Raw genomic sequence first — 70,369 nt, forward strand, 5'->3', positions numbered from 1 at the left:
ACATCCAGGTCCTGTTATGGGTTGAACTCATCAAAGTTCATATGTTAAAGTCTTAACTCCCAGTCTGTCAAAATGTTACCTTAATTGAAGACAGGATCTTTACAGAGGCAATAAATTAAAATAAGGTCATAGACTGGGCCCTAATCCAATAAGACTGGTATGAATATGGTGCAAACAACATATACACATGTATATAGATGCAAAAATAATTTCTGTTGAAACAGTTCCAGGAATCAGGGGAGAGGTGAGGAGAGAGGGCAGTGGAGGGGGTGAATTCAAGTATGATATATCTGATACATTATAAGAACTTTTATAAATGCTACAATGAACCCACACCCAGCACAATGAGGAAAAATTTTAAATTTTAAAATTTTAGAAAAAGGAGAAATTTGGACACAGACACAGAGAGAACACTGTGTGAAAATAAATAAGCGTAGAAGAAGCTTGCAACAATTCTCATACAGCCCCCAGAAGGAACCAGACTTGCCCACACCTTGATCTCAGACTCAAAGTCTCCAGGGCTAGAGACAACGCAGTTCTGTTGTGTTAGACATCCAGTTTGTAGAACACTATTATGGAAACCTTAGCAAATCAATAGAGGTCCAGACCAAAATAACTGACCAGGTGATCCACATGATAGGGAACTGATGGAATCGTTTTTGCTTTAAGGCCCAAATGCACCAAAAGCTAATTCATAAAGTAAATAATTACTTGTCTCTCTCTAGACTTCAGTTTTCAGTTACAAAATGGGACTCAAAACAATTTCCATGCATGGTTATTAGCAAGCAGAATAACGTTTGCAAGTAGCTTAGTACGCTCCTGGGCCCATTCAGCCAGTTCTTATTTGTTAGGTCAAAACCAGAGTTATTTACCCAAGAAAATATAAACTTCTTTAAACTCATTTTAAATAATGTAAGAGTTTATTATAGAATTCAACACCAATAACATCAACTTATATAAAACTAAAGTGTCAGAGGTGCTAAAGTACCATAGGCACTCAAAAAAGCCAGCTTAAACAAACTAAAGGTAAGGCAGAAGGAAATTAAAATATCTTGAGTAACTAGTATGTTCCCAAAATATTGCTCTATGACTCATTTACATTATTTTGTTCATTTCTTATAATAATTCTAAAAAATGTGATACTGTTATCCCTCCATCATAGATATAAGAATTAGCTAAGAAATAAATAGTAATTTGCCCAAGATCCCATAGCTATAAATGAACACAGCAAGAACCAGAGCCGAGCATTTCTCGCCCCTGCCCCTGTGGTCTCAAACAACTGAGGGGGTTGCTCCATGTGCCTTGGGTGGCTGAGGAAGCCATTGCAACATCCACTCGTCATATAAAAAATGCTGGTGGAGCAAGACAAAGAAGGCCCACCTTTTATACTTGCATACTACTCAGAGGTCTGCTGTAATGTGTTCTGGTGATTGTCAAGTGCTGCACAAGGACCTTACATGACTTTAAGGACAACCTTTGGGTTGGGAGACCTTAACCTTCAAAACCATCATGTATGCACTACAACTCAGGAAGAGGAAGTCCTGCCTACCCACAGGTCATGCCTCTCCAGGTCTGTAGCCACATTTCACAGGAAACCAAAACTAAAAGACACGTGTGACAAAGTCTCTGCTGAAGGGTACTGCTTAGCATTAAGAACAAGTCAACCTCCTTCTTACGGATTGCCAGCTCCCGAGTTCTCTGCGATGCTACCACAGGGCGCCCTCCCAGGACACAGACATCTCAACCCTGAACTCTTGGCACTCTGCAGGCTGTTCAGGTAAACTCAGTAGGGTAGCTTTGTCTGAGTGGGCATCTCATAGTCATCTCACTGTCACAAGTGATCATTAGAAAAGAGAGAAAAGAGGTTCTGCTCCAAGAGAGAGAAAAGTCTTCCTAACATGAAATGCTGGATCTTCTATATCACATCAAAAGAGCAAGAAGAAAGTCAGCTTGCCTTAGCCCAGTTTTTAAAGATCCCTTCATTTCACTGGGGAAAGGATTCAAGATGCCAAAGCATGAAAAATTAAAAGACAAAATGTTTTCGATCTACTCTTCCTGGAGCTTAGAACCCCTGACCGTGTGTTACTAAAGTTGAGAGATTAGTTTGGTTGCAGGCTTTCTGGGCCGACCTTCATTAGGACAGGCCCCTAGAAAGGCAGCCTCATTTCAGAGTAGGTCATTCAAAGGAGAAGTTAACTCCTGGAACTCCGTGGAAGTGTATCTTTTGTGCTTTCTAAATTAATATGGTTTTCTATTGACTTTGGTGTAAACGATATATACACTGAAATCATGCAGACACCCTCCCTCTGTCTCCCAGGCTAAGGAGCCCAAGAGCAGATTAAAGCCAGGATAAAATGCTAACCGCCGATCAGTGCCAGGAGGCATCTCTTCCAGGTTTTCCTTGGAGGAACAAATACAAACTGGAGTGAGAGAGAAAAAGACAGCAAGTGTCATCCAAGTATAGACCGTTTGATTAAAAATAATGCTGGTGTGACTGAATGTTGTTCATAACCATTTTACTGGTTTTTATGGAATGTTATTATTTATCTGCTTTTCTTTCATTGTCTATACTGTAGCACACCCCTCAATGGCGGCATTGTTCAGATTCCCAGGGCACCCAAACCTCAGGGAATAGTCATTTCAAAGATCAGGAAAACGATAGTAGGTCTGGCTAATTGGAAGCCTACCAGAGAAATGGCAAAGCTTCAGAAATCCTCTGAGAAGCTTCAGATAAGATGTGCCCTAGAGGAGCAGGAAGGGCAAGTGGCATTGATGGTCTGCCTCTCGCCACCAGGCTCTGCACATTAACTCACTTAATCCTTACCCCCAGCCTCGATGCTAGGTGTTACTTTCCCCTGTCCACAGATGAGAGGTTGAGCAGTATAAGCAGCAGGTTCAAGGTTGTTTAAACAGTAATGAATTCAGTAACAGATTAAAAACTAAACTGATTTTCACCTGAGAATGACTGAGAGTGAAATGTTTGTTTACAGCTTCATAGAGTTTATTCATTCCTGGAGGGGTCTATGACCCCAGACATCTTACTGGTGGCATTTCTGTTTCTTCTCTCTAAGGAGCCTTCCTAGAGGAGTCCACAAATTAAAAGGCTCTCACTTTCTGTACCATCTAGCCACCCCTGACGTGAACATCGGGAGACCCGGTTTCTAGCTCACTTTGCCGCTCACTGTCTTGGAAAGGTTGCAGGATTTGATGTCTGACTGAGTGGGTCAAGTAGTAACCCTGCCACATGGTCCCAAGACATGTTCCTTTATCTCTGACCTTCCATTCTTGTATCTTTATAAAGGGACAAGATGACTTAAGACTTATAGTCTCTCTTCAACAAAACTAGAGATAAGGGCAAAATAGTTTCTGCCTGGTAGGGAGTGGTTGTGGGGGTAAGGGTAGAGTAAGGGAGGGGGCGGGGAAAGGGGGCAGAAATGACCCAAACAGTGTATGCACTATGAATATAATAAAAAAAAGAAAAAAAGAAGAAAGAGGGGAAAAAAAGACTTGTACTGACAATTATTTAGCCCAAATAATATATTTGTATTAAATGAAACAGGTCATTGGCAATTAGAATAGCTTCAGCAGTTATTAGTATATATTCAGTAAATATTGCCTCCTTTCTCCATCACTTTCATTTTCTCACCCCAAATCAGCCTTGACTTTATTCATAAAGCATGCCCACAATTACCATGGAATTGCTTAATTCATGTCAATGTATGGATATTTTATTTTAATAATCTCATTGGAGAATAACAGTATACCACAGTTGCCTAGACTTGTACAATCTACAGAACCTCTGAATACATGTTTTTCCTACTTAACAATCTTAACAAATTAATGAAATAGGCAGGGAAATATTACATCAGTCAAAAGATATTGAAACTCAAAGTCAAAAAAATTGATGAGGGGCAGGATGGTAAAAAGGCAAGAGAAAGTACTTTGAGATCAGCCAGAAACAGGACATGAATCTAGTGTATGTCCTGTGTGTCTTTGGGTAAGTAGCTTAACCCCTCTGCTCTTCAGCTAGCTTTTGTTGGTGTTTTGTAATTTGAGACTGGGTGTGAGTTACTAGTGCACATACAGTGTCTGACACAAGAGGCATGCTCAACAAATGAGTTAATGGTCCCTATGTAGTACTGTGCTCAGGGTCACAGGCTGTGTACATAGCTAGCTCTAGAAGTACCCGGTTCAGAATCCAACTACACCCTCCCATGCACGCTTGCAGTCGTCAAGTTCTGCCAAAGTCAGAGTTCTGCAGTTCCTCCAGGTTGTGCCCACCCCTCCTAGCCGGAGAGAGACAGTGCGTCCAAAGTGATTAAATTATTTAACAGAGAGATAAGTACTTGAATCTAATTATAGTTAAGATTACTCTCAGAAGATCGAACCAAAATGTCCAGTAATTTTGCAAAATAAGTTATCAATAAAACAGAGAAGCAGCAGTCTAAGTATTAGCAATTCAAAAAATAGCCATAAAATCAGAAATGTGGGGGGAAAGAGCTATCGCAGGGATATTTTTTGTGATGTTTGTTTTTCTGACTTTTGTGACCAAATTGTTTTGAGAATTATCTTAATTATTCTGATTAATTTTAATCATGCCTTCAAATACTAATGTGTTGTAGATGGCTTTGAGAAGACCCTCTATGTATCAGACAACGAACATGCATTGTTTTCTGTTTACAATACATATTAGGTTTGCCACATGTTTACTTATGTTACGGAGGAGGACACTGAGATCCCCAGAGACTCCATACATTGTCCAACTCACTCAGTGAGTAAGAGGATAAGACAGAAATGGTACCCAGGTCCACTTGACTCCCAAGTCCCTGGTTGGTGCACAGTGAAAATGTCCTGCTGGATGTGTCAAGGGTCATGCTCATACCATAGCTTTCTCTGTCAGTTTTTGTTTTTTAATTGTAAATTGATGAAATATAGTTGCATATATTTATGGGGTTAAAAAAAGCAGTGTTATGATTTATTATCCAATATGAAAACAGCAAGCTAACTAACATATGTATCACCTCAGACATTTACTTTTAGTGGTGAAAACATTTGAAGTTTACTCTATTGGTGATTTGGAAATTATTTATTAAATGAATTATTATTATTTAAATTATTTAAATATGATACACCATATTCACCATGCTATGAAATAGATCTCAAAACAACCACCACAACAAAAAAAACCCTATTATTCCTATCTATTGAGGTTTAGCTCTCTTTACCTATTCTTTCCTTTCAAACTAAACAACAGCATTTTAGGATTCCAAAATATACCACAGTATTAGCAAAATGTGGTTTTTAAAAAGATTTATTGGTGATGTTAATGAAAACACTGCTTCACAAATGCCTGAGCATAAGAACTGGAACTCCACTGTGCCATTCACCGTGTGAACTAAGATGAGCCTGACGGTCTGGACACACGTGAAGTTCAGTGTCTTCTGTCTGGGTCACAGACTTTGATAGTGGTAGGCTCTCTGTTGAATTTACTTTGACATAAAGTTGAGGCTGGCTAGTAGCCCATGCCCAGCCTCTGAGAGGGTGAAGTTCTGTGGACTGCCTAACAACCTGCATGTTTTTATTAGCTTTGAGATTCAAAGGCTCACTTCCTCCTCCAGGACATTCAGATCTGATAGACCTTAAGCAGGTGTTCCCATCTGTCATTCTGGCCTATGCATACATCTGTAGTGACTTTGTTCAAGTACACTCAAATTGTAAGTTCAGATAACTGACATAGTCACTTTACTCCCAGGAGGCAAATCTATACAGGACACAAATTGCTGTTGAGAGGTAGCTTGGTGAGGACAGTGTCGGAACTGGTGTTGTAAGAGCTGCCTGTGATGAGCTGTTGATGGACTGATACCTGGATGGGCCCTGGGAACCAGTCTGCTCCATGACAGCTGACCATGACGACTGACAGATGCTTACAGACAGTAGGGGTTTTGGGTCCCTCCTTCACTCATGGGCAGGGCTGGGGATCTCCCAATCAGCCCCATCTCTGCCCACCCATACCCTACCTCTCTTTCCAAGTTCTTTCCACCACACCACCCATCCATCTTTGAATTTGGACTGCATGAGTTTGAATTCAGACTGTTACTTCTCAGGAGGGGGATTTTAGGGAAGTTGTTTAACCTCCAGAACCTCAGTTTATCCTTGATACAATGCAATTACAGTGCCCACTTTTCAGATTTGTAATAAGAAATGATACGTAAAACGCGCATATTATACTGTCTAGTGATTGTCAAGGGTAAAGTAAATGATAACTTATTATTGGAGTTATTATCATGACTTTATTTTGTATTAGATAATTCTTAGACTTGACCTTTTTCCATTTTTTAAAGAACTTTGACCTAAAGATGTTCTATTTTCAGGTGATTTGTACAGAAAGATAATCTCACTCCTATTTAGCTTTATCAGTCATCATCAGAGCCTTGATCATGACTTACAATCCCTCAAATGTACTAACCCCCTGAATTTTTTTCCTTTTTTTAAATTATTGTTGTACTGAGGGTACATTGTGACATTTACAAAAGATTTTACACTATCATAGTTGAATTCTCCCCCTCTGTCATTCTTTATCCCCTCTTCCCCCATTCCTAGAACAGTTTCAACAGGTCTCATTTTTTCATTTATATACATGCGTACATATTTCCACCATATTCACCCTCCTACACCCTTGCCTTATACCCTCCCCCTCCCACTGGTATCAACCCCCAGGAAGGTACTGTTTTACCTTCCTTTTTTCCATTTTTATTTTAAAAAATGACATTTTGGTTTAAGATAGCTGTACAGGGTGTTTCACTGTGACTTTTCCGTGTATATACATTTTTCAGAGTGAATGGAAAGTCAGAAATTCCTTTAACACATTTCCCTGCCAATTTTAAATCCTCACGATCCTTCATGGTAGTGATAACATGTAAACGGTTCAACTCTAGTTGCATAACAGTTTAAAGTTTACAGGTATTTCATTTCCATAATAACATTTGATCTTCACAATAATCCAATGAGCAGAGAAGGGTAAACACCTGTATCCCTATCTTCAGATTAGAGAAGCTGACAGTCCAGTTACTAGATTCACTTTACAATTAGCACAGCTGGGCTTATAGATTTGCCTCACATCTTGCTAGGTGACTGATCCTGAATAAAAGAAGTGGCAAAGAAATCATTAATTATGCTAGAGGAAGTTTACTTCTGAGGTTAAGTGAAAAATGTCACCTAACCAGGATGAAATCACAGATGAAGGGATGACCTCAACTGGATCCATACCGTGCATTTTGTTTAACAGACAGATTTGGCTCAGAAGGACTGTCACTGAACAAAATGACAGAATTATTCAATATTGAGAAATCTGGGTCACTTGAATTTCTGCTTGCACAGTGGAATCTAAATAAAACCAAATGTCTTACATAGGGCTCTGATGTGCAGTAAATATTATTATTATTAATTGCGTTACTCTCTGTTCAGTACTGATTAGATTACCTGAGCTTCCTCTTTGGATTTGCAGCTTCACACAATCCTCTTTCAGTTCTATCACTAAACTGCTTTGCAGAAAGTGATCAGCATACAGCAGGTTCTTAATAAACATCGAAGGAGCATCAGTGCTATTACCACTGACCTTTAGCTGTCTGTAGATCTGGTTAGTTCCATCTTTACTCAAACACCTGCCTGTAAGTTGTGGTATACAGTTGGAAATCCCTGAAACTTAGTTTATATTCTTATATCTTCCTTTTCCCAAATTTGCCTTCAGTACTACCTCAATGCATTACTTAATTAATAAAGAATCAATCAGAGTTGGGGATGTTCTCATTAATCTTGGCCTACTAGGAAGAGGCAAAGATAAACATTAAACAAAAATAAAATTGGCTAGGTAAGATCTTAGAGAATTATACCATGAATATTAGATCATAATTTACTTAGTGAACAAGAGAAAGATAGATCGAGATAGAGAGATGATAGACAGATAAATATAAATAGATAATAGATAGATTGAAGGATGATAGACAATAGATAGAAAGACAGATAGATGTGTGTATTTGCTGCAGTCTCATTTGACATTAACAGTAAAATAATGTTAATAATAGCAGCAGAGAAAGGGAAGGTCAGGCAAAAAGAGGCAAAGGAGAGAGAAGGGAAAAGGGTGTACAGAAGAAAAGAGGTATATAAGACAAAATAAGTGAATGCGAAAAAGAAATTAAAGGTATCTATTTACTGCAAAATAAAATAAAAAGTGAAAGAAAAAGATCTTTCCACTGAATAATAGGGACCTTTTCTGCCAAATCAGACAGCAGAAGAAAAAAAGGAAATAAGTTTTGAAAAGAAAATACCCAAGAGTAATAAATCCAAAAACTATAGATTACATTGGCATATTAGGAGTGTTTCCAAAGCCATTTAAAATACAAAACGAATGCTCACCCATGTTGCCTTAAGATACTTAAGGAAAGTTACTTGTTACCAAGACAGTAGCAAAATCTTTTTTTAAAAAGAAATATGCCCGTACTTAACAGCAGAAAAACCCAGTAGTCTCTACTGTGCCTCAGAATGAAATCTATAATAACAATCCATTTGATTTTCAAATGCCTCTACTCACTGGAAATCCAATAAAATTAAATGTTATATTTAATTAAATTTAGCTGATTGCCCTGACCAGAGTTAGAATTAGAAATCCAATCAGTATACATTTTCCTCTAAGTATGAGCACATCCAAAATGTGACTTTCTAATTTTTTATTTGAAAACAGAAGAAAATTACATATAATTCTAAATTACAGCCAAATCAATAAATATTCAGATCCAAGAAATCTTCATTTCAACGTGCTTACTCAAAGCTCCCACAAGTGTGTGCACAAATTCAGTCTCCCTTCACCAAATAGTCACATCCTACTCTCTCCCCCATCATTTTGAATATGTTGGATGTGATGGTGTCAAAAGAACCAGATGCATATGGAAGGAATTTTGTATTGAATTCTCTTCTCATTTTCCTGGTTTAATGAGAAAACAGCATCAAGCTTTCATTTAGACCTCACTTTTCAGCCTTGACCCAGTTTGGGCTCTGCAGCCACATGTGGCCTTCGTGACAGATGCACATATCCTCTCAGCAACTTGCAGGTTGTTTTTGGTAATTCCTAGATGAATACAGGTGCATTGCCATTAAAATTATCTTTCTTAAACTCTCATATAAACAGAAGCTAGTATTTTTATCAGCTTTATCATAAATGAGAAATATTTGAAAGCAAAAAAAAAATAAACTTTACTGTAAAACATTATTTTTCATTCATGAAATATTAATTTTGGACCAGGGAAAATATACAGCAGAAATATTTATGATAAGATGCTGCTTTGTAAGCTCAATTTGGTAATACTGATGAATTCCCAGAGGATAACAAGAGTTCTCAAGGATGACAAGGAAATGTGATTTGTTACATTGCGTATTTCCAATTGTTTAAACTGCTTATGTTACCGTAAGGGTATTAATTATTTTTGGATTAAGATTCATACCAAAATCCAATCCATTTTGTTTCCTAACACATTCACAGAGACTCCAGGAGGGTTTCAAGCTCAGAAGCAACCATCCTGGTTTAGTGCCCAAGCCTAATGCATGCTCTTTGGTATTCTTAAACATGCTTCCAATACGCACCAATATCCTTCATTATAGCTTTCTTTATGGCTTTCTGGTAAAAGGAAGGGAGGGAGGGAGGGAGAGTAGGAGAGAGCAAGGAAGAGAGATAGACAAAAGGGAAGAAAGGAAAGGAAGAAAGGAAAGAAGGAAGGAAGGAAAAAAAAGAGCAAAAGAAAGACTAGCCAGTGGATGGTTCATGCCTGCAATCCCAGGTGGAGATGGGGAGGGTCATGATTCAGGTAAGACTTCATCTCAGCAAATATGCCAGGACTGGTGATGCATGCTTGTGAATAGGAGGATCAAAATCCAGGCCAGCCCAGGGAGAAATTTGAGGCCCTGTTTGAAAAAGCCAAAGCAAAAAGGACAAGGGGCATGACTCAAGCGGTAGAGCATGAGGCCCTGAGTTCAAAGTTCATTACCACCAAAAAAAAAAAAATACTACTTATGGTTTATCTCCATCAAATCCATTATCTCTACAAAATGCTTTTCAACCCATGAAGTAAATACCTAAGAGCTAATCAAATATAACCATTGGAACCATCAATGGCTAAAAATGCATGGTGGAGACAGGTTTCAGTTTGCTCTCAGAACTTTGTGTACCTCTCTTTGATATGACCTTTATACTACTTTAAGGAAAAGAAGTGAACCCTAGAGAGAGGCAGCATTAGGTAGACAGTGTATTTCAAATGGAGGTTCATTTTGAACCCCCAAAGAACTCCAGATCAGAGTCTTTCCATCCCATGGGAACTCTATAATTGAGATACAAGCACAGATTTCTAATCTAAAATAAATTACCAGCATACTATGGCTTCTTGTGAAGGCTTGGCACATGGTCAGGCAATTTTAGTGCCCAGATAGGTTTGCATTGGCATCTAACACTGAGTGCTGTGATATTTTTCCTGTGTTGGATTAATAAATGGTCATCATGAAAAGAAGCAGTCTCTGCTCTGGACTTCCAGAACATACAGGACTACTTAGCACCTCCCTAACACTCCAATAGACAACGTCTCTTCCTGCTCAGTCCCTCCTGAAGATGGGGTGCATGCTTCTCTTGAGCCCCTCAAGAGCTCCCCTGTAACAAAGTCAACTCTGATATATGAGTATCAGTTGTGCCAAGTACCCTTGGCACAAGCAGGACCAACAGATGGCATCTTGGCATCACTTGCCTTTGACAGTGAAAGCCATCCTTGCACTTCAGTGGATAACTAGGAAGAGAAACTGAAATGAATGCCTTACTCCAATAGACAGTGAGTGCACAAAGTTCAGTGATTCATTGCTGGGACAGCCCAGCTTCTCAAGGCCTTTGAGTCAAGGCAAGACCACAGTGCATGCTCTTTTATCCTGGACAGATCCCAAAGTCCCTGGGGAAAGACCTGTAGTCCTGGGGTTAGGGAGGCTGCTCAGCAGGAAGTCCTGCCTCTCCTCCATTATAATGAAGGATATAAGTGTAGGGTTACTTCTAAGGAGTAATGAAGAAGTGCTGGCCTGGAAACTCTTCACTGACTCCATAGGAAGGTGTTTGGACCCCCTCTGGATGGATCTTTCTTCATGTCCTTATGTTCCTCTCTCTACTATTTACAGATGCCCATTTAGCTCCATTACAAACACTTAGGGCACTGTGGAGAACACAGACAAGCACTGTGAGGGCACAAGGCTTCCTCTATGGCCTCTAATTCCTAGAATCTGGAATGTTCCTGGCAGTAGGAGATCCTTAGTAAGTGCCTACAGGATACAAGAATTCTACCTCATAATTTCATGAGCCTGGACTGTACATAAGATCACCACTTGGCATGATTAGAAAACTTTGCCATCAAAAGAGAGACAAGTTCTCAACACAGAAATGCTTGTTCACGGATATGATCAATACACATTGTATGTAATGGATTACCATATATGCCCCATAACAGTGTACAAATAGGATGTCTCAATAAAAAAGAAAGGAAGAGCGTGGTTTGGGGCCAGCCCGGATGAAAGTTAGCGAGATCCTATCTCAAAAAACAAGTCTGTAATTCCTGCTACTCAGGAACATTGGTAGGAGCACCAAAGTCCGAGACCAACTCTACACAAAATGTATAAGATCCTACCTGAACAATAAAGCAAAAAGTTATGACTCAACCCCAACACTGCCAAGAAAGAAAGGAAGGAAGAGAGGCAGGGAAGGATAGAGACAGGAACAGAGGGAGGACAGAAGGAAGGATGGAGGAAAGGAGACAAAGAAAAAATTCCCACCTGTCCTCCAAGTTATAAGTATTTGGATATGGTGAACTTTGAAAAATAATTCAAAGTTAACTCAAAATTAACTCAGAAATAATTCTAAGTCAATGAAGGATTCTTTATGATCAGTGACATTTCCTGAATTTGTATTTAGGATGGGATTGAAGCAGCAAGGTAAACGAAAATGGGATGGCTTGGTGCTTCACTTAAAGACGAGAAAACGTTGGTGTGTTGAATGAGGTGTCAGTGAGCAATGCTGGCCAGATGGAGATGAGTGATGGCAATGGACTATCATTCTGCTGTCCACTCCGGCCACCTCCTAGTCCATTAAAATATCTGGGGCATTTAAACAATAGCCATGCCTGGGTTCCTCCTCAGAATAATGGAATCAGATTTTCCCAGGCATCATATATTTTAAAGCTCCTAGCTGATTCCAAAAAGCAGACAGGGAACCTATGATTATGCAACCAGGGGCTATGAACATGGGGTGTGCAACTCTCATTTCTAGAGACTCAAACCTAGAAGTGATATAAGGCATTTAATTAATCTTCAAGTTCAAGTTCACATAAGATGTTTTTAGACATCTTATTTTCTCAAGTGATTCTCTCAAGAGCCCTACAGGATCACTTCTGTGTTACCTCCCTATTGCAGATAAGTAAACAGAGACTCAGAACAAGCAAACAGTTGTCTGAAAGCATAACTAAGTGCCAGGGCCTGTGGGTTTGAAATACAGGAAATTATGTGTGCTGTGCAGGGTTAGTTACTTAATATATGTGAATGCCAGGATGGTTTTGCATAAAATAAAGGTAATAATACAGATCCTACAGCAGGTATCAATGCTCACTCCCTTCTCTTTGAAAAAGCCCATGCCCAGAACAGAAAGACTACATTATCCTACATTATTCTATACTACATTATCTTCATAAACCTGTGGACAAAGCTCTTTCTGACTGACTCACCCTTCTCACCACATCCTTTACAAAAAGATCAAAATCAGATAAGAGCATTGCATTCTCAGAAGGGTGTAGGATGTCTGGGTAGAGCACAGTGCTGTGGCCATGTAGTAAGCCCTTCATTCTGTCTTGCTGATGACCCTTCCTGACTCTGACTCTAGTGTAGGTCACTAAGATCCCAAATTGCACTTCTTCAATGCCAGAAGAGTTAGGGCACTCATTAAAACATTTTAAATTCTTTATACAGTAGATTACTCACGTCTTTCAAAAACTACTAATAGAATATCTTTTAAAACTTCCACTAAGAATTGGAGAACATCATTCTGAGGGAGGTTAGCCTGGCCCAAAAGACCAAAAATCATATGTTCTCCCTCATATGCAGACATTAGATCAAGGACAAACACAACAAGGGGATTGGACTTTGAGCACATGATAAAAGTGAGAGCACACAAGGGAGGGGTGAGGTTAGGTAAGACACCTAAAAAACTAGCTAGCATTTGTTGCCCTTAATGCAGAGAAACTAAAGCAGATACCTTAAAAGCGACTGAGGCCAGTAGGAAAAGGGGACCAGGAACTACAGAAAAGGTTAGATCAAAAAGAATTAACCTAGAAGGTTAACACACGCACAGGAAATTAATGTGAGTCAACTCCCTGTTTGGCTATCCTTATCTCAACCAGCAAAAACCCTTGTTCCTTCCTATTATAGTTTATACTCTCTCTACAACAAAATTAGAAATAAGGGCAAAATAATTTCTGCTGGGTATTGAGGGGGTGGGAGGGAAGGGAGGGGGCGGAGTGGGTGGTAAGGAAGGGGGTGAGGGCAGGGGGGAGAAATGACCCAAGCCTTGTATGCACATATGAATAATAAAACAATAAAAAAAAACTTCCATTAAAATTTTAAAATACAGATGTGACAGATCAAATAATTTACAAAGGTTTACACACAAGCAATCACCGATGAGTCTTCCTCAGCCCTTCTCTGTGTCCTATGTGTTAGCCATTGGCAAAGGCCTTTACAATTTTGCTCTGAGGAGCTCTACTGGAGAAGGCAATAAAATGTAAGAAACATAGTAACATATTTTTAACTTTTAAAACCATTTTGTCAAGAAAGTTATATGGATTACTGTTCATTAAGGAAACTATTTTATAGAATCTGTGATCTAGAAGAGACTTATTTGAGCCAACTGGCTCATTTGTCAGGTGAAGAAACTGAAGCCCAAAGACTACCAAAGCTTTGTCCAAACCTACATGGTGAACAGCAGAGTCAGGACTGGCTACCTTCCTATCTTATCGATCGGAGGCAGGAAGCTTTCCAAGGGACTGTCCTCTGTCTTGGGGTCTCCTCGCTCTGTACATAAGAGCTAGCCGAATGTCAGGACAAAGGGAGTCCTCCATAAAGTCAGTTTATTTTATCCCATCTCATGTATTTAAAGGAGTGAAGTGACTGTATAAGCAAGTGTTTAAAGTAGAGATACCCTTGGGGTGGACAATTTGTCCTATATAACCATAACCAAGTATTTTATTCCCTATAAATATTAATACCCAAATATTGGTATTAAGAATCCACACACCCAAATATAATACGTCTGATCCTAAAGTAACTTTCCACTTTATTATACAAGTAATTATATATCCATATTTCATGACATTTTATAGTTTGTAAGACATTTTCATATGAATCAGCTTATTTCACACTTAATGCTGCAAACAAAAGATACTGATACAACCATTTGTAAATAAGCAAAGGCCAAGTACTCCTCCAGTGTCACACAGCTCAATAATAGCAGCACGAAACTGGGCAGAGGCTTCTCAATTCTTCCCATGCCAGGACTCTTGCAGTATTTGGTGTGCATTGTTTGCATCATCAGGTGATGGAGGCTCTTATCCTCTTCTCTACCATCATAGAGGAGACAACTTCTGCATTTGTCCAGAGAGGGCCACCGGTGAATGAAAGTCTAGTAGCTTCTTCTTCTTTCTTTGTTCTCAGAAATTGCTCTAGAAGCATAAGGGGGAAGGGGGTGCTGTGGAGTGATACACAGGGTGAAAAAGGACCTGTAGCTCAGTCCAACTTCTTCCATAACTTTCCTGCAAGTTTCCTCAAGATCACATAGATCTAGTCCGAATTATACCCCTTTAATGTGCACTGCCAACATCCAAGCTGCTGACCTTTGTGGTCCCACCAAACTATACAAAGCCTCTGTGGCACCCAATACCTTTTAACATCTTCATACTTGTGTACCATGATACTCCAATGGCCTAAACACCTTCCTTACATCTAAGTCTGGAAGAGCCAGACATTTGGCAAGACCCAGCTCCAGCACTGTCTCCTCTATGCAAGTTCCCTAGGTCTCTAAGGCAGACTTAAGATGTTTTATTTTATGTATTTGTCTTTACAAAGTACTTTGACAACAGCCATCATAGAGGGATGCAGAAACTACTCTTCTTAGTTTTAGAAGGGACTGGGTTTCACTGAGCACAAAGGTTTTTGAGTTTTGGGGTTTTTTTGTTTTTTTGGTAAATAGTGGTTGGGTAAATGGATGGGTGAATAATGGACATATGAACAGCAGAAAGAGCTAGAAATGTCTATGGCTCAGTGGAATACAATATACCAACAGTTTAGGAAATAGAATTTCTAGACAGGGGTCTTATGGTAGCTGGGTGATCTTGGGTACATAATTTAACTTCCCTGAGAATCATTCTCTAACTGTGAAATCCACTCTTTGCCCTGCTACACTCAGCTGGGAGCCCCAGGAAGCTGATGGAAATAAATCATATCAACAGCTCCTCACCCTTGACTTCCTGTTGAGTTTGGCCAGAGAGAGACAGCAGCCAGCAGGAGATGCAGGGCAGGAGGAAGATGAGGTGCGGAGGTTTAGTCTACCCACACCACTCCCTCCCTTCAGTTCTGACAACTGAAAGCCACAGCACCTTTTCCACCAGCCCTGTCCCTAAGTCCCAGTGACCACTCACTCCCCTGGCCTCTCCAGGGAAGGTAACACTAGTCTTTCCCACCAGAGGTAAGGTACACAGAGGTACCTCACTGTCCTTTGTGGATTACCTTCACTTTGTCCACAGCTTCACAAGGGTCTCTTTATTAAATTGTTCTCAAATTACCCAATTTGAGGGTGCCATCTGTTCCTTGCTGGACCCCTAGCTGATAATAGTAGGAAATATCCTTCATACTTCCCAGGGTCTTAAGTAGATTAAATGTGATCATTGAAGTAAAGCAGTTAATGTATACTCCCAAGGCTCTCTACTGCTAATTTATATGGCAAATTCAGCTAGTGATATCTCTTTTCTGGGTGAATAAAAAGCTCAGATAAAATGCTGTGGCCTATGTGAAGTGGTATACAAATGAAATTTCCAGTAAATATTTCATGGAAATGTCACACTTGAAAATGAGAAGCGTCCCTTCTCCCACATGCTTTGGCAAGCCTGTGGACTCCCTGGAGCAGAGCCAAATGAGCTGGGTTACATGCCCCCGCACCCACGGGAAGCACACAATTGCACGCCAGGGAAAACCAGGCCGAGTGCATGTTTGCTCAGCTCCCTGGGGCAGATGGGATGAATGCTGACAGAAGGAGGACAGCATGTCAGGGAAAAAAAACCTCCCCTCCTCCAACCCGTTCCAGAAATAAACCAATTATTGACCTGACCTGGATTGATTCTCTTTCCATCACCTGCAGTCAGCACCTGCATCCAATTTTAACAAGAAGCAATGGGAGCAAGTTGAACAGAATTAAAACATGATGTGTTAGCCCTAACAGAGACTTTGCCTTTGCTTCCACAGGTTGAGTTGAAGATCCCTCTTATTTTCCGGGTGCCAACAACTATGAACAGTCAGTAAGTACTGTGACATCTCTGTGACCCGCAGCTCTTATCTCCTAGTGGGGACAGGAGTCGTGACCTGGAAGAGACACTAATAATGGTGCCACTGTGTCCTAGTGGGAAGGGGATTTTCTGAGAGGCTGGGGTGGAAGATCAGTGCTTCAGTGTTTGGAGAACTTTCCCATAATGGCATTTTTTGTGAACAGGCCACTTGTTCTGGCTCAGCATGAGATGAGAGGCCCCAGCACCAACACACCAAAAGGTACCCAGAAATATCATGGGTCACTTCACACCCAGGCGTGTGATAGTGCAATAAAAACCAATGGCTCCTTCACATGTTCCTAAAGTAGAAACCCTGAGTCCAGCCCTCTTTCTCTCTGAGGACACCCACAATCAGTAATATGATTGATTTACGGTAACAAATGTGCATCTGATTCAGGAAAAAAAAAATCCATCCCTGATGCTTATGAATAGAGCAAAAACACAGCAGGCCTCAAAGGTTTAAGGAGTATTTACAATGCAAAAAATAGCTTTAGCCTGAGAAACTTTGGTATACTAACTCTAAAATTTATTTACTTGTCTATTGACTGAATTTCCAGCATGGTTAGATAGCATTACTACTCTGGAGCAACATGAGAAGCAGATAGATTGTGTGGAAAGAGCATGACTCTCAGAGTCATCCAGATGTCTTCCAACCCCTTGCTCCATCACTTCGCAGCTATGTGAACTGAGGATGTTACCTAACCCTGAGAATATCTGAGAAGCTTCTCAGTGCTCTGGAAAACAGGATCTGGCCAGGAGGAGGAATGTCCAGGTTCTGGGTGATCCTTGGGTCCTAGAGGGAGCCTGGGGACAGCACAAGATGACAGGCAGTGATTTACACCTCACAAATGGATACTTGTTTCAGAGTGACACAGAGGGAACCATGGGTGCCATAGAAATCCTAGCATTATGACTGCCCACAGGTGCCCACAGGTGTCAAAAGTTGGGCAACCTGATCCATGGCCAAGCCCACAGGATGGGGAAGCTGGAGCTTGTGCCATTCCTCTTGCCATGAAATACGTAGAGGGAGCTTCCTGGGACACAGTCCACACATGGATTTCTCACTGACCCAGAATCCAATTCACAGCGCATCTCTCCTGGGACAGGTATGGATGGTGATCTTTACTCTGTGATCACTACAACAGAACTGTATGGCAATATTCCCAGCTTCTCTGAGCATTGGCTTTCTTGCCCAAGTGACTTATCTGGAATGGCACAGAATGTAGTGATGAAAGTCAAGTCCAACTCCAAATTGAGTGCTCCTTCCAGGATTCCACCATGGTGGGGAATGGAGAGGTTGCAAGGAAGGGAGGCAAGGCTGCTAGTAGTTGGAGTGAGCTGGTTGAGCTGAAGTTGCAATAGCAAAGGGGATGAGTCCTTAGAACTAAGTTATAACAAGGGATTAAAAGTGGCAAATAACAGTTTCATTGCAATGCATTTGAATTAGAGGGTTGTGGCAATGAGATAAATAGTAAGCCCAGTGTATATGTGTCTTACAGCTGCTGTAACAAATTACCATAATCTGGGTGGCTTAAAAAGACTGAAGCATATGCTCTGAGTTCTAGAGGGTAGAAGTTCAAAACCAAAACATTGGCAGGACCATGCACTCTCTGAAGGCTCCCAGGTCTGTGTCCTCTTGGTGTTGGCTTCATGTCAAGCTTTCTAAAGGGTAGTTTAATGATTTCAGCTTTAAAGTCACCTCAGATATGAAGCTGACAAGTCACTGACTAGAGGACAGTCCAAACCACCAACACTTCATTCACATTACTTTTTTCCTCTTAGAATGAACTAACGTGAGCCTATTGTTTGCCTGACTTATATCTCCACATTAAGAACCCACTTTCCTAAGTAACACTTCTTTCCTGAAACTCAGAGCATCCTTTTCCTCCCTCATCCCCATCAATCCCAAGCTTGTCTTCAACTTCTTCTTAAGAAAGCTCAGACCAGCAAATCCACTGGGATTGCTGCTGGTACTGAAATGAAAAAGAAAACATGAAAATGAAAAAGACACACACACATGCACGCACACACGCACATGCACACAAGAAATGCATCGTGGTACCACACAAACAGAAAGTTAGCTGCCATCATATATTCGACATTGCTCTCATCCTCCATGGTATCCTGTCCAGGGTTTCTTGATCTGCAGGATTTTGTCACTCGAAGTGACAAAATTACCCAGAAGCTTATTGGAAATGCAAAATCCCAGGTGCATAACAAGGCCAGATATGCTGAATTAGAACCTGTACTTTTACAAGCTCCGACGGCACAGGACTTAAACAAAAGTTCCCATGGCCATTTCCTCCCCAGCAGACTGGAGATGGATCTGTCGTAGTCTCCAAGACATGCTCAGAGTAAGGCAGCACATATCACTCTCTGTGTGAATGCATGGCCCCCACGCGGGTTTTTCTGCTGTACCTGTGGGGAACATCCCCTTTCTCGGTGAAAGTTGTTAACTCAGCTCATTCAAGACAGCAGATTCTAAACCCGAAGAGATATTAGAATTATCAGGGAGGCTCTAAACAAAAAGCCACTTTAGTGCTCTAACCCAGACCAAAAATTCAGGTCACCTGAACACCTGTCTTATTTTTCAATTCTCTTCTCCATCTAACATGCAAAATAACGTCTTCCAATTCTATCACCTGGAATTTCTTACAATTCTATAACTGGGATTCTAAATGACCTTGGTAACCAGGACTAATTCCTTACTATCTGTCTTAGTCTGTTTGGGCCATTATAAAAAAATGCCTTCGACTGGGTAAACAACAGAAATTTAGTTCTCACTGTTCTGGAGGCTGGGTAAGTCTAAGAACAAGGAGCTGAAGTATGTGGTGTCTGGCGAGGGTCTGCTTCCTGCTTCGTAGATGATACCTTCTTGCTGTGTCCTCACATGGTAGAAAAGGCAAGACAGAGCTTTTATAAGATCACGTAATGCTATTCATGAAAAATCCACCCCTATGACCTAATCATTTCCCAAAGACTCCACCTCTAGTACCATCATCTTAGTGATGGTACTTAGTGATTTTGGAGAGGCAGAGACCTTTAAGCCATGTGGTATTTCTCATTAAGCACTTTTAATGTGAATTAATGAAGAAGTATAAATGAATGGATGACACAGGAATAGTTACCATATACACACGTGTGTAGGTATGTATATACATACCTACGTATTACACAGGTATATAACACACAACTTATACAGGCACATGGACAACACAATCTAAATATCTGCACAAATTATTGTAAAAAGTTGTGTCAGTTCTGTCAAAAGCATTTGTTTACTGAAGATTTATTGTTTGGGCACTGAGCTACATGCCTCACTTGTAAAGATGAAGAAGATTAGATCTGACCTTCAGCGAGCATTAGCCATATGTTAAGCACATCCTTTTGATTTGTGAAGAAAATGGCAGGAAAACGTCACAAGAACTCAGAAGGGGCCGGATGTCATGATACTAAGTTGCTTCTGAAATGAGTGGGCTATTTCAAATTGACTTTCTGTGCAACAGACTCCCCACTTCCCTAACAAGCCATTCAACTGCATAAATTCCTTCCTTGGAGCACTGGTGTTGTGAGAAAAGAGATGGGCATGCCAGCTGCCCACTACACAGAGTCCTGGGGAAGGAGGCTTGGGGTTTGGTTTCCAGAGTTCTTTCATGATTATGGACAGGACAGTGACAAGCCTTGATACTATATTTCTGCATGTTTTGGAAAAGATGAGGTCCCTGTAACGATTGATCCCAGGCCCTTTCTAGTAAACCACACCCTACTCAAGCCAGGACCTTCTAGGGGTTCAAGTGGACAGTACTTTTCCACATCCCAGGCTGGAAACTGAGAGAACAAACATCCAAGTGTTCACTTTGAAATACACTACAAGGATGTACAAGTAAACTGGCTTTGTTTGTTGTTAAAATTCTTCCTAGTCTTGATGGGAATTTTAGAAAATATTCAAAAGTACAAAGAAGAAATTGAAAATCACCAATTACCCCAGAACCAAGAAACCACCACTGCTGTGTTTCAGAGTTCTGAAGTCATTTTTCTACCTTTATATATGGAGTATTTAAAATTTTTAGGAAGCTTTTAAAACTTACAGTGTTTTTGGTGTTTTCAGTCATCCTATACAATAATACTGTTTTTTATTACAAACATTGTCTAACATGTTTAAATTTTCTTCAAAATCGTGGTACCGTACCACTACCATTTAAATAAGATTGACAAGCCCTTCACCATAATTTCAAAGACAAAAGGCTTTGAAATGCTAAAAGAGTTTTGCAACTAATTTGACAGCAAAGTGTGACCTGCATCAAGGTGGTTATGTATGTTTGTCATCAGCCTCACTTAGCAAGTCTCTTTCCCTGTTTCACTTCAGAAATAGTACAGTTAATCATCAGGGATTGCTCCAGACCTCTGTGGGGACATTTCAGAGTACACAGTGACTGGGCCATGTTGCTTTTCACCCACAGTATTCTGAATCCCTGGTCCTAATGAGTTTGGATAACAGATGGTGGACCTGTGTTCTAATCGGTATTTATTTTATCTTGACCTTGGTGTTGGATAGTTAAGTTGTTACCTATAGAAATTTATCACTAAGAATAAGCTCAACTCCAGGAATATTAGGGTAGGCTGTATAAGTGTCTCCCAGCAGCCTTTGAGCCCTGTCCTGCCTGCCATATGTGGCACAATTCCACTCTAGCAGTCTGGTGTTACACAGAAACATAAGCTCAAGGGATCTGATGATAATCTAGTATTCTCTCTCTCTTTCACTCTCTCTCTCTTTTTGCATTAGGGAACATATCATTCATATTTGCTTATTTGGGAAAGGTTTTTGACAGCAAACGAAATGAAACTGCAAAATAGAGCTGTTAGGCCTAGGGAAGAGAATTTCCACGCATAGCCATCTTAGCAGCACCTCTATGAGACAGAATTGAGGCCTTTCTCAAAGACCCTGTGGATAAAGAACTTTCTACCTTCTGAGATGGTGAGTTAGTAGCCAGCATGAAAATTCCTGTTGACAGCAACAAAGCCAGACTCAAATTAATGTTAATAATCATTGACCCTATACATTTTGCTAAGCAAAATTGTGATACTTCCCAGAAAAGCTTTTCTCACTAGAACTCATTGTCTAGTCAAGAGAATGAAAAGGGTGATGAGAATACAAACGTTGTTGGCCGTCACCTGCAAGGCCAGGCACATTGCCAGGGTCTGTTCATACTTTCTGGCTCCACATTCAAACACACTTCCCATGCTGCCACAGGAGGCCCACCCGGAAATAACACCATTCCCAAATCCAGTCAGGAGTTAAAGCCATATATCTCTGACTCCACAATCCTGTGCCATGTTAAACTGCTTTAAAATGATGGAGAGCAAAGTCTTTGTGTGTTTCTCATCAGGACACGCCAACAATGCAAATGGCTATTTTGCGTATTAGAGGCATACTTTCTCTTCAAAAACTTAGATGCTAAAATCCACTCGATCTTCAAATGGGGATGTTTATAAACTCTCAAAAAACATCATCTCAGAGTCCAGCACCCAGGAAATATCCAATAGATATTTCGCTCTGTATGTAGGAATGATAAAATAGAACTCCATGTAAACTCCAGGTCATTATTTTCCTTCATGACGTGTGTGAACAGCCCCTGCTTTCGACCTCAGGGAGCACCTTCATTTTGATTTTCAGGAAGTAATAAGTGTAAATCCTACTGAATCTAGGGGAAATGAGAAGCAGCAATTTTGGCACCCTGAGATCAGAGTCCTACACCCAGCTGAGTTGTCAGTACGGCTGCCCTCCTAGTTACCCAGAAGTAATTAGGAACCTGCTTTTGGGCCAACTAGGTCCATCCTCTGATGCTATCAAAGCTGCATTGCCACAACTCAGCTTTGTGGTTGGCTGGTAATTAAAAAATTGCAAGCTGTGTGAGAACACAGCTGAAATCCAGGGAGAGAGTTTTCCAAAGGTTGCAGACATGGCCAGAGATACCTTTGCAGGAGCAGCAGGTGGGATTGGACCTGAGAATGAGGATGGTCCATGATGGGGAGATGGGTGGTTTTAAGGCAGCCTTCCATCTCGCTAATGGAAAAATTGCTGGCTGGTGATGGAACTAGCTGGCTTAACTAGCTTAGCACCACTTGGGAAACTTCCAGCCAAACAAGCTTAGTCTGTAGTCGACCATCCAGAAATTTGGACTTTTCATGATTGTGACCTTAAAAATGCTAGAAAGAATAAAGATGGCTGTGATATCTTTTAATATTTGAATTTATTATCATGTAAGTAACACATATTGATGTAGAACATTTAAAAATACAAATATATATATATATGTATTCTATATATATACAGAAAGAAAAACTACCCCTAATCAACTAACCAAATCATTGAAATGATTAGCATTATTGCATATTTCCTTTTAGGTTGTGGGGGGGTTTTTGGTGGGACTGGAGTTTGAACCCAAGGCTTTGTGCTTGCAAAGTAGGTGCTCTACTGCTTGAACCACACCTCCAGTCCATTTTTCTCTGATTATTTTGGAGAAGGGGGGGTCTCACAAACTATTTGCTCTGGCTGGCCTCAAACCAGGATCTTCCCAATCTCAGTCTCAATCCTGTAATCTCAGGATTATAGGCACTAGCCACCAGCTCTTGCCTTTTTCAGTTCCTTATACAACTCTGTGCCCTACCTTTTCTTAACTTAATGCATTGTAAGTTTTTTCCAATGTTGCTAAAATCATTTTATAGCTATGAAATCTTCCCTTATTTAGATATCCCATATTTAATATTTTTCCACTGCTAGAAAACAAACTCATGAACTCATTTGACAAACTCTTAATATAACTGATGCCTAAATATTAAGAAGCTGTGTTTTATTAGCTTACAATAAAAAAGAAACCACCTCAGGGAATCTTACAAGCTAGGACAATGTTTGGAGAACTTGATCACATTGGCAGTGTATAATGAATGCATAGTATTTGATTATGTAAACATGCTGAGAGTTTTTAAACATGGTCCAGCATTTAGGGTTGGGTTCTCCATGAATGCCAAAATAAACAATCACTTGACGTCTATGCCTTACCTACATCCTGCATTCCTCTAGAGATACAGAAAAGTGGATGCCATAAAAATGATTGGTCATATCCAAGTGATACCAAAATGGAAGGATGATTGCCCAAAGTTTTGGAAGGATGTAACGTGGGACCAATGTCAATCAGGAAGTCCTAGAAAATTTAGCCATTGGGGAGAGAAAAGGGGATTTTCTGGAGAGCTGGCTGCCTAGAATTTCCAGTGGGGGATTGGGTCACAAGACCAGAACAAAGGAAACTTATCATAGGCTAAAAAAACAAATAAGTAAGAGTGAGTGCCTCCTGCTTGAGTCATCATTCTTGCCTTCTATTCCTCTTAATTAGGTTTTAGAAGGAAATATTTTTCTGGGATTTTAAGAGATTAAAATGAATTCTGCTAAATTAATCCATGAAAGGAGATATTAAAGTCAAACATTTAACTGTTCCCATGGTAGAACAGTTAAATACTTCATTGATTAAGAGTTTAGGTTCTGGAATAATCTTATGGAAATACCATCTCTGCCACTGACTATCTATGACATTTTAGACACTTATTTAGGCTCTTGGGGGTCTTGTTTTCATTACTGAAAGAAAATAGTAAGAGTACCTCAAAGGGTTGTTGAGAACATTAAATGACTTAATGCATACAACATATCTTTAGTACTCTGACTAGCACGTCAGGTCCAGTCTACAGATGTAGCCAAGAGAAAATTTCCCACCTCACATACTGTTACACCATGTGAACCAAACACCCCCCGTTCTGAGATGAATCTAGCTCTCCATCTCCTGTAACTTGCATCAGCCTGTGACAGTTTTGATCAACAGAACACAACAGAACAGCCAGGTGCCAGGTCGGGGAATTTCCTTTAACTATCCAACTAGTTTTGCTTCCTGCCCTGGGAAGCCAGCTCCCACCAGTCATGAATATGAGAATCCCAAACTATTCAGAAAAGCCTTAGAGAGGTGCCCCTTGGAGAATAGGTATGAGAATTTAGAACCATCTCTGCCATTCATCACTGTCTAGCCCTGAGATACCCGTCTCAATGTAGCACCTCAGTGCATGTAAAGAGATGAACTAAGTCATTGTTGAGAGCTACTGCTTTGCAGTAGTGTGTAGCATGTTAGAAAGCACTCAATGCCTGGAAAAAAAAGAATGTCTGTATTTTCATCATCACAATTATTGGTTCATGCAAGGACTTTTGCCATTAAATATTCAGGATACAATTTAGAGATTTATAGGACTTACCATCCTGCTTTGAAGAACATTCATTCTAGATAAGAATAACAAAAAATAAAAAAAAGTAATAATGGGTAAGCAGGGCCTATCCCAAGATTGCGCAAAGGGAACACAGAAAAATGAGTGGTTATTCTGTTTAGGGGCAAAAATTGAAGAAGGGTTTGGGCGTGGTTCCACATGCTTGAAATCCTAGCACTCAGGAGGCTGAGGCAGGAGGGTCAAGAGTTCAAGGCCAGCCTCAGCTAAATAGCAAGTCTCTGTCTCAAAAACCAAGGGCTAGAGATGTAACTCAGCAGCAGAGCACTTACCTAACATGTGGACAGCCCTTGGTTCAATCCCCAGCACTGCAAAATGCTCATATATATGTATATGTATTCATATTATATATAAATACATATTATATATATTTATATATATGGGAGTGGTGGCATTAAAGGGGATCCTTACAAGGCAGTGACTTTACACTTGAGCTTGGGAATGATGGGAAGTTTCAACAGCAAGAGAGGAGAATGGGTGTAGGTTTTCTTAAGTAATCAGAGCATCTGAGAAGTTCTATCAGGATTAAATGTGAAAAGGAATGTTAAATGGCTGGTAATTTGAGTTTTGTTTAAAAACTGACTCTAAATAATTAGTGAGATAATTTCTTGACTATTTCTGATGGATGGTAGGATTTAATTTCCCATATTTCTCTACTGAGGGAGAAACAAAGGAGCTACAGAACAAATAAGAATAAAGGCCCAAATCAGGTGGCAATTTTAAAAGCCTGTGTCTCGGTGGATGGGTTTTGCTGGTCAGCAGTGCTGCCTTTTGGATGGGCTGCAACTAGAGGCATTTTTCCTACCATGTGTTGCTATTATTGTTTGCTTGTAAAAAAATTCCTTGAACAATGAAAACTCTATATCCAGTTCAGCTTTTGTGCATTTTTGTAAGGGTTTTGCCCATAAAGACGCAAGAAATTTTATGAAGCTCTTCCAGGACTTGGGGGAGGGGGACAAAGAGAATGACGGAGGGGATGAATTCAACTCTACAACAATCGTAAAAAGTAAATAAACAAAAACTTTTAAAAAGAAAAGTTGTGAAGGAAAAACATGAAGTCTTTCCCATCTTCAGCAAACTTTTATTTTCTTCCTTATTTTCCATTTGCTTTAAATATTGATTGGATATAAAAGAGGAGCCCTAAAATATTCACAAAATGAAAAGAACAATAGAACAGTTCAGACAAGTATATTCATTCCTGTTTTTCAAGATTGCCCTTATTTTTGTCACTTCTATTTACCCTTCCCTTATCAAAACTTGTATCCCAGGAACAACTATGTTGAATTTTGCATTAATAATCCACTTGCTTTTTTTAAAAAAAAAATCATATATGAAAGAGTTTTACTATAAACATTTGTGTCATTAAAAATACTTTAGTGTCAGCCAAATTGCCTGGGTTTGACAACTGTTTCTGCCAGCTGCCAGATGTAAGATTTTGACCAAGTCACCCAGCCTCTCAACTGCACAGTGGAAATAATAATATGTGTATCTCACAGTGTTCTTGTGGGGAATAAATGAATTATGTAACACATTTAAAATGGCCACCTGGAGCACAGGGTGAGCTATGTACACATTTTCTACTGTTGTCCTACAATCTGTCTTGGGACTTCTCCAGTTTTCATTTCAAAGACAATCTGTGCTATTGTAGCTAGCTACAATTCCTTGAATTTCACAGCCATATAATATTTCCTTCTGTGAATATCATACTATTTCTTTATCAGTGGTCAGTAGTCATTTGATTTGGTTCCTAGATCTTGCTTATCCCGGCGCTGCTAAGAACACTCTAGTTTATGTGTCCTGGCACACATATTCAAGATTGTCCACATGTAGAGTATATTCCTAGGAGTGACATTTCTGGAGTTCAGGGCAGCCATGCCTCCAACTTCAATAGGCAATGTCACAGGTCCAAAGCTATCACATGGGAATACCAATAAAAATTATCATAGATGATGTATACAGCAGGCCTCTTAAATGTTTTACCAGTCCTAATGATCCGTCTGTTTACTCTTTTACGTTTGTTATGTGGGTAATAAAATCATCTGTAAATAACTGAATTTTATTCCGTCTTCACCATTTCTTTTCCTTCTTTTACTTGCCTGACTTTACTGGCAATTAATCAGAAACCTGAGCCCTCATTCTTCCTTGGCCACGCACAAGCTCTGTGGACCCAAACAAGACCTTTAATCTATAAGCCTTATTCCCTTATCTAAAACAAGTGATACAATAACACCTACCAGTTTTCTCTACCGTTTTTCACAAATCAAGGCTTGAAATGTCAGAATGCTTGATCCTGAAGATAGGTGACTGTGGAAACCAATGAAAAGAGAGAGATTAAGCCTTGGGATAAACTGGACCACAGTTCCCATCTTTCCTCCATCATCTACTAGATAAGACCTACGCAATAAGTAACTTGGGAAATACTTGTCATCATGTGCCTCTTAATCATTAGGTTTTCTCCTTAAATTCAGTCATACGGCAATGACATCTCCAGCATCCATCTAGTAGCATTTGAGACTTAAAGTGGCCGTTTTCCTCCTCTATACAGCAGAGATTAAAAATATATGGATATACTGATGTTACTAGAGACAATGCACAAGAAAGATCTCATATCTCATTATAAGGTGTTTTGTAAAATGAGCTATTTAGCTGAGAATATCAGCAAAAAAAGATTGGGCACCTTTCCTATGAAACCAGTATGCAGCTGGGTCCTACTGGCTCACACCTGTAATCTTAGCTACTTGGAAGACTGAGATCAGGAGGCCAGCCTTGACAAAATAGTTCATGAGACCCCCATTTCCAAAATAACCAGAGCAAAATGGAGTAATGGTGTGGCTTGAATAGTAGAGCACAGCTTTGCAAGCATGAACCCCTGAGTTCAAGCCTCAGTTCTTCCCCCCAACACACACACACATACAAAAAACAAAAAAACTAGGGTACAAGCAAAATGAGAAACACAGTGCCATTTCTCTCCAGGTTCCAACCTATGCAGACAATGAATCTTGCAGCATTTGCTGTTATGCAGAGGGAGGTCACAGTAGGGTAAGTGAATCTGACACAATTAGGCATAGTGGAATAAGCACTAACTTAGAATCTGGAAATCTGGCTTTTGGTTCCGAAGCTAATATACGCCATTCTTTTTTTTCTGCGGTGGGGGGGGGTACTGGGGTTTGAACTCAGGCTGTTCACCTTGGGCCACTCCACCAGCCCTATTTTTGTGATGGGTTTTGTTGAGATAGGGTCTCTCGAACTATTTGCCCGCTGGCTTCGAACCGCGATTCTCCTGATCTCTGCCTCCTGAGTAGCTAGGATTACAGGCGTGAACTACCCGGCACCTGGCAATGCCATTCTTTTGAGGGTCAGAGGAGGAGTATTTCTTGGCTTCAGGGCAGCTGACAAGTCTATGTCCATCAGCCTTCCATACCACCCCACACCCCCGCAAATAGTGTCTCCTGTGGGTTGGCTGAATGAACAAATGAAGATTTTTTTTTTTTAAGTTAGCGTCTCCTCTGTGAAGTGGCACTTATAAGGCCTCCCTCTTGGAATTGCTGGGATATATAGAGAAACCCTCACCTAGGATACAGAAGGTACCTGCTAGTGAGTACTTCTCTCCCTGCACTACTGACAAGCAGCTCATATCTGTATTCTAAGTGGATTTAAAATGACTTTTTCCTACTCCAATCCCACTAGCCTAACCTTATGTCAGTAAGTAAGTGCTCCTCCAACTCCAAAAGGCTATATCTTTCATGATCTTCCTTTTCTTCACTGTAGTTATTGATCAAAAACAAAAGACAATGAACAGTTCCTACTAAAAAACACAAGATCCACGGTGGACAGATGTCTAATTGTTTCCCAGCCCTAAAAGACTTCTAATCCATAATCTACCAGTGTCATAAAAAGTGATAGGATAGGAGAAATAAATGGAAAATTTTAGGATCTCCCAAAAAGCCTGAGATTCTACAACTGCTGTAGAGAAGTACCCATTTTTCACCAAAAACTCACAAAAAGAAATGGTTGAGAAAAAAGCAGGATCTCTTGATAGTCAACATAACTTGATGGTAATTTCAGGGTCAATTTAGGATGAACTATGTCTCCATTATATCACACCTGTCTTGGACCCATCCAGTTGATGCTGATGAAGGAAGACTAGGCAACTCCTGCTCAGGAGCTCACAGTCTATGGGAAACCTGGGAGGCACATGAATGAAAATACCACCCACAGAGCACTGGCATGGAGGTGTATACTAAGTTCATGATGACAACAATAAGTCTGTGGAAATAATCTACCTTCCAAAGATAGGTTTCCATGAGGATAAATTTCTTCAGTGTAATCTTGACAAGAGTCCAGAAAATTTTTTTATGTCGCCAAATCTAACACCTTGAAAACAATGCTAAGTTTGACTCAGTTGCAATCTGCTTAAAGTGAGTCCTAAGGGGTAATGAAAAGCTTGTATAACAGCTCAAGTGCTGATGCTTGGGCTCCTGGGAGTCATAGGCTTTCATTTATCCATGAGCAGGTTGAAATTTTATATACAGTAAAAAGGAAAGAGCAGGTAAGAGGCATCACCCCAGCATGGCTCAGAAGAGGCTGCCCTCCTCTTTCTCACCTGAACTGTAGCTGGGAAGCACACAGCTTGGTGGCCCCCTTCTCTCTTCTCCACATCTGTCTTTCTCAGGCTAGGTTCAGTGACAGGGTGGAATTTCTTTTTAACAGAATGGGTTTGCTTGGGCGCATCTGCTACCAAGCTGATAACATGTCCTGGAAACCCATCATCAGGTCATTTTACTTTGCACTTCAAGTCTTGGATCTATTTCCTGAGCTGCCACATAAGTGGCACAGACTGTCCTTTCAAACACCAAGGCTCTCTGAATTTGAAAATAAACCTTAACCTTGCAAGGTTCAGACTCTAATTCTCTTTTGGTTATGTTTTGCTTAAAAGAAATATTCAAACTCACTGAAATGCAATTCAAATTTGAGGTTTTCAAAGTAGGTTCTATATGAACAACTATAATGTGTGTGTGCACACGCACAGAGGCCCTGCACCATTTTTATAATACTCACTATGTTCCCAGCATGTATATTATGTCGTAGGATCACCCTGAGGATTGGATGAGGATTAAGTGTTTTATTATCTTCAAAGTAAGAGATTAGGCAGTTAAGTATGTAAACTCAGGTCTATCTGAGCTAAGAGCTTGTGTCATTTCTACTTAGCCATGAAGATTTTTAAGGTTCTTACCCTGAAAAAGAAGAGGAATTGATATTCCAAGAGGCACAGAGAATGTGAGAACAACAGGGTTAAAAGTTCCCCTGGAGCACATTTATTCTCTTTTCAGGCATTAAATGAACTCTATTAAACCCTGGGCAATGTCTAGACACTGGCGACAGTGACATGTGACATCTTACTCTGTCAATCACCCACTCACTTGTGGCTTCACAGCAAGGGCTGTGACAGAGGACACACAGTGGACAATCACACTTGCCACAGGCTGGGGCAGAAGCCCAGAAACGAGAGGCTTCAGGGAGGGTATTTGGAAGGAGTGTCTCTCCACCGTTCAGCCCACACCTTTCTATGGCCCTTAGGTCAACTCCTAGACACATTAAAATATTCCACTCAGGCATCACAAACAGAGCAAACAGGATATGCAAATGCAGGGGAAGGCATGACAGTGAACCCTCTACCAACCGGAACTCCAGACCCTTCAGATCTGACCAAGATGGCAGCTTTTCAGTCCTCAGCATAAGTATCTTCTCACAGACATCTCTGGTTAAGAGTGAAGGACATAAATTAGGACATAGCAGGATGGGGTTAGGGTGTAGCTCAGTGGTAGATATAATACTTCCCATGCATGAGACTCTGGGCTCCACCTATGGTACCTAAAAAAAAGAGAAGAAAAAACAGAAAATCTAGTGTCCTCAATATCTTGCTGAACCATATTAGAACCAGTGGGTAAAAGAAAGTGAGTCATACTGATGCTCTCTGTATGTAAAATTGTTATTTTTTTCATTATGGATTTTTGCATTAATATAACTTTTTTAAATACTGCAGAGAAATAATGTTCATCTGACTACTGAGATTTTCAGTGCCCCTTTAAACTCTGCTCCAAAGGTGAGGACACTACTGCTTTAGTTTGATCTCCTACACTTGGGCCACAAGGTACCCAACCTGGACTTGCCTTCTAACTGGCAGGGAGACCTCTTATAAGTGATCAAGCCTCACCAGTAAAATGGAGCTGATAACAGCAAAGTGTCCCTGAGTTATGAAGCTTAACTGACTATTAAGGACTAGGGGGAAGGCTAAATATCTAGAAAGCAGAGTATTGAGTTGTTATGTGGACACATAAATAAATATGAGCAGTTATCATCTGAGACTGGTAGCAGTGCTTTGGTCCTCACCTCCCTCCATAGCAATGATCGCCACCATCCTAGTATGGGAAGCAAAGCTTCCACCTGGAGATTAGGAGTAGCACAGAAAGCAAACATACTCTCCACCAGAAACAACTTAAATCACACACTAGTCACATCCATTCCTTGGGACACTTTCTGCCAATTGCTCTAAAAAGTATATGTTAATTCCCCACATCCTACTGGCCACCCCTCTTCTCTCCTCTGGGTGTCCTTCTTTACCTTGTTCCACTTGATCCTGTGCTGTTTAAATTAGACTCCATATTATGTAGAATATATGGATTTTAAACCCAGCTTCCAGCCTGCTGTACGTAGCCAAGCTCATTGAGGCTCACAAGACAGAAATGAGATTTCCATGTAACCATGGTTATAAACCATGCAAGAGCAGAAGAGAATCAAGGAATATAAGATATTTGGGGTAGCTTATGCACATAGATGTCATGGTGGAATTTCTATCTAGGACTTTGGGACATTCCTTAAGAACACTGAGAGTTACAATTGCAATGTTACTTTGGAATGTTATGACCTAATTTTGAACACTGTTAGGAGGCATATGAGAAAGTGGAAGACTTGTAGGGTAGGGAGTACTGGTGTGGCCCCTTCCATACTACCTATGCCCGTCCTCTGTCGATATCAATCTTCACAGAAGCATCTGTCTATGTGTGTGCGTTTATGTATATACCTATTGTGTGCTAGAAACTCCTCTGTTATCCATCAATGTGGCTTTATTAGACGTCTACCAAAATAACACTAAAAATGGTAACATACAGCTTTGGAGCATTTAGCAATTTAAATGTCCTTCCGTATCCACTGTCCTGCATATCCTTCTCAGGGGAAAGCATAGCTATTCCCATTTTAGAAATGAGATAACTGAGGATATAAGAAGTTAGGTGACTTTCTGACCTATCTACATATTAAATGGCAATGCATCCCAGTGGTATGGGTGGAACACTGGTTTTTTGCTTTATTTATTTTCCCCTTTCTGATATGTAAATGGGGAAACTGAAGGGCAAGGATTCCATGCCTTGCCCAAATGCACACAGGCCCCATTGGTGGCAGTACCAGGACTCATGGGAGTATAGTCACACAACCTGGTTTTTCCTTCTAGTGTCTATTTCCCTTTCTTCCCCTCATTCTTTCCTCCCCATTCCTGTTCTGGTGCCTACTTTGTTTGGAAGGCCTTCCCCTCCCCCATCTTATCCACTTTTAAGATATAAATTAAAAGTCTATCCAGCAAAAAAAAAAAAAAAGCGTCCCCATTCTTGGTGCTCCCTGACTATATTCGCTGTACCTGCTCAGGCCCACTTTCACCATGTTCATGTTGCCTTTGCATCTCAGTCAGAGGCCCCCTGAGGACAAGTGCAATACCTTGGCCAGCGCTGCATGTCACAGAAAAATTCTGAAACACCTGTCAGGCATGCGGCAGCTCGAACCATACATAAAGTCAGAACACACGTCATTTTGAGCTGAAACGGTAAGGGAATATTTATGTGTCCGATTTTTTAAAATTTAGTTTTATTCTTATTCCTTAAACTTTTTTCCAAAATTGACTTGCAGAGTTTGTTTCTCATATGTTGTATCCTATAGTTGTATTGTTGAGAATACCAGATACTTGAAGGATGTATTTTGGTCATTTATTCATTCATTCATTCACTTATTCATTCATTCGGGTAAGAGATAAGTCAGCTGGGGGATTACCCTTCAGTCCCAAAAGCAAATCCAGATAGCACATCACAGGGTCCTCTGCAGAGAGGCTTGGCATCATGTTCAGTCTCTTTCCTGGGACAATGGGGACCCACTGAGTGACAGTAGTACCTCCATCACACGTAAACTCTTGCTTTCCGCCACAGTCACGCTAAGCCTGCAGTTGTCAGTAACCAGAACACGGAAACCATCTACCTGTCTCTGCCTCTGCAGGCTTCTGCCCAAGCAGCATGACTTCAGTAATGCTACTGCCACTCCCTGTGTCCCAACCCAGGCCACCAGCATGGGAGCTCTATGAACCCCACTCAGTAAGCCCTGCCATACCACCCAGAAAATCCCCAGGGCCCTTCTCCAGCAGTCCCTGGGTGGGTGAGGGGAATTCTCCTCTCTTGGAGGACTGAATCATGTTTAAAAGCTCTATCTTATTCCCCTATTCAAATACTTCTCCATTTAGAATGTGGTTACAGCCTAATAAACCTATCATAAGATGAAAATATCACACTTCAGAAATGCATTTAATACACCTAACCTACCAAACGTCACAGCTTAGCATCCAGCACATGGCAGAGGTTCAGTTGTTCCCACTCATGTCTACACAGCTGACCAGGAGCTGCTGTTCTGCCCAACAAGGAGAACAAAGATGATACCACATATCACTAGCCCAGGAAGAGATCCAAATTGCAAAATTTGAAGTATGGTTTCTACTGAATGCTTATCACTTTCACACCACCAGAGTTAAAAACAAAAAATCTTAAGTCAAACCAGCACAAAACTGGGAAACATCTGTAGCTTTAAAACACCCAAGACAAAAATCAGACCTGCCAATCTAATACTTGATTCTTTTTCACACAAAAAATAGTCCTGACCTGCTCAGAGGTGAGGGGTGGGCAAGTTTCCAGAGACAGCTGCCATGAGCCCTGCTAGCTTTGACTTTCCCTCAGCTCTAGCAAAGACGTGCTTCTGAAACAAAGTGCAGGCTCCCAGGTGAATGCTTCCTGCCGGCTTCCAGCAGCTGTTTTTCATGTGCCTCTTAGCAGGTTTCCCGTGATGCTTTAGAGTTCTTGCTGCAAGGACAGTTCTTGGGCAGGGCTTGAGAGCAGGCAGGAGCATGCTGACAGAAGAGGGAAAAGTCTGCAACTTAGATCTGGCGACATGAACAGAGAGCCCAGGAATGGGATCCCTGTTTTGCTAATGGTGTGGAAGTGAAGAATGTGCAGTGTCCTAAAGGATACACAGCAGTTAACAGCAGGGAAGAATTCTAATAGACGAGATTTGTGAGGGTGTGTATGTGTGTGGACTGTGCACATGTGTGGGTGTATGAGTGACAGCAAGAGAGAAAAAGGAAGAGAGATCTTTAACCCCTCTTAAAGATTTTAGTTCAGCCTCCTGCACAATGCAACAATGCCTGGACAACCTCCTTGGAAGGTTCCAGAGACCAGAATCTTACTCGTTGCCTTGAATGTTAGACTATGGTGACTTTGTCTCTAGAGAGTGTAGAAAAGTTGTCCATCACTGTGCTGAAGATAGGACACAAGGTAGTTTAGTGAAATAGCCCAGACTCTAGGCACGGACAGGTCTAGAGTTAGTCCTGGTTATCCATTTTGCGAAGCCATGGCAGAAAGGACTCAATATTGACTGCCCCGTGGTTCACCTTGGTGGTAAGGAACAATTTAAATGTAAGTAACTACCTGGGGCACATGACTACTTATTGACCAATGAGGATCCAGAAACTCTAAGTTCATGTATTGATTTGGTCTTCATAATGCCTTTGTGAAGCCAAAAGTCTTTTTTTTCTCATTTTATTGGTGGGGAAACTGAGGCTCTATGGAGACCTCTGAGATCCCCCAGGGTCATTTCCTGCCATTAGCTGGCTCCTGAGCTGGGGAACTGTGGAAAGCCCCCTCCATTGCCACCCAGCAGGGCCCACGCAAGCCTTAAGGCCCACCAGAGCTGAGAAGTGCCTTGTACAATGAGCCAAAGCCACTGAAAAGTATCTGCTATCTCCGTGAGATGGCATCCTGTCTACAGCATTTCCCATCACCAACGGGAGAGGGCTGGCTCGATAAAAAGCTCACAGTACTCAATCAGCTCAGGCAGCTTACTCAGCAGTGCAAAAAGGGACAGAAATTTGATGTTAGACCGTTTGTATTAGCCAAAAACATCTCCAACTCCCCAAATTAAGCATTTTCATTGAATCCCTTCCATATGATGGGTTTGGGCCTTGAAAAATCCCAACATTTTTATGGATAGAGGAAGCCCTTTGTTATGGGCTGAATTACATCTCTTAAATTCATAAGGCTGAGGCCCTGACTCCTGGAATCCAGAATGTGACTGCACTGGGAAATTAGACATTAAAGAATTTTCTGTCCATATGAAAAGAAGAAATTTGGACCCAGCTTCACAGAAGAAAGACTATGTGAAGACACAGGGATGACATCCAGCTGTAAGCCAAGGAGAGCAGCCTCAGGAAAAACCTTGAACTCAGATCTCTGGTCTCCAAAATTTTGAGATGATCAATTAAGCAACCCAGAATGTGTCTCTTTGCGATAGAAGCCCAAGCAAATCAACACAGTATTTACTTGATGAATCTTCCCAGATGATTCTAGCGAGAGGCACAAGCAGAGAACCCCAGCACTAATTCACCAAGAAACAACAACCATAACAACACAACAACGCCAAGATCAACAGCAGCAACAATCACAGTAAAAGGGAGCATTGTAGCTTTTTATGATTAAATTTGTGTCGCCCACATACATTTTCACACTGTTGTGAGAAGTGATCATTGTTCTCATTTCAAAGACAAGCAGGAAGCAAAGTGGTTTAAGTTCACAAAACTATCATTAACAAAGCCAAGTCACAAACACGAGTTCCTAGACTTCTCAATCCTATGCCAACTTTTCATCACATTATCTGCTTTTCACCAAAGCTGCCTCTGACTGGAGTGACCATGAGTCCTCATTTTCCACAGACAGTTCAAGTTCAAGTTCATACTGTTTTCCCACAGTTCCCCCTTTCATTCTCAAAATCACCTAGATTTATAGGAATTATTACATAGTGACCCTACATAGAAACCACATTTAATAGTGAACATTCTCCCCAGGTAGTTACAAGTCCTCCCTAGAGCACAGCACCTGTCACTGTGGTAAAGGGACGTCCACCTGCAGTCGGTGTTCACACAGGCACGCCAGGTGCAAGCACAGGCTGAATAACAGGCTGCAGTGTTGGAATCAAGGGCTCAATCAAGAGACCAGTGCCTTGGCTTGAACCTGCACTGGCTTACCATGCGAGCTTAGGTAAAATGAGGATATGAAGCCAGATAATCCTAACTTCATTCCAGCTTTAATTCTCTGCTTAATTCGATAAGTGCTCAATATATTTCAGGGACTACATGAGGGAGTAGGCAGTAAAAGAGGAATGATCTACCTACCCCAAAAGCTAGAAGTCTTGTGTTCCACCAAGCAGAGCAGGCCTCTGAGGCTGGGAAGCACAATACACCGCCTTCAGCTCACATCCCATTGTTGAAACTAGTTGCCTTGCCCCGTCCAACTGCAGAGAGACTGGAAAATGTGGGGAAGCATATGGATCTTCCACCAGCGACAAATGTCTCTTCTAAAAAGCATGTGTTATGATGGTTCATTTAGAAAGAACGCTCACTTGCAGATGAACAATGTACAGAGAATCCAAAGGATGGTGCAGAGATATTCACCTGTGTTTCCACTGCCTAGCAGCCATGTGTTCTGCCCCCAGAGGGGCCTAGGAAGACCCAGCACCTGTGGGGCAGCTATGCTGTCCCTGCTTGTCTTGTCAAAGTCAGAAACTTGCCCATTGTCTAAACAAAGAGTAGCTGCAAGAATTAATCCTTGTGAGGTATATTTGTTTGATGATGTCCCTTATGAAAAAATGGAGAGTCTTGAATGACCTGTCCTAAAAGCCTCAGTAGGAAAGACAAAGAGGATGAGTAGTGGCTACCAGCTCTTCTACCGGATCACCTCCACCCCTCAGAATCCAGTCTCATCCAGTGTTTCCATCTCACAGCTGCAATTTCCCACCTGCATGCCCAAGCCCCAGACACACTCCAAGTACAGTGTGCAGGAGCTGCCTCCACGCTCACCATGCCATTGTCCCCTTGCCATGCCCTTGTCCCTGCCTTCCACCTAAAGCCACATGGGCCTCACAGCCTGACCACTGCCATTTGGGTGTCATGTGTGCCATTTTCCTTGGGCTGCCATAACAAGACACAAACTGGGTATTGTTAACACAACAATCAAACAACAGATACGTAATCTCTTACAGTGGTGAAGGACAGATGCCCAATGTCAAAGTTGTCCATGGTGAGGCCATGCCTTCTGTCCTAGTCTTAGTGGTTGACAGTTTTCAGCTTTGTGACTTGCAGCTCCGTCATTACATGGCTGTCCTCCCTCTGTGTGTTTCCACACGTTGTTCTCCTCTGTGAGTATCTGGCTCTTCTTTTGTAACTACACCAGCCATATTGGATTGAAGGTCCACCCTGCTCTTTACATCTTCATCACATCTACAAAGACCCAAATAAGTTCACATTCACAGATAACCAGGAATAAGAACTTCAATTCAACCTGAACAGTGCTTGAGAAGTCCCCCCAATTGTCCTGGAGCAGAATTACTCCCTCCTTCTCCATGTTCTCAAGGATCATATACCACAAACCATGAGTATAGTACTTTTGTCCTTGGCAGTACTGGAGTTTGAACTCAGGACCTTGCATTTGCTTGGTAGGTGCTCTACTACTTGAGACACACCCTCAGCCCTTTTTGGCTTCAGTTCTTTTTCAGGTAGGTTCTCATGCTTTTGCCAGGGGAAGACCTTGGAGTGAAATCCTCCTACCTACACCTGCCATGCAGCTGGGATTACAGATGTGTAATACTTCACAAGATTGTTGGGATGGGGTCTTAATAACTTCTTTTTTCTGGAATGGCCTTGTACCGCAGTCCTCCTAATCTTTGCCTTTGGGTTTACACCTGTAAGCCACCATGCCTGGTACAGTATAGTATAAGGTTTAGCATTTGTTAAGGTGTAAAGTTAGGGTTTTATACACCTCTCTCACTGTGAGACATGGCAGAGACTATGTCGGCTGTGCCTTTGGCATCTCTCTGGCAGCCTCTCCAGATGTCTGTGGGTACAGAGGGTCCTAGTCTAGAAGAAAGATGACAGGCATCACTTTCAACCCCAAACCTGCCATCTTTCGAGCCATGTGACTTAGGGTAAGGTATTCAACCTATAAGATTTTTAATAGTTTCACCTTTAAGATAGAATACTAATATAATCCAATTCATTTAAGCCACAATTATAATTTATTAGCTGACAAACTGGAAGATCCTAGAATTAACATTTGATACATAGCTATATGCAAAGACTTTTAATAACACAAATGGCCTCTCTCTTACCAGCTCTCCTCCATCTTCTGTCCTTAGTATTAGCTTGATTTTCAGCTTTTTCCACATGAGGCAAAAATGGCCAACAATGTCTAAGACTTTATCATCTGGAGAACTCATTATGCCAGAGGAGAGAAAAGGCCTGCTTTCTGCTAAAGTCTGCCTCAATTTCTGCCAAAAGGCCAGTGTAAGGCGAGATAGGCCCGATCAGTCACTGCCCTGGGAAATGGAGAAGTCTGGTTAGCCACACTAGATCGTGTGATCATTCTTTGCCCTAGAGAAGCAGATCATGTGACTGGGGGCACTGCCACTTGGGGAAGTTGCCAGTCACAAAGGTCAATGAAAATAACCAATGTGTCCACTACAGAATGGGCAAGATCCCAGGAAAATTAGTAAACTGTTGTAGCACTCACCTTCTCTCACTAAATCTCTGTTAAAATAATGAATGAATGAATGAATGAATGAGTGACTTATGCAGTTAGTAAATGTACCCAATTTGGAAACCAGGTTGGAAGAAATCTCATAGGATGTCTTAAAAGGAGAAATAACCAAAAGGCCATTATAATGGAAAAGGCTCTGAATTTGGAGTCAAGTTGGCCACCTTTGCTCCAGTTAAAGATTCCTGGAATGGGACAAGGTCTTCCTCTCACTGAGCCTCTGAAGTTCCTCTGAAGACCACTCGGTCCAACTGCACATTTTACCAAAGGTCCTTTTGACAGTGACATTCTGAGATCCTTCTTCATCTCTAATGACTTTCACTAGTCTGAATGAACTTGAAGGAAAAAGTCAAGTTGTTCTCTGGGAGGTCTGCACAGGAAGGAAGCATAAAAGCTGCAGAAGGCCAAGCAGTGACAGGTATTCAAAACCTGAAGCTTGATTGGGAAAGCTGGATAAACAGAAGTGCCTCTGAAAAGCAGCAGGGCCACTGGAAGTACTTAGTGTAATTAGCACTGAAAAGGCAGAGTCTTTCAGAGACCTGCACAATCCCAGCACACAGACTTAGCTGCAAGGTTATTTTTCTCTTTCCTGAGATCAAATGTGAAGAGGTAGAAAGCGCCAAGTTTGAGATATGGGAAAATGACAGGTAAACGCAGTAAATAGAACTAATTAACTTCAGCTCTTTCCCCTGATGACAAAGGGCTGAGCGCACACAGCAGGCTGGCCAGGAAACAGTGGGTCTCCAGGCCTGCCTACTGACCCAGGGCTAACGTGTGGGACATCTCCCAAAGTAACCACCCAGGTGTTGCTTTTTATATCTCAAGTTTCCTGTGAGCCACTTTTACAGAGCAAATATTCAGTTTTCTTTGCTTAGCCTCTCCTCAGTGTCCCCTCTCTTTTAGAGGCCTCTCTTGATAACCCATAGTGCCCTCTGTCCCTCTTCTCTGAGCTGATACATTTAAGAAACAAGCATTGGTTAACAAAAGGAAATTACATATGAATCGTTAAGCACAGGACTCATGGTGAGTCCATCAGTTTGGACCCAAAGGTACCTGTACCTGTGACTTTGTAACACTCTGGATCTCATTTTCCCTCTCTGTAAAAATGGGAGCTCTAATTTTGACCTCATTGATTACCCTAAATATTAATAGGAATTAATACCACCCTTCCTGGGCTGGGAGACAGGCAAAGGTGATGATGAACAGATCTCAGGTGGAGAGTAGGGTCAAATCAGGAGATAGGTGGGAGAAGCTATTGTTCTGACTTAGTTTGCCACCCCAAAGGACCCATGTCCTGGAAATTTGGTCCCCTGTGTATCAATAGTGAGAGATGATGGATCTTTAAGAGATGGGGCCTGGTGAAAGAGGATTATGTCATGGGGCACCACCTTTGGAAGGGATTAATGCTGGTCTCACAGAGTGGGTTAGAACTCACAGAAGTGGATTAGTTCAAAAGGAAATGAGTAGTTAGCCACTTGTACTTTCCAACCATTAGAATTATAAACCAAATGACCTTTTTTTTACTTTATACATCACTCAGCCTCCATACTCTCCTTAGCAACATAAGACAGGAGGGGAACATCTCCAGGATTTGTTCAGGATTGGCCTGAATAGGCAAAGATGCCTCCTGGGCTTCTCTACTGCACAAATGGGTGAAAGAAGGCTCTCTTACAGAACTAAGGAAACTGAGGGAGGTGTAGCTTTGAAATATAAGACACATTTTGGATATTTTAATTTTTAGAGATAGAAGGTGGCCACTCTGTGCAAAATCTGTGCATGCCTTCAGATACTGTTCAGTACTGGAACTTGACCTATGACTCGGGTAGCCTGAGCACTAACACTTTTATTCAGAACAAAAATCTAGAAATGGGCTGGGTGTAGCTCAGGTGGTTAAGTGTTTGTCTAGCAAGTACAAGGCCCTGAGTTCAAACTCCAGTACCACACAAAGAAAGAAAGAAAGAAAGAATCTAAGGGCTTGAATAAAAAGACACGTCAGAGGCGACATGTTTGAGTCCACGTACCACTATCCATTAGCTGAGTAATATCTCACGGACAATCAGAGAAATCCTTTTGCCTTTTCAATCTTCACTAAAAAGCAGAAATAAGTCCTATGTCATGGAGTTGCTTTGAGAATGAAAGGAGGAAATGAATTGCAGGACAGTACAATTGAATTATTGTCAATCCCCCTTCTCTTCCCTGTCTTCCAGCTGTTGATGAGGTGACTGAATTAATATTGGAAATGCAATTAAAGATCACTGAAGTTATTGTCCAATGCTAAAAAATCCTTTGCCTACTCCAAATGCCTGTCTGTTGCCTCTGCCTCTCTGAATCTACCTACCTACCTTCCTACCTGTGTGTTTATCTCCCTACTGAGTGAGCTCATCTTATTTGCAGACTACAAAAGGATCTGAAGAAAACGTTTTCCGTAATTGTGATCTTCCTCCCCTGCCTCTCCTTTCCTTTCCTTCATCTGGGCCCCCCAGGCAGAGACAATATCTCCTCTCCCACTTGCCTCTGCTTTCCAGGCTTCTGCCTACAGTGCTGCCCATCCCAGGAAGAACAGAATTAAATGACTTCCTGCAGAAGGCAGCCAGAGGGCTTAGCCTTTTTGAGAGTGGATGCGGACCTTCAGCTGCTGGAAAGATTTCTCAGTCAATATGCCCGGGCAGGGGTCACTCAGACTCTGCTTATATCCTGTAGACTTCTTCAGGGGCAGACCTCATCTTGTTGACCCAAAGACCGCCAGACATAGGAGGGGCAGGAGGGCAATGGAGCGCAAAAAGAGAGAGCTCTCGTTAAGCTATGAGGGTAGAACAGGAAATACTTATTCTCTGGATCAGCGTTAGCTCTTGCACCCTTGCTGTCGTGTGGCAGTAAGTGGTTTGGGGTGAGAGGCCGCCTCTTCCTTGTGTTTCTTCTCTGTGCTTTCTCGAAATTCCATGGGTTTAGATCAGTCATTTGCCCATCCATTTAGTCATTCATTTAGCAATGTGCATGAAGATAAATGGCCTGTGTCATAAGGAGAAATTCATAAATAAGGGTTTATTGGTGTAATTTCTAAAGAAGGGTATGAATTTATGAATGAATGAAAGGGGGTGTTAATAAATAGATGAATGAAAAAGTTAATGAAAGAATTAATTCACTCATTAAATGAAAGAACCTCAGATCATGAGGATGGGGAATGGGAATAAAGTTGACTGGACAAAAATAAAATAAGCCTGGCCCCTCCCACTGTCACTGTAATTAATGAATTGACTCCTCCCTCCAAAAGTTCACAGCTTATTTGGAGAGATGGTGACTTCACAATTCTGAGTCCCCAGAAACCAGGTCAAGGCTTGTTATAGAGTGAGAAGAAAGGATAGAAACAACCCTGAGTTTCTAGTTAAGCAAATGCAGGATGAATCCACTCTGCCATATGCCAGCTATGAGAACTGGGCCAGTCTCTCGAGAATGCCAAGTCTCGACTGTCCCCTCTGTGTGATGAGAGTAGGGAAAGCTCTCTGGCTTATCTAACAAAACAATCAGAGTCCTCATGGGGACAGATGAGTGAAATAATAGCAAGTTACCGAATACCAAGCACTGTGTGAAGACAAAGTTCTTGGAGCAAAATCAGCAGGTTCAGGAGCAAAACAAAAGGCAAACTTGATTTAATTGAGATTCAGATTGAGTCAGTGTCTGCAAGGATGAGGAATTCCATGAGAATCAACCCAATTCCCTGGCATGGGTACATAGTAGGGCTATGCCCCACTACATCCCATAATTAGTCCATCTTCCCCATGTCCTGGCTCTCCAAGCCCTGAGGGGTTTAGCAGCACAGTGCCTGTCACGCCATGCTTGAATTCGGGATGTTTGCAGCACCAGAAACCCCAGGTGGAGACTAAGAGGAAGGTATTGTATTTATTTCAAAGATTTATGAAACATTTCTGATGCTGTGAAAAAAAAATTGAGCCCCTGATCCTCCCTCCTGAGAGCGCTAATTCTCTAAGTCTTGAGAAAGACAGAGGCTCTCTACATGAAAGCTTTTCCTCATGGGCAGCCAGCACAAAGACCACTACCCCAACCCTGGCCGCATTTCCTGTCCATTGCTGTGAGTGCCGTATTGTAGAATTCATTGCCTTGAAAACTAGGTGGGCTTGTGAGATGCTGGCCTGGGTGGTTCCTTCCTGGGCAGGTGTTCAGACTCCCCAAGGATTGTGGAAGGGCTGATCCTCAGGCTGAGATTTTCCAGCATGGTATCCCCTCTCCCAACCCTGACAGATGTTAGTGCCTCCTTACCCCTGCTGGGTCTGTGCTCACTTCCCATTCCTGGGATGAATATGTAAGCATCATACTTTGTCATAAGTGAGCACTGGTCCCTTGGCCCTCAGATTGCCAGTGTGTCTTAGGAAGGTGAACCTCCTTCCTGCCTCTTCCAGACCAGGTCAGCTCTAATAAGAAACCCTATTTGTTGAGCAAGTTTCTTCATACAGCCTCTGAAGGAGGTAGGAATGTTTGTCTTCCCTAAAGGATGTGGTGAAGGGGCCAAGACCACACAGCCTGTCCCAGGGAGCTAATAGCACTGGAGTCCATCTCTGCCTGCCTCTGAAGCCTACAGACCCATAAGGTTCTATCCTCTGCTCCAGTCTCAATGTCCACAGCATCATTTTGGAGAGTCTCATACCCTGGTGAGCTTGGTATCATTCAGAGAGAAGAAAAGTAAATAATTTCACAAACAAATATTTGAAACTCATAAAATGAGTTTAGGTATGACTCATGAGAGAGGCATTGATTTCATGTGAGCTAGAATGTGACCTTGAGCTGAACTCTGAAGGACAGCTGGAAAACTAAGGAAAGAAAAAATAAGCAAACTTCTCAACTAAGGGAACCACATGGAGAAAGACCTTTAGTCTAAAGGGAGAAGAGCTTTGCTGAGGTCAGTGTGGCCCAAAGTAGGGAGGGAGATGGAGCAGGAGGAAGCATGGGGATAAACCTATAAAGACTGTCAAAATCCACACCAGGTAGGTCCTTGGTCCCAAGACCAAGGACAAACATTAGAATTTTCTAGCGATAGGATCAACATAAACAGATGGACAATTTGAAAGCCCCCATAGGCACCTTCTGGAAACAGGTTGGAGGAGATGAGGAGATATGGCCTTGCCAGCTGAGTGGCTGGTGTCCAAGTGAGAATGGTCTTAAATCCATCTCATGGTCATGGTTGGTTAATCCTGGTGCCCATATCAGTCCTCTGGCAGCAGAGCCTGAGATCTGAATACTTGTGCAAGTGACATACAGAAGGATTGCTTGCAAAAGTACCCGGAAAGGGAAGGGGAATCATGGAGAAGTCTGGCCCAGGCTTCACGCTACAGGAAGTCCTGGAACACAAGCTATATCTGAAGTTGTACCACCCAGAGACAAGGAGCCCGGTCACCCAGTGGCTCAGGATGTCCCTATGGGTGCTAGTGGAGACTCAATCTCTTAGACATCACACAACCAGGTGGCTCCTGTCAGTAAAAGGATTCCTTGCCAAAAGGATAAAGTTAGAAGCTGTGAGTTGTCACCCGACAGCAGTGGAAAGTAAGTCAACGGGCCCAGGAAAGGAGTCAGCAGCATCTACTGCCACACCAACCCAAACCCAAGTTGCAGTATTGTCTGAATCCATGAACCAAGACCAAGTGACACTCTTATTTGAAATAGAAAACAATGATGAAGATATAAACTAGATTAACTACCCAGAAGCTTACATGGTTAGGCTTTTGGAAAATATTAGCCCTTCAAAAGTCAGAAGAAAGGGAGAAAAGGGCAAGGTTAGAAAGGAATGATTCTCCCCTCCTCAGACTCTGAAGTCCCAGAATGCAGGCCGTGGTCAAGGACTGGGGCATAGCCAGGCTGTGTTGTGTGTGTGAAGTTCCCCGTCCTGAGAAGAGGCAATGCTCACGTCTGACACGTTGGACAACCTCCAGCTCCACAATGCTGGTGCTGGTCCGGGGAAGTGTCTCTAGAAGTCACTTTTCATCAGTAAGTCAGACCCATTCTTTGTGGATATCCACCTTCCTGAGAGATCTGAGTCCCCTGGGAAGAAAGGAAAAGCTGTCCTGGACACCTCTGTGACCGCTGATTATACAGCAGTGGGCTAGACCAAGTTCACAGAGCAGGGTAAGCGTATCTCTTGAGCATGAGGAACTGATTCTGTAGAAGAAAGGTGTCCCAAAGGCCACTCCTCCCATCCGGCATTTGGGAAAACCAAGGTAGGAAGATGATAAGCTACCTGCTCAAAGATGGGCATCGAGTGGGAGGACCAAGAGTAAAACCCAGAGTGGCATTAGATGACACACCAGCGTTGAAGCATACACCTGCCACTATGAATCTGAGAAATCGTTAAAACACATTACAGTGGTCGTATTTTAGTCTGTTCTATAGCCTTCAAATATGATTTCCTGGAGCCACAGTTCTTAATACACATATATTTTTATTAAGAAATGATCATTTATGTATAAGTGTGCTATAAACCAGGACATGTCAACCTTTGTAATACATGATTTTCATCTTCTTGTTTCTCCCTGTACTTATGGTCCCAATTTTCTCCTATGTCCAGGTATTATTTTTTGGGAGGTGGTAATGGTACTGGGGTTTGAACTTATGGCTTCACACAGGTGCTCTACTTTATGAACCATGCCTCCAGCCTTTTTTGCTCCAGTTATTTTGGAGACAGATTCTCCCTTTTTGGCCAAGGTCTGCCTGAACCACAACCCTCCTATTTATGCTTTCCACCATTACTGGGATGACAGGCATGTGCCACAATACCTGTTTTTTTCCATTGAGATGGGGTCTCACATAACTTGAGATGATAGTTGCACACCACCGTTATTGGTTGAGATGAGGTCTTTTGAACTCCTTTTGCCTGGGCTTAAACCACAATCCCCTTGATCTCAGCCTCTCTAGTGGCTAGGTTTATAGGTGTGAGCCACCAGTACCTGGCTTCATGAATTAATTTTATAATTAAAAGTATTTAAAAACATATACTTAAATCCCAATTTTTAAAAATAAAAATGTAAAATGGGAAGAGGGAGCTGACTTTCTCCAGTCATCTCAGGAGGAAAGAAATTTATCAAAGGATACCCAAGAAAATCAGCAGCAAAGATGAACTGGTCCAGGTCAATGAAATAGGAAGAACGAATAGGCAGGAGAGAATGAAGGCAAAATAGGTAGCAGCAGGACTGACTGTCCAAAATCCAAGCTTCTTAGAATAAGAATGAGCAGCCCATGTACTCAGACAGTCCTCACTTGACAGAGGTAAAAATAGAGAGTCAGAGCTCCAAGATGCTGTTTCCAAGCCTGCAGAGACACTGCAGAGTGGAAAGGGCATGGCTCCAGGGCAGGAGAACTGCCTTGAAGCTGGCATCACCACTGACTAATCAGAGTGGATGGACAAATCAGGGATGCAGGGTCTACAGCTGCAAGATGAGCACAACCACCCTGACACCCTGATGCTACCTTGCAGTCACATGAAGAGAGCTGCTGGAATGGAGATGCCTGGTGCAGAGTAGGTCACAGTGCTGGCTTCCTGTCCTAGTCTAGAGGACCCATTCTTCCCAAAAGAGAACCCTCACCCTTCACCACATTAGCCTCAGACATGTAGTAAGAGGAATTGTAGCAGAACTGGGATAAAGTCAACAAAGGCGGAAACTTGGTTAGGGCATCTCGTGTAGATAGCTCAAGTGTCTGTCTCTCCTCCTCTCTTTCACACAAGCTTGTGTGAGCACACACTCAAACACACCCTGGTGCTGCAGACTCTATGACTGATCTCACTGGGTCTGAAGGGAGCTGTCTTCTGGAAGGGGAGAGGAGAGCCTGGAAGTGCCCAGTTCTGTGTAGACGCAGTGAGAAGAACGAATGCCACCCTCTGCAGAATGGAGGACAGTTCTGTTTGCCATTATGAGGGTCACTTTTCCCTGTGCCCATTACGATGGTCACTTTTTCCTGTCACGTATCCTCAGGGCCTGGTCGGGTGGTCTTGTAAAAGTCTTGGGAGGTTTTACTGCTCTGTAGGCAACAGATCTCCATGTCAAAGGCATGTCAGAGTATAAAGCTGCTGTGTGCTTCCTGTGCCTGGACCTTGGGAGTCAGACACATTCACATTCACAATAGCATGATGGTAATAAGGAAACTCTCATCTGCCCTGAACTTCCACCAACTAGATGGAGATGTTGGGTTTGTCACTTGCCCTCTGTAGGTCTGTTTCCTCACAGCATAGCACCAACGTCTCCATTTCCCTACATGCATCCCTTCCAACACTAGTCATCGGCATTCTGCAGAAGAATAAGTTGGGTTAAAGCAAGTGTGAATAAAAAAAAAAGAAGAAGATGGGTTATTTCACAATCAAATACAGGAATCAGAAAAACCTCTCCCTCCTGAGTGTCATGGTGCTCATTAGCATATTGAGGGCCTTGAGAAGGCCTGCGATAATCGTGCTAGTTGTGGCTACTATCCAAAAAGTGAAACAAACTCCTTGGCAGGGACTGACTACTCTTTATGAAATGTCTCTAACTGAACACGTCTCAAAGTTAGAGACCAGTGCAACATCAGCACTTACCCGTCCCAGCATCTACCAATGTCCCTCCAGCTCTGATGCCCTGAACGTTTAAGTGGTGGAAAACACCTAGGCTTGGGGAAAATAGAAAGCGCTCCCAGTGCTGCGTTGCTCCCATCACTGGAGCATCCTCATACCACTGGAGTTCGTGTCGCAAACATGACTCCTCATTCCAGAATGAGTGGGTGCCTTGCTCCCTGAAGCATTTAGCGTGTGTCTTCTTCACTTTTCTACACTTCTTATCCTTTAAGACCAGACATCTCCAACCAGACTTGGAGTTCCACAGGTCTCAGCTTCGGTTCTCTAGCACTTATGTTTTCCACTGTTTGAGCACTTTTCACACTGAATTGAAATAGCTTGTTCATTTGCCTACTTCTTCCCCTAAACTTTGCGTCCACAGAGGTCAGATTTTTTAAGTCTTATGTATCATGTGTTTGCCAGAATTTTAGATGTTTTTATTTACGTATCATTTAAATATAATAATATGTCAGGAGCCAACTTTTTTAGTCTTCTCAAATATCCAGCGAAGTAGATGCTAGCTTTACCATGTCTACATATCAGTTGTAGAGCTAGCATCTACACAACTGCCATTGCCCCAATCTACACAACTCTGAGGTTAGGGGCTCATAGGTGAACCTAGGCAGCCAGAGCCCAAATTTCTACTCTAACTACCATATTATACTACTCAAAGACACGGAGGAGATGCTCAACAGATATTTATTGAAAGAAATGAGCAAAGCTTTATTAAAGGAATGTTCTGTAAAAAGGCTGCTTCTAGCAGGTAAGATGGCTTATACCTATAATTCCAGCTAGTCAGAAAACAGAGATCAGGAGGATTGCAGTTCAAGGCCAGCCCTGGCAAAGACTTAGCAAGATCCCATCTCAATCAATAAGCTGGGTACAGAGGCACATACCTGTCATTCCAGCCTCTTGGGAGGATGTAGGTAGGTGGATCATAGTCCAGGCCAGTCTGGGAAAAACATGAGAACTACCTGAAGAAAACTAAAGCAGACAAAGGAGGTGGGGGCTGGAAACACAGCTCAAGTGTTAGAGGCCTGCCCAGCAACTATGAGGCCCTGAGTTCAGTCCCTAGGATTGCGTGCGCACATGCACACAAATGTACACAAATGTACACACACACACACACACACACACACACACACACACACACTGCTGCTTCTCTGATTTTGCATGCTCTGAGTGCCAATGACCTGTTAATTTTCTCAACCCTGGTCTCTGTTCTAAAAGCCCCTAAAGGGATTTCTTAGGGCAGAAGCACTTAAAACCAATCAATGAGTTAACTGAGTAAAGGTGGGCCCATCTCTGGAATAAGATTGGTATATAATATAATTTTTTTAATATTTTAACTTTATTGAGATACTTACTTCTTACTGACACTTACTACTATAAACTGAACGCTGCAGTCCCACCCCTCCACATCCATATGTTAAAGCCCTGTCTTAGTCTATTTGTGCTCCTATAACAAAATACCCGACACTGGGTAATAGATAAAGCACAGAAATTTATTTCCCATAGTTCTGCTGGCTGGGAAGGCCAGGATCGAGGTGCCTTAGGTTGAGTGTCTGGAGAGGGCCTGTCTCTGCTCCCAAGATGGTTCCTTGAGTACTATGTCCTCACAGGGTAGAAGGGTCAGAAGGACAAATGGGGCCAGCCAGTTCCTCCAGCCCTTTTATAAGAGGAATAATCAATTCATGAGAGCAGAGCTTATATGGCCTAATCGCCTCTCAAAGGCCATACCTCTTTAGACTGTAGCACTAGGTTACAGCATGAATTTTGGAGGACACACAAACATCCAGACCACAGAAAGCCCTAATCTTAACTGTGATTATAGTTGGAGGTCAGCCTTTAGGAGGTAAATGAGTTTGGATGAGGCCATGGAGATGGAGTCTCCCTGTCTCCCTGGTAGGACTGGTGCCTTTACAAGGGGAAATGAAGAGACCCAGGCGCTCTCTTTCTCTCACTCTCTCTCTAGCATGTGAGAAAGAAAACAGATGTCTGTAAACCAGAAAGGGGGCTCTAACTATGAACCTGATTTTGATCTCAGACTTTCAGCCTTCAGAACTGCAAGAATTAAATGCTGTCATTTAGTCATCCAGCCCATAGTATCCTATTTCAGCAGTTCAACAATGTAAGGTGCTTAAAATGGGTGGATTCCATAGAATCATTTCTGTATGTGTCTGTACTGTGTCCCCTCCATCAAATTTTCCAATGGGTTTGACGCCAAAGTCATTCTCTGCTCATAAAGAACTGGTGAGAGCCTCGAGCCAGTATGATGGAGACAGGCATCATGCCATGCTGTGTAGACCGCTCTCTGCCCTATGCTGTTTTAACCACGGCTGTGACAAACCCCGCTCTCCTAGGTTAGGGCACCTTGGGTCTCCTTTACGGTTAGCCATGAGCTACAACAGCAGCCATGTTTCCTCATGAATTGAAAACTCTCTGAGGATGACATTTCACTTATATCTTTAGATGAAGTCAAGAATAAAGGAATTAACATACTTGCCTGGAGAAAACAAGGCTTGAAATCAGGTAAACAAAGTTTACCTCCCATAATCACCCCTTATAAGATATGTGACTACAAAACTCAATTTCCTCACCTGTATAATGGGAATTATACTTGTTACCACCTGCTTATGCCCCAACAATCTAGGTGGCATTTACCACATAAAATGTAGAGAATTCAAAGACATTTAAGTACCCCCTTAAAACTTTCTTAAAAATTTCTACATTTTAAGAACTCAGATTTCCAATAAAGAAGTTTTTTTCCCCTTATCTCTAAGCAGCCATTGTTCCTAAACCACTTGCTTTTATAACATGGACTGCAAATACCAAGTCCTGTTTTGCTCAGATGAAGGAGCGATTTGAGAACCATTTAATGGTATATATTTTCTCAGCTTCACAATCACAGAAATTCCTGGGCTAAATGGCTCAGTGCTGATCCACTGTGAAAATGTGTGGACTGCTCAATTATCCTTAGAACTGTTCATCTCTTACCTGGGGAGCCTCAGCGTCTAATCACAGGACAATAGGCTACAGCTGAAAAATTTTTCACTGCATACAAAAAAAGTTCACTGAGAAATTGTCAACCCCAGACCCCAGGTGAAAAGTGAGTTGTCCTTCTCTTTTCAATATGAAATATCATCCTTTTCTTGACATTTTGTTCTTAACCTGCTCCAGTGAATGACAGAATAGTGACAATGAAGCTGACATTGGTTTAAGGAATCTAGGGATAGAATGAATTCAAGAGCTAGAGATTCCAATGGCTGACATTGGTGGTTCTTAACTGAATCTGGCTGGAGTCAGGCACGGTTCTGTGTCTGACAACTCTATCAAAGATCACACTCTTGACTCAAGGGAGCCATACTGATCCCCAAGATGGAAAAACATCACTGCCTCAGCTTTCTAGGATTGAGTTCGACTTATTCATCTGTTTCGATGAACATTCAACTACCGACTATCCCCTAAAAACTGTGTTTGGGGCTAGGAGTTAAAAGCCAAACAGGATACAGTCCCTGCCCTCGAGAATGTCCTGGCCTCCAGATGAACTGCTGCTATTCCTCCCTCTTCAGGGAAACACTTCTGCTTGTTTCAAGGGACAGATGGCCAAGGGAGCCATCAGTCACCTCACAATATGAGAGAAGTATTACAGAGCATCAGGAGATCAGGGGCCATTGGACAGGAGCAAGCAGGCACTACAACAGGCAAATGAGGAGGAATTAACTTGCTGAGGAGGTGTGGGAGTATCCCTTTCTGAATATGAGATGCTACATTCCATGGGTACAGTGGAGGACACCTTTACTGGAAAATATAAGAGGATGGGACACAAGGTAAGAGAGAGCCCCACTGAGCACGGCCAGATAGAACCAGATAGAACTCTATTGAGAGTTAAGTCAGTGCCCGAGTGAGGTGACTTTACCATAGATGTATTTCTAGCATTGTTGTTGACATGAGTACTTTGGGTGCCAAACCCTGATGAAAATGACAAAGCAATTTTCCCAAATAAAGAGACAGCCTCCCAAGAAAATGGTGCTGCTCCAGAATGGAGGTAGCTGTGGCTATTGTGGAGTGACCTGGGTGTTCAGCTCCCATGTCTGGACTTCCAGTTTCTCATTTTCCCACTGAGTCCTAAGCTATGTCAGAGAAAGGAAGAGGTGGGAGGATGGGATGCATGCTTGGTTCTCTTCCCTTTTCTTTGTACAAAGGCTCACTCACTTGACCGTGAAGATGGGGTGAGGAGGACATCTGGGCTATGGATTTCTCACATTCTTGTGACAGTAGAAACCTGCCTGGTTGTGGCTCTGTCTTTGTATCCCATTGAGAATACCCTAAAGAACATAGAGACGGCTTTCTGGAAAGAAGTGCAGGCTGAGAGCCTCAGGAACTTGTCTGGCCTGCAGCTGCCACTCACCACCATGGAAGAGGACGGGATAGTTCACTTCTCTTTGTGTCGGTTTCCTCATCTGCAAAACGCAAATAATAAAGCCAGTTCCATAAGATGGGAGGGACATTTAACACTGTATGTCAGTCACACAGCACACCATGCTGAATGAACACCTTTTGTTGTTGTTTTGTGGAGTTTTCTTACTAGTATACATCAGTTGTGCAGAGGGTTTCATTGTGATATTTCCATGCATGCATATAATGGACTTTGATCAAATCTACCCTCTATTACTCTTCCTTTTTTTTAGTTTTTAGTAGGTTTCATTATGCTACAGATCTTTTTGAACCTTTGCAGTGCTGAAATACCCTTTTATTTCCTTTCTTCCCTTTTTCTGCCTTTCCCTCCTGTGCCCCCACACATACATACTTGCCAATGCTTTCTGCAAAAATGAAGCTAATTCTAAGAACCAATTAGTGAGGTCATTGTCACACAGAGAGCAGCCAAGGTTCTCTGAGAGGGATGGTAGCTCATAAGATTTAATTTTATTTCCAACAAGGTATTGACCACACCATTATTACCAAAACACAGTCCCAAAGGTTCCATCTGTCTTGCATTGATGTCTAGCTCTGATTTGCTGGCAGCAGTTCAAGGCATCTGACTGATTTCAAAACGCAAAGCTCCTGAAACCAGACTGAGTTTATTTGCCTAACAGGTGATTACCATGCTTGACTCTAATTTAGCATGAAAAGACTCCAGCAATTGCCTTCAGAGCTAGCTGAGAATCGTCAGTATGAGTCACAGTGCTCGGTCTGTGGGGTTCACCTGCCTGCAGGTACAACTCCAGAACGACTGAATGTCACCAAGTTTCAGCTGAGATGAGTCCAGTGGTGCAGAACACAGAGCGACTGCGACTTTTCCAAGAAAAGCCAGCCTGAGAATTCATGAATGGCTGCTCAAAGCTTAAGGCTGAGCCTTCTTTTAAATGAAAATGGATTCGGGTGTATTTTACACATCTTGTAATTCCACAGTTTCAAAGTATACAATTCAATGATATTTCAGTAAATTTCCCAAATTGTGTAATCATCACTGTAAGTCAGTTTTAGAACATTTCCATCACCCCATAAAATGCTATGCTCATTTACTGTGCATTCCAGTCCCCCATCCTCTACCTACTTTCTCAAGCAACTACCAGTCTACTTTGTCTCTACAGATCTGCCTTTCTGCACATGTCATATAAATGGAATCATACATATACACATATAAATGTGGTCCCTCATCTGGCCTCTTACACCCAGCATAGCATTTTTTTTTAAAGTTTGCTGGTATTTTAACAGTCCGTTCCTTTTTTATTGCTAAATAGTATTCCATTGCATGAATATACTCCATTTGTTCTATCACCAACTGATGGACACTTAGATTGTTCTCCATTTGGGGCTCTCATGAATCACGCTAGTAAGAACATTCATACCCAAGTCTTTGTATAGAAATATGTTTGCATTTCTCTTGGGTGGCCCTAAAGTTGAGATTGTTGGGTTGTATGATAAATTCGTGTTGTAGTTTTAAAGAAACTGTCTGCAGATCTTGATGCTCTCACAGAAGTTCATTTCCTCCTTGCTCCACAACAAAAATGCTAGTGATTCCAATGTGAAAAACATACCCTGCTTGCCCCTCTTCCTACAGCCTAGCAGGAAACGCAAAACCAAGAGCTTCTCACCTGATTACATACATCTTGAAAAGAAGCTGAGCCACAGGTGCATCTGCCAGACAAGTAATGAAGCCTATATTGTTTCTGCTTCTTCTCTTTTCAGACTCTATGGTGCAAGAAAGACGAAATAACTGTAAGGTTATCAGAAAATCAAACCATAAGCTTCCAAAGGTTTTCTTGGTTTAATCACTAATTAAATCCTTTATTTTTAATTCTCTCAGCAAAGGTTAACTATTACCCAATTAAATCTAATTTACTAGCGAGTTTGGGTACCTAGTAAGTGCTGGTCACAGAACAGAATGGTCATAGGAAAGAATTTCAAACAAGCAGTTTGACGTGCCATCGATGAGAACCTGTACCTTAAAATTACATATTACATTATAATTCATAAAAGGATTTTAGATATTTTCTCTCCCTTTGCTCAGTTTAGTCCTGATGACCAAGATTCTTACATGGTGAAAATTGAACTTACATCTGCCCTGGGTTTACAGTTCCTCCAGACAGAAACCATAGAAGCTGGAGAGTTGAACTTGGAAACAAAACAAATATTGAAAGCCTGATGCAGTGGCCCACTCCTGTATTCCTAGATTCACAGGAGGTAGAGATTAGGAGGATAGTGGGTCAAGACCAGCCTGGGCAGAAAAAGTTAGCAATACCCCCATCTCAAAAAAAGTGCTGTGCACAGTAGTGCTTGCCTGTCATCCCAGCTACACAGCAGGCAAAAGTAGGAGGACCAGAGTTCCAGACAAAAACACGAGACCCTATCTGAAATATAACTAAAAGCATAGGGGCAGCGGGGGAGGCTCTAGTGGTAGAGCACCTGCCTAGCAAAGGGAAGATCCTGGGTTCAAAACACCAGTACTGCCCAAAAAAGTAAAGACATTAACACATTAGGGAAGCATTGAGGAGGTTCCTAATTTACACACATGTTGGGAGAGGGGAGGGGGGAAATTCTGTGGACTTTATTGCTTTTAGTCCTATACCTGGAAGGAGAATAGAATTGACCTTCACTATGCACCCAGTGCCCGAGTGCATCCACTAAGACATTAAGATTAACCCCACTTTAGAGTTGAGAAATTCGCAACTCAGAGCAGCGAAAACATCACCAGTAACCCAGGTTCTAATCTCATTGTGCCATGTGTAAGCTGTAACTGGCCCTGAGCTGAGCTCCAGCCACAGGCACTGCAAATGTCTGTGCTCCAAAGGGAGTTAGCCAGTGGTCCATATTAGTAAGGATATTCATCCATATGCACACAATTCTGTTACACACTTTACTGATCTAAAATCTTGTAGAACACAATTTACAAATAGAGTGCACTCTATTGTTGATTCCGTAGAGCCAAATGATTCTCACAGAAGGGTGTCATTGATCTTTGCTGAACTCTTATTACGTTAGCAAATCTGTGCTTGCAACTGGCAAATCACTACAGATAGTTCTGGCCTCAGTATTTCCTTACTAACATAAAGGAAAACGGTATTTTCCTTTGCGTTAATAAGTGAAGCATGGATATAATTAAATACTTTGCTGAATCAGATACCAGTTGTGAATACTATGAGATTGTCTTTTCAATTTTGTGATATGAATTTTGTAGATGTCCTACATCTACAGACTTGACACACTTTTTTTGTTTGTTTCTTTGTTTTGTTTTGTTTTGCGGTACTAGAGCTTGATCTCAGGGCCTACACTTTAAGCCATTCCACTAGCCCTTTTTTGTGAAGGAGTTTTTTAAAGATAAGGTCTCACAGAACTATTTACCCGGGCTGCCTTTGAACCATGATCCTCCTGATTTCTGCCTCCTTTGTAGCTAGGATTACAGGTGTGAACCACTGGCGCCCAGCAACCTGACACACTTTTACTTAAAACTGTTTCATTAATGTTTCCTCCCGCATTTTCTTTCTTCCTTCTTTCCTTCCTTCCTTTATTTCTTTCTTTGTTGAGACATGAGCTCACTATGCAGTCCTGGCTGGGATGGATCTCTCTATGCAGATCTAACTGGCCTCAAACTCAAGATTCTCCTGTCTCAGCCTCTTCAGTGCTGGGATTCCAGGCATGCACCACCACACCTGGCGTATCCATTATTTTCTTAATATGTAATATTAAGAAAACCAGTCCCTGACTGGTAGCATGTGCCAATTTCTGTGGTGTAAATATTCCCACTGTGGCCAATGTGAGGGTCCTAATGTCACGTCACTAAATGCAGAGTTGGGGAGAGATGCTTGGTAGCATGGTTCAACCACAGAGATAGAACAGATGTAACCATATCAAAACCACACACAGTCGTAAAAATGTAGTCATATAATGAGGAAGTGCTGCACTTTGTATTCTTATTCTCTCTTAATTTTTAATATAAAATTATATTGTTCATTTGTAATTTTATATAATTTACTTTTTAAGAGTGACTGTGATTAACACCTGGCATGCAAAATTCTTGAGATTTTAGTGTAGTTATCAGCCCTGCTATGCTAGTACAAGCCAGCTCTCACACATAACTGTTGACCCATTGGGAAAAGGTGAGTGAGCCCTCCTCATCAACCTCTTCCCCATGCAGATCGGATGTTCAGTGACTTCACTACTTTCTCTTAAAACACTTGGAAGGTTATCAGAACACTACCCTTGACTACATTGAAATTTGAGCCAGAAGAATCTCATTGCTTAAACAATCTGAGTGCTTATTTTACAGATGAAGAAATTAAGATCTGGAGAGGCAAGCAAACCTTGAGTCATAGGCTTCTCTTCCACTTTCCAGATGGTGTGATGGTCACCACTGAGTGTGGCCTGAGCGCTCAGTGCACATAGCGAGTCCCTGGCTCTCTCCTCTGGAGGCCTAAACCTAGTGTTCCATAGACCGCTTGTCCATAGTGTCAAAGACAAAGCCAGGTAGTTAGATAAACTATGCAAGCCAGAGCCGAGGAAAACGTGAAGGGTGGGGACATTTGCTTTTTTAATGGTGTGCAGTCATTAAGAAGAATGAATTCTGTGGTCAGAGTAGTGAGGGGTGACATAGGAGACTGTCACAGAGCCTCCCAGGAGAACAACACCTCTCCTGCTCCACCTCCACTAGCATCATCTCCTATTTGGTTAATGCAATACTCTCACAACTTCTGCTTTATCACCCGTCTTAGTTGGTTTTCTGTTGTAACAAAATGTCTGAGGCTAGGTAATTTATAAAGAAAAGAAGTTGACTTACTTCATAGGTATAGAGGCTGGCAAGTCCGAGAGCATGGTGCTGTGTCTGGTGAGGGCCTGTGTGTTCCTTCATTACATGATAGAGGGCATCACATGGCCAGACAGAACAATTGTGCTGGCTCAGGGTCCTCTTCCTCTCTTTACAAAGCCACTAATGCTACACTGGGGCCCCACACTCATGACTTCAACTAATCCTAATTGTCTCCCAAAATCTACATGTCCAAATACTGTTATCATATAAAATTGGAGATTAACTTTCCAGCACACGATCCTCTGGGGGATGCACTTAAGCAATAGCACCCCCGACAATCCATAAGTTCTGTAGACACCAGAAAGATCCTATAGGAACCCCATTGATATCAGTGTGTTCTCTGTCTGGACCCCACATTGACTGCACATTTCTTTAGAGCCTAAGTCTAAGACCTCTCAATGACTACAGGACCTTGTTGTACCTGCTTTGATTCCTCCAAAACTCTGTATTGTCTCCCCTGTACTCACTCCAGCTCACCCACGTGCATCTCCTGGCCTTGACTCTACTATTTGGCCACACTCCCGCCTTAGGCCTGCTCTTCCTGCAGATTCCCTACAGCTGGAGCCACAGTGCCTGTTCTCACCTTCTCAGGGACACCCACCTTGCCCACTCCATGGAATAGTCACAACTGCCTGCCCACCCCACCCACCTGGCACACTCACCCTCCTTCCTGCTCCTCTGTGCCTCCACAGCCCTTAATCACCTGCTAACATGTTATACATTCCTGGTGCACTTGGCTTACTGTTAACTATCTCCACTCTAGGGTCACAGGTCCTTTTCTGTTTCATTTCACTGGAGATGGGTGTTTTTCTTCTTTTCACTTCTATAGCCTGAGTACTGAGAACAATCCTTGGCCTTAAAGGGGAAAAAATGTGTTAGTGAATTACCTTTGATAAAGATTTCCAGCCTAAATATTTATTGAGGACGTATTCTATCCTGAACACTGTTCTAAGAATTTTGCTTGCATTTGCTCACTTAACTCTCACAATGTTCTCAAAATATAGCAAAACTTAAACCCTCCCAGTGCCAAATGATGGTATTAAAAAAGTCCCTGGGAAGCACAGATGAGAGGATGTATTGTAACGATTAGCTTCAACCCTGCCTTGCCGAGTTTGATTATCTTTTGATAAGTGCTTTGAAAACCAATGTCACGAGACAATATGATAAGATAGCTCTGCTGCACTGCTCTTCAGCGTGGGAAAGAAACTGGGTTCAAAGAACAGCCCTGGAATAACTTGAGGATCCTGGCCACTCTCCATCTCCACGAAACTCAGATTGACGCAGTAGAAAGAAATGATCTTTGAGACAGATGTGTGTCGTATTGAATCCTGCTGTGGCACTCACAGCTGTAAAGCCATAACAATATTCTGTGCCTCTCTATGCTTCTTTTTCTTCATCTGTAAAGAAGGAACAAAGCAACTGTAATGCTATCAAAAAATAATAATTGAGAAAAGTAGTTCTCGCTTACCAAGTAGGACAGTGTTTAAGTAGTGTCTTTCACAGGTCAACATGTCCCTTACCCTTTATTTAAAAGACTGATTTCAAACCCACGCTTCCTCTTCAAGACTGTGATATCACTTCATCCCAATCATGTTGAACTCTTACTGTGGGTAGGGCCTGTCTTAAGATCTGGGAAGATAGAAAGACATTAAATGTCATCTTTTTGTTGAGAGGACTAAATGAGATGGGTCCAGAATAAGAAAGCTCGCATTAAGTGCTAACCTGTGGACCTTTGCCCCATAGAAATTATGGAAGTAGTGGGGTGTGATTCATCCTGCTTTCTCTGCTTGCAGGGGGCTAGGCCCACCCAGTGACAGGCCACTTGTTCATGATGAATGCCATTGGGGTGCAAAGTGGGGGTAGAAAGGACAGAACAGAGAGGAGAGAATGCCAGGGGCCAGACTGTGGAAAGCCTATAGGCTATGCTCAGATGTACTGTATATACAAGCAATGGAAACGTCAGATTTTAGACTGAGGACTCTGGTGAATGGATGGAACCAAGTGACAAGGGGTGTGGCTCAAAGTGGGGAAGTGACTGCAGAAGCCACTGGAGACCCAGAGGACAAAGGATAAAAGCCAAGTCCTAGCTGGTGTTAGATTTTCTTTCTCATACTTCTTTCCCTGCCTTGGTTGCCCTTCTTTTCTTTGGATCTTCTAGAGTCAGAAAGTGTTGCACCAGGACATGGCAGGAAGGCTATTCTCCTGGTGGGTGTCTTCCTCAGGACCTTCTTGCATACTAAGCATAAAAACCCTCTCTGGCATTTCCATATACCACAGAAGGTTAGTTATGCCCCTTTAACTTTGGATTTTTATTGAGGTATACTTATCATGCACAAATTAAGTTTGGGAGGTATTTTTTTAGGGTTTTCTGAAAATACACAGATTGGTTTTTTCATGTGGTTTTCTGTTGCACATCCAGAATCTTTCAGGCATGACCATCTATAAATTAAATTCCACTATGAACACATCTATGGACCTATAAAATCAGGTTAATTCACTGTTGTTATTGTTTTTGCTCATTACATACATTGATGGTCTATTAGAAGCTACATCCCCTGATAATCAAGATGGAAAAAAGAAAGCATTTGCAAAGATGAGCTATAAGGCTTCTCCTTGTCTTGGTTCATTTATTTCCTTTTGTTGAATCAAAATTTAATCAGAAAAAAGCAGGGGAAAATGGTTTTATGGTGGTTTCTTGAAACCTGGACATAAAGTATTCAGGATTACTTCCTTGTTTTCTAAATTAGATTTTCTTTTTTAGTCTTTCTTTCTCTCCTAAAGAAGATTACAAAGAAGAACATTCATTTAAAAGATACACATTGAGGCTTAATGACAAGTACTAGAGAAATCAAGGCCAAATGAAAGGGCCCATGAGCAGCCCCAGTGGACCTGGAAAACATATTGCAATGTTCTGTCAGTCAGTATTGGTTGGCTGGAATAGGTCATTTTAATTCTCTAGGCCTAATTCTCTCATTTGTAAAATCAACAGGCCCAAGCAGATGATAACCTGTTTTTATCTCCTAGCCCCATGCTCTAAGAGTCTTTATAGTCATAACTCTGAGAAAGTGAAGAACTAAAACCAGACACCACCTTCCACTCTGCATGTGCAGCCCATAGACAGAGCTATTGGAACATTCTAGATCCATTTTCTGCTGTACTAAATAAGAATTACTTATTCCTTGAGAAATTCTTGCCCCCATCTGTTGATTTTCTCATGTCCAAGCATCTCCTCTGCTACTATTCTGAGTGAAAGGAATGGCAGGTGTCCTTGATGTCAGGAAACTCAGTTTGAGCAGAAGATATGCACCCAAAGGATGATTATTCAGGCACAGACTCCTGAAAATTGAGTCCTGACCCATTTCAGCAGAAATACTGGAGCCCTCTCTGAGTCAAAAGAAACTGGAGGAGCAGGTACAGTGCAGGAGGTTCCCAGAGTCCTGAAGGAGGTACAGACAGGGAACTACCTCCTGACTAGAGAACAGCTCTGAGCAGGTAAAAACCCAAGAGGGTTTATATATATAGATATTGAGCTGTGACCAATGGAAAATCAGATTGGACCCAGGTACACTATTCTCAAACCAGGCAGGCATTCAAATAGGAGTAAATTAGAAGACATTAGATAGGCTTTCAAATTAAGAAACTAGGAAAAAGAAAGGTAGGGGGGATGAGAGCCCCTTCCTGGCTGGAATGGTTCCTACTCATTTGGATGACAGCATGATGAAGGCAGGGCCTGTAGTATCTTTTCTATCTGTTATGGATTTAATGTTGTATCCTCTAAAATTCTTGTGTTGATGTCTTAACTCCTAATAATGGTGTTAGGGACCTTGGAAGTTCATGAAGATGGGGCCTCCATGAATGGGATTAGTTTCCTTATAAGAAGACACACAGAGCGATGGTTTTTCTTTCTCTTGGCCACATGAGGATACAACAAGATAGCCATCTGCAAACCAGGAAACAGGCCTTCTGAAGATGTGCACTTCACCAGCACCTTCATCTTAGACTTCACAGCTTAATGATCTGTGAGAAATAAATGTTTGTTGTTTAAGGCCCTAGACTATAGTCATTTGTAATAGCAGCCTGAATTGGCCTAATCTAATATTCAGCCAATAGCAGTCACTCAGGACACAACTTCAGTTCAGTTTAGGAAAGGAGTTGAGTCTGAGAGGATTTTGTTCCCCTTGATCCTGAGACAGAGCCTTTCAACAGTAAAGAGGATGAGGAAGAAGAAGGGTAAACTCCAGGATGGGAGTGAGAACTTGGGAACCATGGATGGAGCCAACTCATTAGAGAGAACAAACACCATTCTAGGTGACAGAGGGAACATCTGCCTTTGGGGAAGTTTATCCAGAAAGATGGTATCTGTACTGAGGCCAGAAGACCAAGGAGAGTTTGGAGAAAGAGGAAGGGAAGAAGGAAGTGAAAACCAGGCAGAGAGGATCACAAACAACTTGCTGTGTTTCAGCCCAGCAAGAAGTTCCATTTGCCTAGTATATAGGTTATAAAACAAAACTCAATGTTGAAATGATGACTGAGAAAATTATAGGGGATTGGTGTCAAGGAGATCAATTTAAGGAGACCCTTCAGGGTCCAGATGAAAGATCAAGGAGGCTTCCCTAAGGACTGGATACTTGAGCTCATGAAAAACGTTGCCAGCTTCTCTTAGTATGTCACATGCATGCACTAAGAGCATGGCTGTTAGAGCTTTGCATCTTGGTGTTCAGCTGTTATGAATGAGGACTCTTAGTCCCCTCCATTTAAGGCAGGGACAGGAAGTGCTTAGGGACATGTTGGACAACCATTCACCATGGATGACACAATTAGTCTTGCTGTCTGATTTTATAGTTGAGGTAACCAGGCCCCAGAAAGGTTAAGCAACTTAATAAGATGACACAACATGTCATTAAATTAGTTGGGTCTCAACCTTTTATCACACACCCAAGCTCTCATTCCCCTTCATGGTCCAAAATTGTGAATGTAAACACAACAAAAAGGAGACACTGAAAATGAGTGGAAGGCCTCTGAGCCTTGCCCTGAAACTTGAAGCTGCTTCACAGTATGAGTCTGTCTTGTATTTGACTCAGTCATTTTCCTCACTTCCTTTATAAATGTATTTCTAGGCAGAGCAGAAACTGCCTCCATGTTTGGTAGATGGTGATTTCCAGTATGCAGAGGACAATAAAATACAGTACCTTATTGCACACCGGTGTCTGAGCAGGGTTGGGAATCAGGCCATATCAGTGTCTGCTTCCCAGCAAAAGTAGCTTCACATGAGATAGCAAGGCAGGTTTTCATTGCAACAACCTAATCAGGATATTGAACCATGTACTATAAACAACAGCACCCATGTGTCTTCATTGGCAGCTCAAACTCCTGTAGGACTCAGGCATGGGAAGAGAGCACCCCTTAGTGGGGCCATGGCAACCTAAAGGCACCAACTTGTACCTCCTTGTTCTCCTTAGCACAAACTGGCTGAGAGCCTTGCTCAACTCTCATGGGCTCTACCAACACAGAAACTCTCCTGGGTGTCCTCTCCCCAATCCCTCACATGCTCAGTGTGGGGTAGAGTGGAATATCTATTATCTTTGGGGTCTGTCCAATTAAGCAGGTTTTAAACTGAAATGTGTCTAACCATAGGGCCACAATGACTTGCAGCTCTGAGTCTTGGTTTCCACATCTTCAAAATGGGGACAACATAAGCATCTAATTTGACCAGTTGTGAGGATTCAGTCAGCTAACCTAGGGCAATAGCTCCACAATATAGATGCTTACTGTCTGCTAAGATGGTTCATTTCTCCTCTCTCTGTATTAGTCAAGATTCCCTGTTAAGAAAAGTCATACTGTATATGGAGGGAGAGAGAGAGATTATAAGGTTCTGGCTGCCAGGATTGTGGAGACTGGCAAATCAGGCTGGGAAGCTGGAGATTCAGGTAAGAGGTAATGTTGCAGTATTAAATCCAAATTCCTCAGGGAAACAGTCTGGAAACTAAGACAGCTTTCTATATCACAGTCTTGAGGAAACATTCCTTCTCAATGTGTTAGTCAATTTGCCATCACTGTGAGAAAATCAGCTTAAAAAGAGGAATAATTTATTTGGCTCATGGTTTCAGAAGTTTCAGTCCATGGACAATTGACCCTACTACTATGGGCCCTGGGCAGCACGGTACATCATAGCAAGAGAACCTGAGAGAGAAGATATGATCAACTCTTGGCAGCTGGGAAGCAGAGAGAGATACAGGAAGGGAAGGGCCCACTTCCTAAAGGTTTCACCACCTCACAACAGCAACACAGGCTGATGACTGAGCCTTTGACACGTGGGCTTTTGGATGGCTCCCCTTATCTAAATTATAGCAATCAGGAAACTTTAGTCTTTGCTGGTAAGACTTTCAACTGATTAGTTAACTGGTACACATCATTAAGGGTCATCTGCTTCACTCAATGTCTACTGATTATAAATGTTTATCACATTTAAGAAATACCTTCCCAGCAATGTCTAGACTGGTGTTTCACCGAACATCTGGACACCACAATATAACGAAGCTGACACATAAAAACAGCCGTCATGCCACAGAAGTGGGAAGATGGTGAGTAGGTGAGGGGTAGCAATTACAGCATCTCACTGTGGTGAGTTCACAATTGAGTGGACTTTTCTTTCAAGTTCTTCTATGAAGGGTTACCAGCTCAAATTCCCAGGGACCAGTCAGCTAATATACAAATATGAGATTGTAGAAAATAGATGGTGGGTCTTCATGAACTTGAGAAAATCAGTCCTATATACATAGATTTGAATTCAGGCTGGAGGCTGGCTCAAGCTGTCCAATGCCTGCCTAACAATCATGAAGTCCTGAGTTCAAACCACAGTACTGCCAAAATAAATAAAGAAAAATATATTTGAATGCTAACTTAAAAAAAAAGAAAAGCCTGTGGCAAAAAAGCTTTGTGTGCTCTTCTCTTTTCCTGAGCTGGCATTACAAGCATGTGAACTGTGTAGGGCATCCAGAACTTCGGGCACCACATCCCCAAGAATATGGAGTTAGCTCAGCTGCTCAAAAGGAGTGCGAAACACTGTCTGTTTAAAAGAAGCTGTGCACAGGAATTTGTGACTTTAAGGACATTTACAGTTAAGGAACCAATGGAATGAACACAAAGGGTTATCAACTGCTTGGAGAAGTTGCTGACAACTGATGTGGTGACTCCTTTAAGGGAACTGGAAGCGTAACATCCTATTACAAGAATAATCGTACTGGCCTCGCACATCTAAGAGCTAAGAGTTTAGAGAGTTGTTCTGGTGTTTCCTGGAATCTTTTGGAATTTGCTGAAAAAAGATTTGATAATTGACCTGATAGTTTCACAAACATACATGGTTATAAAATAAGCTGTAAGCAGATCCTACCTCATTTGTCTCAGAGGTTCATAAGAACGCTTCCAGATGTTGCTAAAGTGTCATCTCTACTGCTACGACGCTACAGAGCAAGCAACATGTGGAACAGAAGGACTGAAATGCCCCTTTAGACTGAAAGAGGCACAGAATAGATAGGCAGGAGACGACAGCTCAATCACCAGCACAGGGTTTATTCGGGAAAAAACCTTGCAGAGGGGGTCCCCAGTAAGAGAGCTGAAACCCACCACTGCTTACAAACTGGGGTAGATATAGGAGGTTGTTGGAAAAGTCCCAGGAAGGTCACTGGGCAGGAAAATCCTCAATGACCCTCTGACCCTCCAAAGATAATGGCTGAAGGGTGGATAATTCTTCTAGGCCAGGTGGGAAGTTTCTAGTAAATGGTTGAAGGTGGATATTTATTTTTCTTTAGGGCCAGGTGGAGAGTTTCCAGTAAGCCACCTTCAAGGGGGAGGGAGTCCAGGTCTAACACGACTGCCCTTTTGTTTACCCCCAACATCCCCTGCACATCCTGGAACTCTTGACCTTTCTGTATAAAACCCTCCCTTTAAGTGTGAGTGTGACCTGTGACTGCTTTTTCTTCTCTACTTCACACAGGCTCTCAACACACAGCATCTGACCCAGATGTGTGAGGTTGTTTCCTCAAATACCATAGTTTTGCAGATTTTACGATGAAACCAGTTGTGTCTCCTCTGACCAAATTTGACCCTGTCTACCTGGAGTTAGGATCAGACCCCTCAGCTTCCCAGTTTCCACACAAATCACAGAGACTTGAGAACTATGAAAAAAATGCATATTGAGGGGAATCTCACAAGAGGAGAGGCTCATAAACTAGAAGTTTAGCAAGGATTTATTTTATTATAACAGAACAATGTAGAGAGAAATAAGAAAGGGGAAAAGACTCAAAATGGTAATTCTTGTCTGTGGTATTTCTTGAATTCCTATCTAGATACCTGGTCATGGTCACCTAGCAACCACAAAGCATTTTTCTAAGTTTCCAAACATTGATCCAATAGGTTTAGGGTAGGTCTACTACTAAAAACATTGTTAAAATGGGTTTCCTTATGGTTCCAAAACATTGCAACAAATGGCCTAGGTTTACCCAAAACACAGGGACAATTGTGAGTTTTAAGAGTTCCATTTAACATGACTTTTATTTCCTGTCTCTCTACTATACAAAGAGTTTGCAACTTCTTAACAACTGAAAGGGGAAGGGAGGATGATGGAGGAGAAGTTGCTCTGAGTTTTCGCTTTTACTTCCTGGTTCTGTTTTAATTCCTGAGTCTTTTACAAGTTTTAATTATTTTTAATTTCCCTTTTGACTCATCTATCTATCTGGCCTCAGGTTGAAGGCTCAGTTCCCAAAAGACTATCCCCACTTCAGTTACTACGCCCAAGCTCCAAGTGCTTCTGAGCTGTTTCTGTCTTGCCATGCATAATTTGGGTTCCCATGACCCCTCCATGAGTTCAACTAACTTGCTGAAGCAGTTCAAAGAACTCAGGGAAACATTCATTACAAAGGATATTTTAAAAGCTACAGTTGAACAGACAGATGAAGGGATACCCAGGGTGAGGTCTAGAGGGGCCCAATGCCACCCTCTAGACACATGGGTTGTTCACCAACCTGGAAGCTCTCTGAACTCAGTTTTTTTAGGGGTTTTCTTGATTAAATCATTGACTATTTGTAATCAATTCAATCCAGATTGGGGGGGTGGGGCTGTGAGTTCCAACTTTCCAATCACTTGGTTGGTTCCCCTGGCAACTAACCCCTTCTACCCTATGGTTATCTATGAACTTTCCAAAAAACAACTTCATTAACACAAAGTCAGGTGTGTCTGGAAAAGACATGTTATGAATAACAAACGGTGCCAGGTCTTTTACTGTTTAGGATCTCACTCAGGAGCCAAAAAAGCTAAAGACTCACATTGCTCTAGTCACTGAGGGAATTACAAGGATTATAGGAGCTGTAAGCCCAGAACTATGCCCAAAAAACAAAATATATACTTTGTGGTATCATAGACAATAGGATTCTGATGGGAAGTCACTTCCATGACCTCACATAGGATGATGATTTTCCTCTTGTCTTCTTGGTTTGCATATTTTCATGAGAGAACCACCATGTTGGGGAGACCCACATGGCAAGGAACTGAGGCAGCCTGTAGCAGACACTCAGCAAGGAAATGAGACCTTCAGTCCAGCAGGCTAAAAGAAACTGAGTACTGTCAACAATCATATGTGCTGAGAAGCAGGCCCTCCCCTGGTCAAGCTTTCAAATAAGAGCCCAGTCCTGGCTGACACCTTGACAGCCTCAAAGGAGAAAAACTGTGAGATGACTGTGTGCTGTCTAAGCTCTAAGCTTATAGTAATAATTTTAGGTAGCAACAGATGACTGATACAGAATGCACTGTTTTTAGAAAAGAAATAAAAGGTAATCTAATCTCTAAAGATGCTAAAATAGCGTGTGCTCCTGTGCTGATATAGAAACTAGGGGAGCAGACTTGACAGCACAAAGGCTCCCTGCCTGATACATACAAAAGCCAGTACTGTAGCACCAGGTGTTTGTAAAAAGAAAAAGCTTTACTATGCATTCAGAAGAGGCCTGGAATTGGGAAAAGCTCATATCTGCCTTTCTGATGGGTTGGTAGTGGGGGAATTTATAGGAAGGGACAGGAGCTGCTTGTTGTTTGGATGGTCAGAAGGGAGACTTTAGGGGTTTTTGCACAGGCTTAGCCAGACATCCTGCCTCCTCACAGGTCACATGTTTCTTTTCAAGGGAGTTATCATGTTTTGAGTATGGTATTTTAAGGTGGTGACACCAAAAGGTCGTTGACCAACTGAGCTGGCTTCTTCTGCACATGTCCATTCTTGAAAAGACAGTTCCAAACTGTCTTGTTGAGTGGATGATCCTAGAGATCATCCCTGAGATGAGAAACCACTTAAGTGGTTTTCCCTGAGAAACCACTTAAGCACTTTATTTAAGGTATTTATATCTGATATATCCAATCTTTATCCAATTTCAACAGTAGAAGAATTGGCAAATTATCTAAGGGAGAAAAAAATCCTTATAGATTTCTAAAAGAGAAAATCTCATGGAGTTCATAACAGTAGAAAGTCTCATGGATACACAGGCAAAGCTAATGGTGACAATAGAACAAACTAGGAGTAAAAGGAAAGTAGGGAAGCGATTCTTGGACTGTGCGAGTGAATGTAATACCTTGTTGACTAGGTGGAACTCAAACTGGAATGGAAGGAGACTATGCAACAGCTGCCACTGCAGCCCATCAGAGGGTGAACCCCTTTGCACTTGAAGACCTGGGCCATTGTTATTTTCATCTCAGAGGTTGGGGCACAAGTGAGTGTATTTACATGGCAAAGAAGATGGCACAATTTCTACAGAAGTACTTCAAGGCTATAAGGCAAAGCAGTATATAATGGTGTATTTTTAACATTATCACGAGGTACAGTACATTGTACCTGGAAGTAATGTGACAAAAACTGACTTGGTCAAAGTGATCTCATTACATGGAGAGATGTGAACTGCTCTGGTAAGCTATGTAGAAGTTTGTTGGAAAACTTGAAGCCATGCAGCAGGCACTGGAAGGAAATTCCAAGATTACAGGCAATGACATAATCTTTATAGTTTATATAGTATTCGATTAGACAATGAAGCTAAGATTCCTAGTGTAAAGGATAAGTGGAATGCAATATTCTATATTGTACATACATGAGAAAATATTGAGCAACGAATTGTGTAACAATGATACAGTCACTTCATTTGGACAAAGTCAGATTCACATGGGATAACCAGCCAGGGCATCTAAGCCCCCAAGAAGAGGAAAGGTGGGATAGAAGGCTCCGATGACTTAGTAGCTCAATTTTACTCTAGGAAAAGTCCACACTGGCAGTGAGTCTTTAGTTTCATTAATGCTTCTTGTCTACTCAAGCTAAAGAGTACTTGCTTTGGTGTCCTCTGTTTTATGAAATTACAAATACAAGTTGTTTCACAAAAAAAATCAGAAAACAAAAAGAAACAACCTTGTGGTCAAACAAATCAGGTAATCGTTTAAGGACTGCACACTTACTTCTCTGTCATCAAGTAACCCATATATCTTGTCTGGTTGAAATACTCTTAACAATGGCCCTTCTTAAAGCTCCTGGTTGCCCACCTCTCGTATTCCTTAGTCCTTTTGAGTAAGCCCTAGATAGTAAATACGATTACTAACATGCACTTACTACAAGAGGAAGATGCTATAACTCTGCCTTTCTCCGTGTGTAAAATGAGAACTTGAAGTACATTAAGTCACTTCTTCAGTTGGCAGGAAGTGGCTCAAATCCAAATCAAGCATAAGAGTGTGCGCTCCACCTTTCATCCATGCCATATAACCAGCACCTCTCTCCATGCTTATCCCAGGGAACACCTGCCCTTAGGAAAACTAATACCTTTGGCCTCATCCTTCCTTCCTCTGTGTTCTTTCTTATTCCCTCCACTAAAAAATATAACCAAGGCCTATCGTGGTTATATTTTCATAGTCACTAAACACAAGTGTCAAAATCCAACATTGTCTTGTACTAGATTCTGAGTCTTCAACTAGTTCTCTTTCCCAATCTTCTTTGAGAATGGCCCTGGTTGAATGGTGTCATGCAACTTGGCGTGCCATATCCACTAATGGTCCCCTCAGGGTTGCAAAGCTCCAGCCCTCCCACCCCAACACAGGGCCATCCATACCCAAGAGACTACTGTGACTTATGTTGAGACAGCATCACAACACAGCTCCTCCCCCTGCCCAGTCGTGTTCCTTCCCCTTCCCTCCACAGGAAGCACTCCCTGCGACACATCTGCACCATCATCTCCATCTCAGGGTCTGTTTCTCAGAAGTCCAAACTGTGGTAGTTCCTGAAGAGATGAAGCATGAGCTGAATACATGATGAAGTTTAACAGCGTTGGGGATAGGATAGGCTAGGCCTCAAAGGTTTGCTGTAAAAATTAGAGCGATTAATACATGTGGAATGCCAAACAATGACCAGTAAGTTGTAAATGTTACATAAGTGTTTGGCTGTTCTAATTATCATTCTGATTACAGCGTTTTATATTATTATTATTCATGATCTTCGAGTCAAATCCAGCTGTACAAGTCCTTGAAAAAGAATTATGACTTACGAGCAATTTATGCAACTTCTCAGCTGTTTGCAAGCTCATGCTGAGTGTATAGAACAAGAAGTTTCTGAAAAAATCAGAACTTGATTTGAAAATCCACTGAGAGCAGTATAGTTTCACAGTAGAAGAAATGGTTGTCATTCCTGTGCTGGCCGATCTATATCGGCCATGGCTGTAACTGAAGCATCTACCTTAAAGGTGAGAAATGAGAGGAATGACCAGGATGGACTGGAAAAAGGAGTCTGCAATTATCTGAGTAGGCTGGCCCTCCTTATTCTGTACCCCCCAACTCACCATACAGTCCTCCTGGGAAATGCCTATAGTTCCTTCTACCCCTCACCAATGTCACCTCCTGACAGTCTTCCTTGAGGGCTCCTTTGTTAAACGATCTGACCAGCCTCTTCTTCCCGTTTCCTTCAAGACTATGCATATTTTTGTCACTGTCCAGGTTTAGATGTGAATCTGATTTATTTTCTTCCCTTGGAATAGGCTAAATGTTCAGTATATTATACTCATAGGCTTTTCCTAACAAACTCCACAAAGTGGGGGGCTTTAAACAACAGAAATGTATTCTCTAACAGTTCCAGAGACCAGATGTCTGAAATCAATATGTAGACTAGGCCATGTTCCCTCTGAAAGATCTAGGGGAGGGTCCTACCTGACTCTTCCAGCTGTTGGTGGCTCCAAGGGTCCCTTGGCTTGTGGCAGAATCACTCCATTCTCTGACTATCTTCATGTGAATCATTTATTTCCCATGTGTTTTCCTCTCTCTCTCTCTCTCTCTCTCTCTCAAAAGAACATCCGTCATTGGATTTTGGACCCACAACCACTTAATCCAGGACAATCTTGTTTTGATACCCTAAGCCTAATTACATCTTCAAAGACCTTTTTTTGCAAATAAGATCACATGTACAAGCTTCAAATATTCCTATATTAAGGTTTGCATGATTCAACTCAGTATCATTGGGGCCACTGATTCCACGACACAAAAGCAGCTTCTGTGAGGTCCA

At 41.9% G+C, this 70,369-nt stretch overlaps 1 long non-coding RNA gene across 2 annotated transcripts; it reads right to left on the reverse strand.

Annotated features, from left to right (window-relative positions):
* Positions 1-14,090: 14,090 nt before the first annotated feature.
* On the reverse strand, positions 14,091-57,786 carry LOC141411010 (uncharacterized). Of its 2 annotated transcripts, XR_012435873.1 has the most exons (7): positions 57,471-57,786; positions 53,600-53,696; positions 51,913-51,964; positions 37,366-37,605; positions 30,652-30,842; positions 27,206-27,275; positions 14,091-14,777 (listed from the first exon to the last, which is right to left on the reverse strand). It is a non-coding gene; the product is annotated as an uncharacterized lncRNA (long non-coding RNA). The 2 variants fall into 2 exon arrangements; XR_012435874.1 differs by lacking the exons at positions 51,913-51,964; positions 53,600-53,696; positions 57,471-57,786 and adding an exon at positions 38,493-38,835.
* Positions 57,787-70,369: the final 12,583 nt, after the last annotated feature.

This window comes from Castor canadensis, chromosome 9, assembly GCF_047511655.1.
Source record: "Castor canadensis chromosome 9, mCasCan1.hap1v2, whole genome shotgun sequence".
Taxonomy (NCBI): Eukaryota; Metazoa; Chordata; class Mammalia; order Rodentia; family Castoridae; genus Castor; species Castor canadensis.